The sequence below is a fragment of the Mobula hypostoma genome, chromosome 6 (genome assembly GCF_963921235.1).
Source record: "Mobula hypostoma chromosome 6, sMobHyp1.1, whole genome shotgun sequence".
NCBI lineage: Eukaryota > Metazoa > Chordata > Chondrichthyes > Myliobatiformes > Myliobatidae > Mobula > Mobula hypostoma.
In genome coordinates, this window is record NC_086102.1 from 155,977,273 (window position 1) to 156,049,361 (window position 72,089).

General features: G+C 41.4%; 1 protein-coding gene across 1 annotated transcript; it reads right to left on the reverse strand.

The window, feature by feature from the left end:
* Positions 1-6,000: 6,000 nt before the first annotated feature.
* On the reverse strand, positions 6,001-47,330 carry zc3h15 (zinc finger CCCH-type containing 15). The gene is made up of 10 exons (XM_063052028.1): positions 47,121-47,330; positions 30,900-31,001; positions 30,452-30,560; positions 25,604-25,756; positions 12,660-12,745; positions 12,099-12,278; positions 11,446-11,592; positions 11,259-11,357; positions 11,035-11,188; positions 6,001-6,876 (listed from the first exon to the last, which is right to left on the reverse strand). The coding sequence occupies exons 1-10, from the start codon at positions 47,190-47,192 to the stop codon at positions 6,704-6,706; spliced, it is 1,275 nt and encodes a 424-aa protein (XP_062908098.1). The 5' UTR covers positions 47,193-47,330; the 3' UTR covers positions 6,001-6,703.
* Positions 47,331-72,089: the final 24,759 nt, after the last annotated feature.

Sequence of the window (72,089 nt, forward strand, 5' to 3'; positions counted from 1 at the left end):
ATGAGGTTATAAATTTGTGCTACTCACTCTGGGTCTGGAAAACTGAGTGGATGCATGTGCATGAATCTTTGTATCATGGAGTGGCAGCTCCACATTGCCAAATGGATTTGACACTGCGAGGTTCTTGGCCAATGGGTGAGGTTCAAGTTGACTCGAGATCAGGCACTGCTGATACTTAGTGCACATACACACACCTTACCCACACTCCTTTTCTTTAGCTCCCCCCCTCCCCGCAAGAGACCTGCATACCAGTTTAATCCACTGCCTCGCTACCACTTCTGTATCCATCCCCTAGTCAATCATCTTCCTTTCTGCCTAATTGCTCCACTTTCATCCCTATGCAAATCCCCAACCCACCTTAAAAGTTGCTGGTGAACGCAGCAGGTCAGGCAACATCTCTAGGAAGAGGTACAGTCGACGTTTCAGGCCGAGACCCTTCGTCAGGACTAACTGAAGGAAGAGTTAGTAAGAGATTTGAAAGTGGGAGGGGGAGGGGGAGATCTGAAATGATAGAAGACAGGAGGGGGAGGGATGGAGCCAAGAGCTGGACAGGTGATTGGCAATAGGGATATGAGAGGATCATGGGACAGGAGGCCTAGGGAGAAAGAAAAGGGGGAGGGGGAAACCCAGAGGATGGGCAAGGGGTATAGTGAGAGGGGCAGAGGGAGAAAAAGGAGAGAGAGAGGAGTAAAGAATGTGTGTATATAAATAAATAAATAACGGATGGGGTACGAGGGGGAGGTGGGGCTTTAGCGGAAGTTTGAGAAGTCAATGTTCATGCCATCAGGTTGGAGGCTACCCAGACGGAATATAAGGTGTTGCTCCTCCAACCTGAGTGTAGCTTCATCTTTACAGTAGAGGAGGCCGTGGATAGACATGTCAGAATGGGAATGGGATGTGGAATTAAAATGTGTGGCCACTGGGAGATCTCCCCATTGTACCCCATCTGTTATTTATATACACACATTCTTTCTCTCACTCTCCTTTTTCTCCCTCTGTCCCTCTGACTATACCCCTTGCCCATCCTCTGGTTCCCCCCCCCTTTACTTTCTTCCTGGGCCTTCTGTCCCATGATCCTCTCATATCCCTTTTGCCAATCACCTGTCCAGCTCTTGGCTCCATCCCTCCCCCTCCTGTCTTCTCCTATCATTTTGGATCTCCCCTCCCCCTCCCACTTTCAAATCTCTTACTAGCTCTTCCTTCAGTTAGTCCTGACGAAGGGTCTCGGCCCGAAACGTCGACTGTATCTCTTCCTAGAGATGCTGCCTGGCCTGCTGCGTTCACCAGCAACTTTTATGTGTGTTGCTTGAAATTCCAGCATCTGCAGATTTCCTTGTGTTTGCCCCAACCCACCTTTTCCAGTTGCTGTCTCTCCAAGAGCAGGACCACCCACTGGCTTCTGTTACTCAGTCCCTTTGGACATTTCTGAATTGAATTGGTATCGGAATCAAGTTTAATATCACTGGCAAATGTTGTTTAATTTTTTTCTTTTGCGAGAGCAGAATATAGCAATACATAAATAAACAACTATCAATTTTTATATATATAATCAGCAAGTAAAAAAAAGTGCAAAAAAGGTAGTTCACAAAGAGCAGAAAAAGTGAGGTAGTGTACACGGGTTAATTGTTCATTCAGACATTAGAGGTCATGGGGGTCCTTAATGGCAGGTATCACCTTTTGAAGATGTTCTCAATGCTGAGGAGGCTACTGCCCATGATGGAGCTGGCTGAGCTTGTAACGTTCTGTAGCTTCTTCAGATCTAGTGCAGTGGTCCCTCCACACCAGACAATGATGCAACCAGGTATAATGTTCTTCACAGAACATCAACTCTGCACCCTCACCCAAGTCCCATTAGGTGTACTGCTTTAAGCTAAGTCCCTAAGTCTTTACCAGAAAAAGTCAGGAGAATCTTCAGCTGCTTGCTTCCCACTGTTAGCAGTTCAGGTCTACTGCTGTGATGAGGCCACACTCAGGCTGGAAGAGCAACACCTTATATTCTGCCTGAGCAGTCTCTAACCTGATATCATGAACATAGATTTCTCAAACTTCCGGAAATCGCCCCTTCCCTTCACCATTCCCCATTCCTGCTTCCCTCTCTCACCTTTTTCCTTACCTGCCCATCACCCCACCTCTAGTGCTACTCGTTACTCCTCCTTCCCTTTCTTCCATGGTCTTCTATCCTCTCCTATCAGATTCCCCCTTCTCCAGCCCTTTATCTCTTTCACCCAGCTCTTTGCTTTGCCCCTCCCCTTTCTCAGTTTCACCTATCACCTACCACCTTGTACTTCTTCCTCCCCACCCTCTTTCTCTGACTTCTCATCTCTCCCCAACCCCCAGTCTTGATGAAGGGTCTCTGCCCGAAACGGTTGACTGCTTATACCTTTCCATAGATGTTGCCTGGCCTGCTGAGTTCCTCCAGCATTTTGTGTGTTTTGTCCAACAAAAATTTTGAAACTGTTGCACAGGAAGAACTAAGCAATTGAGATCAAAAAATGTATCCCATCTATTTGCTTCAAAGAAAAAGTGACAGATTCAACATGTAGTATCAAAGCAAGTTTTCAGAATACCAATCAGCCTTTCAAAATGAATCTCCTAATTTCAAAGAACTTTAAATATCCAAACTATACTTGTAGCCAGAGCAACATACACTCAGTGGCAACTTTATAAAGTACAGGAGGTACCTAAGAAAGTGGTGATGGAGTGTATGTCTGAGGTCTGCTGCTGCCGTCGTCCATTCACTTCAAGGTTTGATGCACTTTTGCACACCACTGCTGAAATGTGTTGTTGAGTTACTGGGACCTTTCTCTCAGCTTGAACACGTCTGACCATTCTCCTCTGACCTCTCTCCTTTACAAGTCTTTCTCCACCACAGAACTGACACTCACTAGGTGTTTTCATTGTTTTTTTTTGCATTCTTTACAAAATTTCTCTGTAAACTCTAGAGACTGTTATGCATGAAAATCCCAGGAGATCAGCAGTTTCTGAGATACTAAAACCACCTCATCTGGCACCAACAATCATTCTACGGTCAAAGTCACTTAGATCACATTTCTTCCCCATTCCGATCCACACCCACCAAACACACGCAAAATGCTGGAGGAACTCAGCAGGTCAGGCAGCAACTAAAAAAATTAATAAATAGTTGACATTTCAAGCTGAAACCCTTCATTAGGTCTGGAAAGGAAGTGGGGGTGGGGGGAGGAAAGGAGGCTAGCTAGGTGATAGGGTAAGCCTAGGTGATAGGGTGAGTAGGAAAGGCAAAGGGCTAAAGAAATATGCAAACAACAGGAATTCTGCAGATGCTGGAAATTCAAGCAACACACATAAAAGTTGCTGGTGAACACAGCAGGCCAGGCAGCATCTCTAGGAAGAGGTACAGTCGACATTTCTGACGAAGGGTCTCGGCCGAAACGTCAACTGTACCTCTTCCTAGAGATGCTGCCTGGCCTGGGGCTAAAGAAATAATCTGATAGGAAGAGTGGGTCATGGGAGAAAGGTAAGGAGATGCATCAGGGAGGAGATAGGCAGGTGAGAAGATGTAAGAAGCCAGAGTGGGAAATAGAAAAGGGAAGGGGAGAGGGGAAATGAAAAAAAGAAATTTACCAGGACAGATCTATGTTCACACCAACAATTTGGAGGCTATCAGGATGGAATACAAGGTGTTGCTCTTCCAGCCTGACAGTGGCCTCATTGCAGCAGAAATGGAGACTGTGTGTCAACAAGTCTGGCCAGGAATGGGGATAGGGATTAAAATGGCTGGCTACCAGGATATTTTGCTTTTGACGGATGGAGACATGCTCTACAAAGCAGTTCCCAAATTTTGTCATGTCTCACCAATGTAGAAGAGGACACACTGGGAGCAGCAGGTACAACAGATGACCCCTAGAGATTCACAGGTGAAATGGGTGAAATGTTGCCTCACCTGGAAATACTATTTGGGGCCCTGATTCCGGTTGAATGGGCAGCTGAATATTTCTCTCAGTTGCAGAGATGTGCGCCAGGAGGGATGAATGGACAAGGTAATCTAGGGAATCACAGAAGGAGCGATCCCCGCGAAAAGTGGAGAATGGGGGGGGGGGGGGGAGAAGAGAAGAGTAAAGATTTGTTTGGTAAGAGCAACCCATTGAAGATAGTAGAAGATGGTGTACAGAATGATGTGTTTGATGCAGGGTCTCATGGTACGATAGGTGAGGACAAGTGGAAGGAACACTTTCCCTGTTATGGCAGTGAGAAGGTGGGGTGAGCGCAGATGTCCGGGAAATAGGGGAGATTATGGTGAAGGGAGCATCACCGGTGGAGGAAAGGAAACTCCATTCTTTGAAGTAGGGCATCTCTGATATTCTGGAAAAGAAAGCCTCATCCTCGGAACAGAAGCAGCGGAGACAAAGAAACCAGGAAAAGGGAATAGCATTTTTACAGGAGACAGGATGGGAAGCAGTGGAGATGGGATAGTCCTGGGAATTGGCAGATTTATAAGAGACAGAGATTAAGGGGAGACAGATGTCAGAAGTGGACCAAGCAGGGTGGAAGTTGGACGCAAAGTTGACGAAATTGACAAGCTCTGCATGGGTGCATTAAACAGCATTAATGCAGTCGTCACTGTAGTGCAGAGTTGGGGAGCATTACCAGGGAAGACTTGGAATGTTCCACATAGTCAATGGAGAGGCAGGCATAGCTGGAGCCCATGGCTAGCCCTTGACTTAGGAGAAAGTGTGAGGAGCACAAGGAGAAACTGGATGGGTCTTTTGTTGAGAAAGAAGCGGAGAGATTTAGTGCATCTTGATGGGGGATATTAGTGTATAGAGACTGGATACTCAAGGTAAAAATGAGGTGGTCAGGCCAGTGAACTGAAAGTTGTGAGAAGATTGAGAGCATATTAAGTATCGTGGATGTAGGTGGGTAGGGGCTGAATCAAGGAGCCAGGCTGTAGTTCAGTGGGCCTATCTGGACAGTCAGGTTTGTGGATCTTGGGTAGGAAGCAGAAAGGAGCAATGCAGGCTAAGGGACCTATATATTTGTTGGCAGTGAATTGGAGATCTCCAGATTTAGGTTAGCGATGATGCAGGAGACAGTGGTCTGATGGTACGGAGTAGGATCCTTTTCAAAGGGTAAGAGGTATCTTAGAGTCGCTGCCTAGCCTCAGCAAGGTAGAGGTCAGTCCACCACACTACAATAGCACCCCCTTTATCTGTCTGTTTGGTGGCAAGGTTGGGATTGTTGCAGAAAGTGGAGGTGAGATCCCCATTCTGATGTTTGGTCTGAACAACTGAATACTCTTGACCATGCTTGTATGCTTTTATGCATTGAGTTGCTGCCATATGATTGGCTGAATATTTGCATTAATGAGGCATACAGGTGTATCTAATAAAGGGTCCACTGAGTGTACTGTAAGCTTGAAGGTACATAGTTGACAACCATGTATAAATCAGAATAATGACTTCTGAACTATATTTAAATGCAGATATACAGATGCAAGAAAGTTTGTGAACCCTTTGCAATTACCTGGTTTACCTTAAATGCATCTCTCCAATTCTTCTTCTGAGGTCCTTTGAAAGTTGTTTTGGTCAAGGCATGGTGCACATAAACAGATCTTTCTTGAGAAAAGCAGGGTCTGTCAGTAACCTGACGTATCTTTTTTTAAAAATAGGGCTGGGCAACCCACACCTTCAATCTTGCCTCACTGATTGGAACATCTGACTCCAAATAGCTTCTGTAGAAGGCATTACCCCAGAAGTTCACAAACTTTTTTTTGAACCTAGACCATGACTGTTTAAACTGTATACTCAGTATTGATGAGAAGTAGTACAATTGTTTGTGTGTTACTAGTTTAGGCAGACTATTTGCTTATTATTATGACTCAGATGAAGATCAGACCATATTTTGAGTAATTATTGCAGAAAATCAGGTAATTGCAAAGGGTTGACAAACTTTTTCTTGCAACAGTGCATTAGTAAATATGCTATTATTAAAATCAAGTAAATCTAAAGAATTGCAAAGCAAGCAGTCATTTTTTCTTCAAATACACTTTATTTACAACCTGCACAGACATGAATGGTTTGAAAATTTTAAAATTAGACACTTGCATCATTCATTTCAGTCAATTTGATATTTAACACTGCCAATTTCATATTCAGTATCTTTGTAAAATTGTAAATCATGGATTTGGCAGTGGTACTTGATACACTCTGTAATGTGACAATGGCTTTAACACTGTGCTCCATGTAATGATCTATAGAATAACTTAATCATAATGGTTAACTTTATTTCACTCTCCTTTTAAGTATGCAGTCTCAAATCCGATGTTCAGATGGCTCTACATCTTTCCTACCCGAAATGAGCAGAAGCACATAGTTTAAAGGGGATATTGTAATTGTTCTTTAAATAGATCACATTTGATTTAAATGATTGCAGCTCAGCAGCACAAAATGTGGCAATACTGACCTTCATTATCATAGCTGACAATGTCAGAGAATATTGGCACACAAATTTTGGACAATTTTGAAAGGCTGATCTCCACTACCGGCAGTTTACAGGGAACATTACGATCATGGCAAAGGCCAATATTACCAAATTCTGCATTTTTCATAAGCAGCACAGGAGAGGTCTATAGGATCAAACATTAAATAAACATCAGACTGATTTCTTTTACATGAAGTCTTTTGAATCTCCAAGTCTATGTTCAACATGCTTGTCTCCATGTTCCTTAATCTTCCAAATCCAAATTGTCTAATTCGTCATCTAGCTCATCAAGATCTTCTCCAGTAAAGAGATTTTCATCTACTGGGACACCATCAATATGACCATCTGCTAATTCTCCATCTAGTTTACCATCTTTTCCATTATCAACTCCTCCCGAGGCCTCATCTAATTTATTTTCTGCAAATAAATGAAATAATAATGAGAATGATTCTGCAATGAAAGTAAGTGTTCTGTGCATATTTCAACATGTCAAAAGAAAACAAGCCACATCCACATATCCAGACATTTAGCAAAATTGAGTTACATGGAATGAAAAAGAAACAGTTATGGTACATTGATAAAACTAAATGAATGTTTGCCAATTAATTCGATCTGCTTAATATTTTCAATTAATGTTAAATTAAATCTTATTTTGCTTTCCAGTAATGAAGCACATCCACCATGATTGCCAGTTTTTTCCCATTTTTATGTTTGTTGTCCTTTATTAAATTTGTTTTCTGACAATTTAATAGGCACTAGCTCCAATACAGGGGGAAAATAAAAGCACTACTTGACACATTAAAGTAAAATTTGACTAGATCCAGACATCAACCTGCTTCAAAAGGATGAATATTAAATGCATACTTGGCTTTTACCTTTCTCCTCCATTCCTCTATTTAAACCAGAGCACTAGTCCAATGATATTGAGAATTATAAACAGCTTCGTTGTAATTTGAATTGGGGGTTCACAATGTTTTGAATAAAACTTTAGGAGAGGAATTGTGGTTTGTGCAACAAAGAGCCAAAAAGATACTTGACAGAATCCTATAAAGCTGCTTCAAGGAAAACCTAAGCCAACCCAATTTCAAATAGGTACAATAGCAAATATCCTTCAATTCAGCCAATTTGGCAATAGCTTTTCATTATTTCACCATTTAGTCAGTCAACCAGTCTATTAAGTTAAAACATCGTCATAAAACCACAGCGCTTAATTTAGAATTTACAACACATCAGGGAGTCTTTATGTTGCAGAATAAAAATAGCATTTTAAATTATCCATATTGCCCCACTCCAAAAGTTGCACCACACCTGTAAACTGAGTCAAGTGTACACTACCAAAACAGGTCCTGAAATTTAAGGAGTTTATGCTGTCATTGGTAATATGAAGGTGAATTAACAGTACAAATAGAATTAGGTTCAATCTAACCACCATTACAGAGACAAGGTGACCAATTAGATACCCTAAGAGTCTTCTCGTACAGGCAGTATGAAAAATGGAAAAGGAGGGTGAATAGCATTGATATGAAAGGCTCAAAGAGGAAGGTAGGAATTTGTCTCAGATGATTAAGTAGCAGGATTAGTCTGAATCAAGCTAAGAAACACCAAGGGCAGGAAGTATATACATCATCGTAACACTTGCAATGCAGTGTACAATATAAAATCAGAAAATTAGTGATGCATGTTAAGAGTTAATAAACTAATTAGAGGATTTTTAATATATTAGGCAAACCAAATAACCCAGTGTTAGTGCAAAGGTTAAAATCAGTGTCTATAAAATATGGGTTTCAATATCAGTACACAGAAAAAATAGTAAGGTTTTTTGGAACTAGTAATATGCAATGAGACTATTGATATGATAGTATAATCTTACAGTATGATTGCCAGTATTGATCGAGAATTGATCCAGAATTGATAGAATGTCTTAATGTAGACAATTGAGAAAGGTGCAGCTCAGTTTGAAATTAAGCTCTTAAATCTAATCACTGGAAACTCATAAGCCATAAGAACTGATTATGGTAGAATAGGATATTAATAAATACCTAACATTGAAATAATTTGTGATAAGTTTACAATATACAGAATTCTTTAAGGCAAAGGTAGATACTACAATGAAGGTGAAATCATACTAGGTTGAAAACAGAAGTGTATAGTGTGATTAAATAAACTAAACCCCAGATTAAGACAGATTTACATTGTAGTAGAGGGAAAAGTACAACCAGGGACAGTAAAATACCAATGCAAGCAAAAAATAAAATCAGATTGGATACACCTAGAGGCCTGCCTTCACAGACACACAAGTCCTCCCAGAAATAACAGAACAGGTCTCGAGCTCAAAGCCTGATTATCTGAATCCCAGAATTAAGTCATGGAGTTGGCATAAGCACTAATCAGTATTTTACAAAATTCCAGATTCTAGTATTGGTCAGAGATTAGAAAAGAGAAAATAAAACTCCATTCCTCCAGGCAAAAAGACAGACAACAGCAAGCTTTAGGCTAGTTAGAAATATGGAATATATTAAGACCATAGGACATAAGAATAGAAATAGGCCATTTTGGCCCAAAGAGTCTGCTCTGCCATCCAATCATGGCTGATTTATTATTCCTCTTAATCTCATTCTCCTGCCTTTGCCTCAGGCAACCTTTGGTGCCCTTACTAATCAAGAACCTATCAACCTCCTCGAAATATATCCAATATAGCCTCTTTGACTAAAGAAATTACCCTTCATCTGTTCTTAAGGAACATCCTTCTATTCTGAGGCTGTGCCCACTGATTCCAGACTCCCCTACTATACGAAATACTCTCTCCACACCCACTCTATCTAGGCCTTTCAATATTTGTTAGATTTTAATGAGACCACTCCGCCCCCCCCCCCCCAATTCTTCTAGACTCCAGTGAGTACAGGCCCAGAGCCATCAACATTCCTCATATGTTAACTCTTTCATTCCTAGGAAAATTCTCATGAACCCCTTCTGGAGTCTTTCCAACTTCAGCACATCCTTTCTTAGATTAAGGCCCAAAGTTGCTCTCAATTCTCCAAGTAAGCAAGTGGTAACACAGCACTTGGAAAATAACAATCAGACTGAAGAGATTCAGTATACATTTATGAAAGGAAAATCATGTTTGACAAGTCTGAAAGATTTTGGAGTTGTATCCAGAGTAATGAAGGGCATCTTGATGATGCAATTTTGACTTTCTGAAGGCTTTAAAAAGATGCCAGAGTATTAAAATTAGAGCACAGAATATTGGAAATAATATACTGGCATGGATTAAGGAGTAATTAACAGAACAGAAGCAGAAGGAATTAATAGGTCATTTCTGGGTTGGGAGATCATGACCAGTAAAGTCCTATCGTTGGGAACCATGGATTCAGCAAATGATGCCACTGATGTGGACGAGGGGATGAAATGTGTAAAAATATCGTTTACCAATGATACATAAATAGGCAATCATGTAGGAGTGTGTGGAGGCTACAGAGAGGCTCCAAGAGAATAGAAACAGTTTAGATGAAACACAACACAAAAACATGGGATCACCTACTTGGGTCATAAAAACAAAACATTTTTAATACGATAAGATGAGCTGAGATTCAGAGTGACTTGGGTATCCTTGTACCCAAGTTACTAGAAGAGCAAAAAGCACATGCACATTGGCATTCATTGCAAAGGTGTTTTCAGTATAATAGCAGAGCTGCTTTAACATCTGGTACAGGCCAGGTTTCCCTGCCCATGGATGGACAAACTTAAGATGGATGTGATGCAGCAGTACTCCACTAAACTGATAAATGGAATGGCAGGTTTGTCATTGGCATCAATTTCGCAGTTGCCTCATACTCTGGACTACGGGTTCCCAACCTAGAGACCACGGTCCCCTTGGTTAATGGTAGGTTGGAAGCCTTTGTTCTGGAGTTTAGAAAAATAAGAGCCAATTTTATTGGTCTATAAAATTAATTCAAGCAGAAGTGATGTTGTGCATGTATCACAGCAAAAAAAATTAAGAACCAACCAATCAGGACATATGAGAAGGAACTTCTCCATCCAGATGGTAGAAAATCTTTGCAATTCTCAGAGGGAGTAGTTGATTGGTCAGATACTGAGGGTCTTGAAAATAGTGAAGGGAAAAATTACCATATTGAACCCCAGAGCAGATAGAAGGGACCATCTGCTTTAATCCTCTTTCTTATTTGTTCATTGGATGGTACTCAAGATGACATAAGGAGTACTAATCTTCAGGAATCTAAGGCAATAAGCAGTAAAATAAAAGTGATATCACACTTAGTCAAACCCAGCTATAAAACTAAATTCTGACATCAATTTCTTAGGAGGAAAATCTGATATTGATTACAAGTACTGTAACAGGTGGATGAAATATTAAAAAAAACAGGTAGATGAACTATACCACTTGAAATTTAACTGCATGAAAGTATTAAATTTTAGATAATTTAAACATCACCAGTGAAGATCATGTCACTCAATGGAATACGAAATAGTGAAATCTGTGGCTACACATTCTTCATTTTAATAAATTCAGGTGGGTCACCTAGATCTTGCAAGAAATATATGAATGAACCCACTCACCATCTGCATCATTTGACATTTCTTTAGGTAAACTTGCAGAATGTGTTTCTCCCTTCCGATCAAATCCAGTTGAAACCGTAATGCCAGTCTTCTCTATTTCTATTGGCACAAATCGGGAAACATCAATGTCACTGATCTCTGCTGCCTCTTCGACCTAGAATGAAGAGAATGAGTTAAAGGCCTTATGACAGAAGTAGCAGAAGGCATCGTGTAGTGAAACTTACCTCTTCATTTTGTTCCTGAGAATACTGGGTGTCATCTGCTTCATCGTCATCGGCACTGATCAATTCAGGTCGGAATTCAAAGACTTCACGTCCACTCACCTGGATGTGAAGAATTATTCCAAAATTGAGTCTTTAAATAAATATCAAACAGCATCAATTGAGTAGGCGATGTTATAAGTACACATACACCAAAAGCTTTGCCAGCATTGAAATCTGCTTTCCTCTTTTCTAGGTCTTGCCGAGATTTTTCAATTTTCTCAAGTCTCTTCCTTTTCTTCCATTCCAAGAAGGTTTCAAGAGTGATTCTAGTTACTTCTGGTCCCAAGGCTGCTCTCTTAAATTTAAACACAAAATCTTAATTTACTTTTTGTTCAAAAGCTTTACTTTTTGACTCCATAAAATAGGTTCGACTGACAGAGTTTAGTACAGGACCAAAACAGTTACATTGAATTGCTACAATACACTGTGGTTAGGAATTCAAAATATTAAAATTGTACAAAACTGATATAGTTGAAGATTCTGCAGCAGCATAACGAAAATCACTGTGCAACACTATTGCCATTAGATCATTTAATATCTAGCACCACCATGTGGACAGACAGGTATATGCTCAATTACTTGTGGGATTCGTAGACATGCTGTGTCAGCATTAAACTACGGTACAAAACTCAGTTCAAGAAAAAAAATAGGAGATGGTTGATTTAATAAGAATGCAAACAGCTTTGTTTCCAAAGCCTTAAAATTTAGTTCTACTTAATTTTTATCTAAAAACTATTTTATTCAATGAATTACTCAACACTGACTAGGGTGAGATTAATTAACAAAATACTTTCTCTGTACCTCTGTTTCTATTAAATCTTCTAATGAAATCTCCTCCTGTATTTCTTTCTTCTGGTTTTTCTTCAGCACAAAGCCCGGAGGCAAGGCATGACGGTACATACAACTATCTCCTCCTCCAGGACAGATCCAGAACCAGCCGTACTTGTTATTCTCAATGGCTTCAAGAAAGTGTTTACATACCTAACCCAGAAATGAGGAAATGAAGCAAATTTCAGTACAATTCAGTTCACCACATCCCATTACATTAAAAGTTTAAGAAAATGCTACTAAAAGTAGCTATTCTTCGTACTAAATTACAATTATAACTCCCATTAAGATGCACATAAAGACTAGCTATACTTATTGGAACAAAATGGCTGCAAATATGGAGTCTGTACAAAAGAAATTCCTCCAAAATCTTGCAAGCCAGCAATTATGATGCAAACATCCGCAGCCCGTCATCCTTGACAGTGTCAAAATACAGTAACAAGTGTATACCTGAATGTATCCCTAAGTGTATGTGCATGCTCACACGCACAATTGACATAAAGTTAACACTGTTTAGTGTTGAAGATTACTTACTATTGATGTTTTCTTCTGCTCTGCCTCACCGTGTTTTTTTTGGACTACCTCTTCCAGTTTTTTCACATCCCAATTATCCATTGTGTCTGAGAGAAAAAAAAATGAGACTAACATTATTCTGCATTCTACCGAAGGTCAAAAGCAGTGGCATATCCTAAACTAAAAACAGAAAGCCTCTATTAAAACTTCAAAAGGCAAAATAATATTAACACCATAACTGGCACGGTGAATGTAGGGTATGGCTAGGGGTCAGATATGTTAGCAGACCAGCTGGATCCTAGGAAACCTCTGGTTTGACATTTTGCTCATGCTCAACCACTTCTCGCTGCATGCATCTCTCTAGCCTGGTGATCTTGCTATGGGTAATAATCTCAGCAGCCTGTGATTGCTTACAAGCTTGTTAACATAAATCTCCAGATTGGTTCAATAAAACACGAGGAGGAGACACCAATACCCATCACCTAACAGAGGCGAGGAGTCTACAGGATCTAGATAGTGATTAATCACACGGAAAGCTGCTACTGGTATCAAACATGGCTCATTTTCACTGCACTCAAGACCCGCAACTCAGTGCAGCCAGCATCTTCCCAACCCTCCTACGTCTTCAAATTGCCCCAGTGGCTCACATCATACTTGGGTGCACGGAGATGATATCATTCGTTTACTGTGTGAATGCCTGCACCAGATTCCAAAGAGCAGCACAGCACAAGTGGATATCCATTTTAAAGCACAGGAATATGCAAGTTTGGATGTTCAGACTCCAGGAGCAACTCACATTATGTGAATCAGTCATCCACAGAGTAATACAGGTCAACCTTCACTAATCCGACTACCTGTATTCCGGTTCCTTCAATAATCTGGCATTGATTATGCTTAATGTGATCCTTCTGTAATTCGGCATTTTCACTAATCCGGCACTCCTCAGGTCCCAATAGTGCCGGATTAGTGAAGGTCGACCTGTACTACAACGTGTGTCTCTATGATCACTCTACAATCCTGAATGCTGAAGGCTTTCATGCAAGATTTTTTTTGGCTCAATTTTCATGAAGCTTATCAGGTTGCAGTCAGTCAGGACATGCAAACTCCACAAAGCACCAGTCAGTAGAGCTGTGAGGCAGCAGTACTACAAGCTGTGCCACAGTGCTGCCCAATGAGTATGCAGGCAGGAGGCATCAATTATTAAAAATGCTCCATGCTGTATAATTCCAAGAAATATTGAGGCCCTGGTTAAGGAGGTGGTATATAACAGGGTTACAGGCAGGAAGGATCAAATGAGGTTCTTGAGGAATAAGAAATGCGAGAGAACACTAAGAAGGGATTCAGGAGGGCTAAAAGGCATGAGGTTGCTCTAGCAGACAAGGTGAAGGAGAATCCCAAGGGCATCTACAGATATTTTAAGAGCAAGGAAAAAAATCAGTCCCCTTAAATTCAGAGTGGTCATCTCTGCATGGAACCAAAAGAGATGGTGGAGATCTGAAATTGATTTTTTGCATCAGTATTTACTCATGAGGTGGACACGGAATTTTTAGAGGTGAGGCAACACAGCAGTGAGATCATGGACTGTACACAAATTAAAGAGGAAGTGGTGTTTGCTGTCCTGAGGTAAATTAGATTGGATAAATCCACAGGGCCCGACAAGGTATTCCCTAGGACTTTGAGTGAGGCTAGTGCAAAAACTACAGGGGGCCCTCAGATATTTAAAACATTCTTAGCACAAGGCGAAGTGCCGGAGGATAGCTAATGCTGCCTGCCGTTAAAGAAAGGCTCCACGAATAAGCAGGGAAGTTATACGCCGATGAGTCTTAAATCACTAGTGAGTAAATTATTGGAAGGTATTCTAAGGGACCAGAGATAAGTATTTGGATAGACAGGGACTGATTAGGGATAGTCAACATGGATTTGTGCATGGTTGGTTGAGTCTAACCAATCTTAAGAGAGTTTTTTGAGGAAGTTACCATGAAAGTTGATGAAGGCAAGGCAGTGGATGTTGTCTGCAGGACTTTAGCAAGGCATTTCACATGGTCCCACATGCGAGGTTGGTAAAGAACATACAGTTGCATAACATTCGAGATGATGTAGTAGATGTGACTAGACTATGACTAGTGGTGTGCTGCAGGGATTGGTGCTGGGTCTGTTGTTTGTCATCTATATCCAATGACCTGGATGATAATGTAGTAAACTGGATCAGCAAATTTGCAGAGAACACCAAGACTGGGGGCGCAGTGAAGAGCAAGGGAGGCTATCAAAGCTTGCAGTGGGATATGGACCAGCTGGGAAAAAAAAATAGGGTGAAGAATGGCAGATTGAACTTTGCCTGCATTAAAACCCAAGTTAATTTTATTATCAAAGTACATACATGTCACCATATACAGCCCTGAGATTCATTTTCTAGTGGGCATACTCTTAACTATAACAGAATCAATGAAAGATTGCCCAACTACAGTGTTGAACCAGAGTGCAGAAGACAACAAACTGCAAATACAAAAATAAGAAACAATGATAACAAATTAATCAATAAGCACTAAATATTGAGAACAGGAGAGTTCATTGATTGTGAGAACTATTCTGTTACGAGAATACACATAAAATTAAGATGTTTGCTGGCCTGGGCTAGCATCAGTGGCATCAGCAGTTGGTCTGCCACCTGCCCTCAGGGGAAGGAGAGATAAGGAACAATGGAGCAGCGTCTGGAGATGTGTAATGAAGGGATGTGGGAGGAAGAGCTGTCTGGAGCGGCTCCCCCCTTTGAACCCTGAACTGTTTGAAGTGATGGACAGGCGATACCCCAGCAGGGGGATAAAAAGGGACAGGTTCGCTAAGACAGACACACGCCACCCGAGGTAACGAGACCCTGGAAGCGGTGCGCCTCTCACGAGTGGTGAGAAGAACCGGACAACGCACAGGGTGGAAAGGTACGATCAGCGGGAACCCGGTGTGTGTCCGCCCTTGCCTGGGTGCCGGGTTCACTGCAGAGGATCGACCGCATCTGGAGGAGGGGTCACAGTCGGTGACCTCAGGTGACATCACCAAGGACCCGCCCAAATGCTGTTTGTGAGCCATCTCGCTGGTCTGTGAGTGAAGCTGTGCTGAATGATGAGTTGTTCCTATTCTATGTCTCTCTTCCCCACCTTGTCCATCGCCATGACAACGATTACTGCGAACTGAACTACTAAACTGGACTGAACTTTGAGTCATTTTGAAATTGGTCATTTACCCCTAGACAACGATAGAGCTTGATTGATGCTGTTATCTTAATTCTGTGCACATGTGTGGTTATCATTGTTGAATTGTTGCATTTATTATCCTTTCGATTACTGTGTTGCTTGTTTCTTTAATAAAACTTTCTTAGTTCTAGTACTCCAGACTCCAACTGAGTGATCCATTTCTGCTGGTTTGGCAACCCAGTTACGGGGTACGTAACATAAGTGGGGTTCTCGTCCGCGATTTTGAACGCTAAATTTGGGACGGAGTAAATTGATTGGGTTAAAATTCCCGAAAGAAAGAAAAGACAAACAGCAGAAATGGAGGTTGAGGAATTTATAAAGGCGCCGACCTTGGAGGCATTAGAGGATGCCAGGAAATCGGAATTGATAGCTGTGGCAAAACGGGTGAATCTTGCTAAGGTGAAGTCGACAATGAGGAGAGAGGAGATACACAGAGCTATTGTAGAGCACTATGTATCTAAAGGTGTGTTTCCCCAAGGTGAGCTGGGGGAGGTGTCTATTGAAAAACCTGCTGGAGACGCGGTACAGGTACAGCTTGAAAAACTGAGACTCGAGCACGAGTTCCGGGTACGGCAGTTAGAACACGAAGAGAGAGAGTTAGAAAGGCAGGAGAAAGAGAGAGAGTTAGAAAGGCAGGAGAGAGAGTTAGAAAGGCAGGAGAAAGAGAGAGAGTTAGAAAGGCGGGAGAAAGAGAGAGAGTTAGAAAGGCAGGAGAGAGAGAAAGAGGTAGAAAGGCAAGAGAGAGAAAGACAGTTGGAGAGAGAAGAGAGAGAGAGGGACAGGCAGTTGGAGAGAGAGGAGAAACAGAGGGAAAGGGAATTTGAGCTGGAGAAGTTAAAGATAAGGGCCGAGCAGGGGCTCGTGCCGAACCAAGGTGGAGGGTTCCGGGCGACCCAGGAGGTTAGGCTGGTTCCCCCATTTGACGATACCAATGTGGATCGGTACTTTCTCCACTTCGAAAAAGTAGCTATAAGTCAGGAATGGCCGAGGGATAAGTGGGTTGTCTTACTTCAGAGTGTACCGAAAGGGAAGGCCCAACAAGCTTACTCCGCCTTATCCGCGGAAGATGCCCAGAAGTATGAGGTGGTGAAGGAGGCCATCCTCAGGATTTATGAGTTGGTCCCGGAGGCATACCGGCAGAGGTTCCGGAATGCGAGGAAGCGGTGGGACCGCACGTATTTGGAGTTTGCTCGCGAGATGCAAACATATTGTGAGCGTTGGTGCGCCTCGAAAGGGGTAGAGGGGGATTATGACAGACTGCTGCAACTGATTCTGATTGAGCAGTTTAAAGGTTGTGTCCCTGAGGGTATGAGACCCTACCTCGATGAGAAAGAGGCAGCCACGTTAGCCGCAACTGCTAAGTTAGCGGATGAGTATGCGTTGACGCATAAAATGAAGTTTGCCCCGAGTAAAGGCTACCAGAAGGGTAGTCAGGACGGAGGGGAGAGTCCGCCGGAAAAGTCAGAAAGTAAGCCGGGGACTAGTGAAAAGGATAAGGTAGACCGGGAGCAGTCTGGTAGGAAGTCTCCTGGGGTCGTCTGTTATAATTGTGGGAAAGTCGGACACTTTGCGTCCAGGTGCTTTGCCCCAAGGAAGGAGACGGGGAAAGGAAAAGCGGAAATTTTGAATGGCTGTATCGAGCTGTTAAGCGAACCGCTAGGGAAGGACAGGTCTGAAAAAGTCCAGGAAGGGCGCGAGAGGTTTATCTCGGCCGGACTGGTGTCAGTGAAAAAGAGGTTAAAACCAGTTCCAGTGCGGATCTGGAGAGACACGGGAGCGTGTCAGTCATTGATATTGAAGAGTGTATTAGAGTTTAGCTCAGAGACCCAGACTGGGGAGGTAGAGGTCAAAGGTGTTGGGGAAGGGACAGAGTCAGTCCCTTTGCACCAGATACATTTACAGAGCAACCTGGTCTCTGGACTAGTCACGATCGGGGTGAGGTCCGAATTACCGATGAAAGACGTGGAAGTCTTGCTCGGTAATGACATCGCCGGAGGAATCGTGTTCCCAGTCGTGAGATTGACGGGTCAGCCTGCCAGCATGGAGGCCCCGCCCGCGATGGTGAATTTGGCTGAAACATTTCTGCCAACCTTGTATGAGACAGGGTGTAGTGAGATAAGAGGTAGTGAGGGAGCTGGGACGGACGTAGCAGTAGCCAGGAAAGAATTTGTGCAGACGCAGGAGCGAGACGAGGGGCTGATGGTTTTGGCCGAGACCGCTCTCTCTGACACAGCCTTGACAAGCTATTGTGCGGATAAGGAGGTGCTAAGGAAGAAAGGGAAATCAAGTACAGCATCCGCAGATGAGGAGTGGGGGGTGGTGCAAAAGAGTTATGGGGATGAGGTTTTTAACATGGCCCACGAGGTACCCCCCGGTGGACATTTTGCGGTGCTGGAGGAAACAGTTGGTGGAATCATGAAAGAGAGTTACCGGCTGCCCAGGGGGAAAAATGTTATTGATCATGACCGACGCGAACTGAGACGGTCACCGGCTTTTGATATGCTAACAAACCTAGTCGGTGTTAGCGTGGAAATCAATGAAGCTAGGGGCCCCCTGATAAGAGGAAAAAACCATTTTGAAAAGATTAGGATGGGATCGGTCAGATGGGAGAAGGCTATTGTTTTGGCCAGGTCTACTGATACGGTCTCTCCCTTAATCCCCGAAGGAGTAATTAAACGACTCGCACCCATGTGTTTGATTGTCCCGAGGAAATGCAAAGAACTGGGACGTTGGGTTATGTCTGTTACAATAGGGCAGCCAAGTAAACAACACCCATATTTTTTGAGTAATTCAGTGACTAAAGGGCTGATGAACACAGAGGTGTGTATTGGCAATTTAATACGGCTGTCTGAAGCCAGCTTGATAGTGAACCTTGAAAAAAATGAATTCGGCCACACGAAGGACACTTACCTGGGAATTGTGGTGACACAGGGGCAGCTGGCAGTGATGCAAGCTACAGTGCAGGCTATCGCTGACCTCCCAACCCCGACAGACAAGAGGGCCCTCGGAAGGCTTTTGGAGATGGTGGGGTACTGCAGGAAGTTTTGCAATAACTCTGCGGTCAATACCCGTCCCCCTCCTACTAAGCCCTTGCGAGGGAAAATTGAGTCGGAATGGGACGACCCTTGTTGTTGTGGTCCGGGACAAAACCAAATGAGAGGTTACATTGGTCGCAATTCATCAGTGTTTTTGGCCACTATGAAGTTTGCTGAGTTGGAGCCTGGTCTAAGGGATTATTAATAACACGTGTAAAAGGAACAGAAAATGTGACGACTGTCTGTCAAGGTGTTGACAGCTTCAAATTCTCTGTATTAGCTAAATAACTGTTAAAGATGTATATTGTGTATGTATCAGATAATGTAGTCATGTTTGTAATTTTTACCTCCCGGTAAAAATCCTTAAAGGGGGGAAGTGTTACGAGAATACACATAAAATTAAGATGTTTGCTGGCCTGGGCTAGCATCAGTGGCATCAGCAGTTGGTCTGCCACCTGCCCTCAGGGGAAGGAGAGATAAGGAACAATGGAGCAGCGTCTGGAGATGTGTAATGAAGGGATGTGGGAGGAAGAGCTGTCTGGAGCGGCTCCCCCCTTTGAACCCTGAACTGTTTGAAGTGATGGACAGGCGATACCCCAGCAGGGGGATAAAAAGGGACAGGTTCGCTAAGACAGACACACGCCACCCGAGGTAACGAGACCCTGGAAGCGGTGCGCCTCTCACGAGTGGTGAGAAGAACCGGACAACGCACAGGGTGGAAAGGTACGATCAGCGGGAACCCGGTGTGTGTCCGCCCTTGCCTGGGTGCCGGGTTCACTGCAGAGGATCGACCGCATCTGGAGGAGGGGTCACAGTCGGTGACCTCAGGTGACATCACCAAGGACCCGCCCAAATGCTGTTTGTGAGCCATCTCGCTGGTCTGTGAGTGAAGCTGTGCTGAATGATGAGTTGTTCCTATTCTATGTCTCTCTTCCCCACCTTGTCCATCGCCATGACAACGATTACTGCGAACTGAACTACTAAACTGGACTGAACTTTGAGTCATTTTGAAATTGGTCATTTACCCCTAGACAACGATAGAGCTTGATTGATGCTGTTATCTTAATTCTGTGCACATGTGTGGTTATCATTGTTGAATTGTTGCATTTATTATCCTTTCGATTACTGTGTTGCTTGTTTCTTTAATAAAACTTTCTTAGTTCTAGTACTCCAGACTCCAACTGAGTGATCCATTTCTGCTGGTTTGGCAACCCAGTTACGGGGTACGTAACAATTCAATGATGGGGCAAGTAAAGATGAGTGACGTTATTCCCTTTGGTTTAAGAGCGTGATGGTTGAGGGGTAGTAACTGCTCCAGAATCTAGTGGTGTGAGTCCTGAGGCTCCTGTAACTTCTTCCTGATAGCAGCAGTGAGAAGAGAGCATGTCCTATGTGGCATCAGTCCCTGATGATGGATGTTGCTTTCCTGCAACAGTGTTTCATGCTCAATGGTGTTGAGAGCTTTACCCATATCCACTATACTTTGTAGGATTTTCCATTCAGGGCATTGGTGTTTCTATACAAGATGTGATTCAGCCAACTAATATACACATCTATAGGCATTTGTCAAAGTTTTAAATGTCATGCCGAGTCTCTGCAAACTCTTCGGGAAGTACAGTCACTGCCGTCCTTTCTTTGTAATTGAACTTGCATGTTGAGCCCAGGACAGGTCCTCCAAAATAGTAACAGCGAGGAATTTAAAGTTGCCGACCCTCTCCACCTCTGATGAGGACTGGCTTCCTTCTCCTGAAGTCTATAATCAGCCCTTGGTCTTACTGACATTGATCAAATCAAGTTTAATTATCATTCAAACCATACATAGTCAGCATTCCTCTGGGGCCAAGGTGCAAAACATTCAAAGTAGCAAACAAACATTTAAAAAGAGTAACATAATTCAAAATAGAGTAAAGAAGCATGTTCACTTGTAAAAAAATAACATAGTGATAATGTCCAGCAATCGATGATATAGCCCACTGCTCAAACACGAAAGGACAGTACCAACGGCCAGGCCCCAGCCGAGCTCAGCATGCAGTAGTGCATTTGCGTTGCTCACTTGATCTGCAGCAGGCAAGACTGATGCTTGAGGCCTAGTACTTGCTACAACTGAGGCTATGCAGCTCTGATGTCCACTGTCCCTCTACCAAACGAAGGTAACAGGCCTTCGGCAACTTATATTATCACTGTCCAACAGCGTCTTGTGACCTCAAACGAAATGCCTGAGACAATCTTCCATGGTTATATTGCACCAACTCCGATGCTTCTGAGCAGCGGGCAGCAGCACGGTCTGCAGCCAGATCAGCTCCTCCGGACCCAAACCAGCTCCTTCTCCAGCACGCCGGCTGACCTCTTTGTCTCCTTGACTGGCTCTACCAGACACCAGTCCACTTACTCCGATCAATGAGCAGCTCACAGATGGAGAAGACCTGCAGCACCCAATGTTCTTACAGTGGAATTGTCTTGTAATCATAAAAGAAACCAAACTTTACAAAGAGAAAAGCACCTCTGGTTGGTCCCCAAGAGGCCGCCGTGTTCACACGTGCCACCATCTTACCAGAAGTTCACCCACATTATAAGAGTAAGAAATTGTCATTATGTCACCACTCAGCCAGATTTTTCAATCTCCCTCCTACATGCTGTCTTTTTTTGCCACCTCTGATTTGGCCTACTACAGTGCTGCTGTCAGTAAACTTGAATACGGCATTGGAGCTGTGCTTAGCCATACAGTCATCAATGTAAAGTGAGTAGAGCAGGAGGCTAAGCACACAACCTTGTGGTGCATCTGTGTTGATGGAAATCATGGAGGAGATGTTGCTGCCAATCTGAACTGACTGGCACCTGCAAGAGAGGAAATCCAGGATCCAAATGCACAAGGAGGTATATTGAGGCCAAGTTGTTGGGTGCTTATTGATTAGTTTTCAGGGGATGAGGGTATTGAATGCTGAGCTCTAGTTGATAATTATACCTTTGCTGTCCAAATGTTCTGGGGTTGAGTGAAGAGCCAACGAAATGGCATCTGCTGCGGGCTTGTTGCGGTTGTTAGCAAACTGGGGCTGATCCAAGTCGCTTCTCAGGCAGTCGAAGTGTTTCATCACCAACCCTTCATTACTGTGGATATAAGCGCTACTGGGCGATGGTTATTGAGGCAGGTCACTATGCACTCACTGGGCACTGGGTAAGGAGTTTGTCCACTCTCCCTGTGACCTCCGGGTGCTCCGGTTTCCTCCCACAGTCCAAAGATGTACTGGTTGGTAGGTTAATTGGCCATCATAAATTGTCCCATGATTAGGCTAGGAGTAAAATTGGGTGATTGCTGGGCAGTGGGGCTCAAAAGTCGGAAGGGCTTACTCTGCACTGCATTTCAATAAATAAATATAATTGAAGCCTGCTTGAACCAGGTGGGTACCACGCATTGCCAGAGTGAGGGGTTAAAGATCTCAGTGAACACATTTGTTAATTGATCAACACAGGTCTTTAGTACTTGGCCGGGCACCCTATCTGGGCCGGATGCTTTTCGTGGGTTTACCTCCCTGAAGGCTGCTTGTACATCAGCTTCAAAGACTGAAATCATTGGATCACGGGGTATGTGGGAGTTCATGATGGCTCCTCCATGTTTTGACAGTCAAATCGAGCATAGAAGGCCTTGAGGTCATCTGGAAATGAAGCCCTGTTGTCTACGTCCTTTTAATTTAACTTTATAAGAGGTGATGGTATTCAAGCCTTGCGACAACTGTCAAGCATCCTTTGCTGATTCAAGTTTGGTTCGGAATTGCCACTTCAAACACGAGATTGTACCTGAATCTTGTAACTTTCTTCATCACCAGACTTGAAAGCCTCTGATCTGGCTCTCAGCAGATCTCAGATCTCATGGTTCATCCAGGGCTTCTGAATGATTTTGTGAGGACACTTGTCTGCAGCTGATTCAATGAAGTTAGTTACAATCATGGTTTATTCATTCAGATCCCTAGATGAATCCTTGAACATGGCCCAGTCCACTGACTCGAGGCCACTCCTCTGTCTCTTGCAACCACCTCTTTGATGTTATAATCTCTGGAGCTTTGCTCTTTAGCGTCTGCCATACGCAGGTAGAAGTACAGCCAAGTGATCAGATTTCCCAAAATGCGGTCTGGTCATGGAATGGTAGGCATTCCTTATCTTAGCTTAATAGTGGTCTACTACGTGTGGATCTCTGGTGCCACAGGTTATATATTGATGGTAACTGGGCAGGGTTTTCTTCAAACAAACTTGAAGTCTCTGACTATGATTCAAAATGAGTTGGGATCAACTGCTTTTTGTTTGGAGACAGCATCATGTACTATCGCGAGCACTTGATTATAGTCAGCCGCTGGTGGTATGTAAACTGTGGTCAGGATCACGGATAAGAACAAGTGTGAGGTTTTGCACTTTGGAGGACAAACCAGGATAGGATTTACATGGTGAGTGGTAGGGCACTGAGGAGTGAGGGTACAACAGAGAAACCTGGAAATACAGGTCCATAATTCCTTGATAATGGTTCACAGTTAAGAGAGGGTTGTAAAGAGATTTTAGCTCATTGGCCTTGATAGATCAAAGTATGAGCACAGGAGTTACAATGCTAAGTTGAAGTTGAATAAGAAATTGGTGACGCCTAATTTGGAGTACTGTGTGTAGTTCTGGTCACCGAACTACAAGAAGCAAAGCAATAAGATTAAAAGATTGCACAGAAAGTATACAAGGGTATTGCTGGGACCTGAATTACAGGAAAAGGGTGAATAGGTTAGGACCTAGGACCTATCTAGCTTATTCTCTACAGCGTAGGAAAATGAGGGGAGATTTAATCAAGGAATACAAAACTATGAGGGGTATAGATAGAGCAAAGGTAAGTAGGATTTTTCCACTGTGGAGTGAGACTAGAACTGGAGCTCATGGTTAAGACTGCAATGTAAAATGTTTTAGGGGACCATGAGGGGAAACTATATGAGCTGCTAGCAGAAGTGGTGGATATGTTTGATTTCAAATTTGATAGAAATATGGATAGGTACATGGATATGAGGGTTATGGTCCTGGAGCAGATCGATGGTAACAGACAGATTAATAGTTCAGCATGGGCGAGATGGGGCGAAAGGCCTGTTTATACCGTAGTGTTCTATGACTCGATGACCAAACTAAAAATTCATCAGGTCAAGAAGCATCCATAGAGAAAGATAGAGAGATAATATTTTGGATTTGAGACAAGAGAAGGTAAATGTTGGAGTCTGGAGCAACAAACAAACTGGGGAAACTCAGAGGACCAAGCAGCACCTTGCTCACTGTTGAGCTCCTCCAACAGTTTGTGTTTTGCTAACAATTCAGCTTTACCATAGAATTTCAAAATTCCAACTAACCATCTGTCAAGAACCAAGCTATTAAACTTAAAAAAATTCAAAAGAACATTGTTTATAAATTGCCTGATGCTCTCAGACATTATTGATCTCAATTTATTGAATTCAATCTTTACATAAAAATTGCTGCATACCTTTAAGTACATTTACAACATAACAGACAAGCCTCATATAGAAAAAAGGGAGCAACAAAAACATTTGGAGGAAGATATTTAGACCTCTTTATATTTGACCCATAAAATGAATTCCTATATTTTGTACTGACAGAGCAAACATTCAAACATGGACCCTGGAAGTTAATGCCTCCTTCTGTAACTGCACTTGACTTTCTGACTCACAGACTGCAATCAGTAAGGACAGGCAGCAACTTCTCCCATGATTATCCTTAACACTGGTGCACCACAAGGTTGTGCCCTCAGACCCTCTACTCCACTCCCTATACACTTACGACTGCATGGTCAGATTCTGCTTTTAGCTCCTTCTAAAAGTTTGCAGATCTGACACCACTGCACTGAGTCACATCTAAAATAATGAGTACAGGAAGTAGATGGTGCGTTTAGTGACATGTTGTTATGACAACAACCTTTCCCTCAATGTCAACAAAATAAAAAGCTGGTCATTGACTTCAGGAAGAGGGTAGTGCATGCTCTCCTGTATGTCAATGATGTTGAGATTGAGAGCTTCAAGTTCCTAGGTGTGAACATCTAAAGCCTGTCCTGGTTCAACCATGTTGATATCACAGCTAAGAGAGCCCATAATCACCTCTGTTTCCTCAGGAAGTTAAAGAAATTTGGCATGTCCCCATCCACTCTTACCAATTTTTATTCATGAACCTTGGAAAGCATCCTGCCTGGATACAAAACAACTTGGTGTGTCAACTGCACCACACATGACCACAAGAAACTACAGAGTTGTGGACACAACGAAATGCATCAAAGGAACTAGCCTCATTCGTTTTCTCCTCTCTCATCAGGCAGCAGATACAAAGCACATACTAGGCTGAAGGACAGCTTCTTTTCCAATGTTACAACATTCTTGAACAGACTTCCTGTACAATAAAATGGACTTATGGCCTCACTCTACCTTGCTATGATCTTACACCGTATTACTTATCTGCACTGCACTTTTTCAGTGTTTACACTTTATTCTGCATTGTAATTGGTTTATTCTGGCTTAATGCACTATGTAATGATTTGAGCTGTATGCAAGGCAAGGTTTTCTCACGGTACCTTGGTAATGTGCCAATAATAAACCAGAACCAATTAAACAAGTTTAAATAATAAACACTGCCACACACCTAAATTTTGGCCAATGACTTGTCAACTTACCCTTTTCAAGCTCCTCATCTCTGGCATCTACATATATACTGCGCTTTTCACTCTTTCTTTCAAGGGACATGTCATGTGAAAACTTGCATTTGTCACCTTTGGTACATTGCCCTTGTTTGAAAAAAGCACAGACCACAGATTTGGGATCAGCTCCTAAAAAGAAAACAAAAATTAAGTCAATTTTGATATAACCTTTATTCCTACTACATTATATATATGAAGCATTTCCAATTACCATATTACTGAACTAATACAAAGTTAAGTACTTACTTCTGTTTCCCAACCACCTTCCTATTTTAACCAATGTACAGTACTATATATAAATATAAAAACATGGGGCCAGCCAGCACACCAGCATCGCAGTTATAGTGTAACATTAAAATGGACAGAATTAGTGCCAGTTGGAAGATCAGGGTTTGATTCTGCCGCTCTCTGGAAAGAGTTTGTACGCTCTCCCTGTGACTGCATGGCATTCCTCCTCCATTCCAAAGGATATACAGTTAGGGTTAGGGTGTTGAGGGTATCCTATGTTGGCACAGGAAGCATGGCAACACTTACGGGCTGCCCGAACAATCCTGACAGATTTGATATAAATGATACATTCTGCTGTATGTTTTGATGTATGTGACAAAGCTAATCTTTATCTTTAAAAATAAAACTAATTTTAGATAACACCGTGATTAATCAAGAATCTATCAACCTCCACCTTAAATATACCCAATGACTTGGCCTGCACAGCCATCTGTGGCAAAGAATTCCATATATTCACCACCACCTAGCTGAAGAAATTTTTCCTCATCTCTGACTGAAATGGATGTCCCCAATTCTGAGGCTGTGCCCTCTGGTCCTAGGCTCCCCTACTATAGGAAACATCCTATCCAGACCTTCCAATATTTGATTAGTTTCAATGAGGTTTCCCCACCCCGTTCTTCTAACTTCCAGCAAGTATAGGCCTACATTCAAACGCTCCTCATGCGTTAACATTTTCATTCCCGGAAGCATTTTCGTGAACCTCCTCTGGACTCTGTTCAATGCTAGCACATCCTTTCTTAGATATGGGGCCTAAAACTGCTCATAATACTCTTCTCGAAATGAATGTTAACATTGCATTTGCCTTTCTTAACGCAGAATCAATCTGCAAGTTAACCTTTAGGAATCCTGCACAAGGACTCCAAGCCCTCTGCACCTTTGACTTTTGAAGTTTCTCCCCATTCAGAAAATAGTCCATGTCTTTAACCCTTCTGCCAAAGTGCATGACCATACACTTCCCTACATTATATTTCATCTGTCACTTCTTTGCCTATTCCCCAAATCCAATTCCTTTTGCAGACACCCTGCTTCCTCAACACCACCTGCCTATATTCCCCACTCTTTTCCTCCTGCCAGTCAGCCAATCTTCTATTGATTTTAGTAAGTTTCCCGTAGCATCATGAGCTTTTATTTTGTTAAGTAGGCTCATGTGCAGCATCATGACAAAGGCCTTATGAAAATCCAAATAAACAACATCTGACTCTTCTTTGTCTATTTGGCCTAATATTTCCTCAAAGAATTCCAACAGATTTGTCAGGTACTGCTGTTCTGCCATCAATCCTGCCAGCGCCTATTTCAATCAACTTTGGATGGCTCCTCTCTCATACCTCTGTAATTCATTTCACTCCACTGTAATACTGACATTCTCCTTCTTAAACTGCAGGGTGAATTCTACAATATGATCACTGTCTAAGGGTTCCTTTACCTTAAGTTTCCTAATCAAACATGGGTCATTACATAACACCCAATCCAAAGTTGCTGTTCCCCTAATGGGGTCAACCACAAGCTGTTCTAAAAAGCCATTTTGTTGGCATTCTATAAATTCCCTCACTTGGGATCCAGCGCCGACCAATTTTCCCAATCTACCTGTATATTGAAATTCCCCCCATGATTATTGCAACTTTGCCCTTTTTGCATGCTTTTTCTACCTCCCATTGTAATTTGTAGCCCACATCCTGGCTACAGTTCCCTTTATGATAGCTTCTCAAAAATGTTTGCCCATGATTGGCATCAATTAGTATAGTTCTATTTCAGATCATTACATATATAACTTTCAAATGCTGTTGTTTGTTTCTAGCCAGAAAAAAAAAGACTAAAACTGTAGACTTGCTGGAAACGTACATGAAGTTTATAAGTATCAATGGTCAGTCAAAATTTGTTTTGTACATACTTATTAAAAAAACGCATGAAAACTGGTTAGAGTTAAAATTATAGGTCTCCCTTTCTGATTTTCAAAATATGCAAGGTAATTTCTTTGCAATTCTTGCAGGCTTAGACAGGATAGGTGCAGGGATGATGCTTCCTCTGGCCATGTGCCAGTCTCAACATAGGCGGTCAGCTTTTGGGATTAAATGAGAAATTTTGTGACGCAATGCGCATGGTATCTTTGGAATTCACTACTCCAGAACCTCAGACATTTAAAATAAGGGAATCATAGAATTTGGGGTTAGTGCAGAGCAGAGCAATAATATAGAAAGATCAGCTAGCACAGGGGTTCCAAACATGGGGTCAACGGCCCCTTGTTTCACGGTAATGGTTCATGGCATAAAGAAGGTTGGAACCTGAGCTAAGATCTTGTTGATGACAGAACAGGGAGAAAGGAGCTAATTAACTTACTCCTGCTTTTACTTCTTGCATTACACTTTTACTTTGTTACAACAATAAGAAAATTTCCAGAATTCTCAGCATCATCATGAACACACAGGCATATGTTGCTCTACAGAAATTAGGAGTGGGGTGCTACTGGGAATGTGGCAAGTAAGGTGGGGTATTGGGGGGTTTGGGCAAGAAACGATGGTAGTGGTAAGATACTGGATATTAATACAACTAATATAACTAATGGATGTTTTCAATCCGAGTCTAGGACCCGAAGAAACAGACCTAGAATAGAAGGATATCCCTTTAGAATAGGAATGAGGAGGAACTTCTTTAGCCACAGGGTGGCAAATCCGTGGAATTCATTGCCACATACGGCTGTGGAGGCCAAGTCATTGGGTGTATTTGAAGTGGAGGTTGATAGGTATGTGATAAGTAAGGGAGTCAGAGGTTACAGAGAGAAGGTGTGAGAATACGGTTAAGATGAACTATCAACTTTTTTCAGTCTTATAGCTTCTAATATTGTGTTTCTTTCTGCTGGATCTCATTTTTTAAAAATTGTGCAGGGAGTTGGATTTGGGGGTCGATGTGCCTGATTTGTTTTGTTTGGTTGTTTTGTGCAGGAAGAGGGTTTTGGGGGTTGATGTACCTGAACTGTTTTGTTTGCCCCTTGTTTGTGCAGAAGGCGGATGGGGTTGATCTGTTTTTTTTTGTGTGGGAGGAAGAATTTGAGGGTCGATGTGCCTGTTCCATATTTGTTCATTTTTTTGTAGGGAGGTGGGATTTGGGGGTTGATGATCATGCTGCCTTTCTTTTCTTTCTTGGTTTCATGGCCACCTGGGTAATTGAAGAATATTAAAGTTGTATAACATAGAAACACAGAAAACCTACAGCACAATACAGGCCCTTCGGCCCACAAAGCTGTGCCGAACATGTCCTTACCTTAGAACTACCTAGGCTTACCCATAGCCCTCTATTTTTCTGAACTCCATGTATCTGTCCAGGAGTATCTTAAAAGACCCTATCATTTCCACCTCCGGCAGCCCATTCTACACACTCACCACTCTCTGCGTAAAAAACTTACCCCTGATATCTCCTCTGTACCTACTTCCAAGCACCTTAAAACTATGCCCTCTTGTGCTAGCCATTTTAGCCCTGGGAAAAAGCCTCTGACTATCCACACAATTAATGCCTCTCATTAACTTGTACACCCCTATCAGGTCACCTCTCATCCTCTGTCGTTCTAAGGATTAAAGGCTGCGTTCACTCAACCTATTCTCAAAGGGCATGCTCCTCAATCCAGGCAACATCCTTGTACTCAATCCAGGCAACATCCTTGTAAATCTCCTCTACACCCTTTCCATGGTTTCCATGTCCTTTCTATAGTGAGGCGACCAGAACTGAGCACAGTCCTCCAAGTGAGGTCTGAGCAGGGTCCTATATAGCTGCAACATTACCTCGCGACTCTTAAACTCAATCCCACAGTGAAGGTCAATGCACTGCGTGCCTTCTTAACCACAGAGTCAATCTGCGTAGCAGGTTTGAGTGTCCTATGGACTCGGACCCCAAGATCCCTCTGATACTCCACACTGCCAAGAGTCTTACCATTAATGCTGCTGCCATCATATTTGACCTACCAAAATGAACCACCTCACATTTATCTGGGTTGAACTCCATCTGCCACTTCTCAGCCCAGTTTTGCATCCTATCAATGTCCCGCTGTAACCTCTGACAGCCCTCCACACTATCCACAACACCACCAACCTTTGTGTCATCAGCAAACTTACTAACCCATCCCTCCACTTCCTCATCCAGGTCATTTATAACAAAATCACAGAGTAGGGGTATATTTTGATTAGAAATGAACCTTTGAAAAAAAAATGTACAAATAGTCATAGAAACAGCACAGAAGCAGGCCCTTTAGCCCATCTAGTCCACACTGAACTATTAATCTGCCTAGTCCCATCAGCCTGCACCTGGACCATATCCCTCCATACCTTGTCCTATCCATGTACCTATCCAAATTTCTCTTAAATATCATTGTATGTTTTGACCAGGAGCAAAACATATCTTAAGCCATGACTACTTGCAGCTTATATTTAAATAAAATGCTACTAAAGTGAAAGGCATTAAGGAAAAAGCGATATTTTAATCGTCTCCATGAGACTTACTCTACACCATCATTTCAGTTAAATTTAAGAGGTCAGTTGACAAAAAAATTACCTTTGCTGATCTTCTGAGCAACTACGACTGGTTTAAAAAGTTCATTAAGTTCTTGGAGTTCTTTCTTTTTATCATCCTTCTTAGATTTCTTTTCGTCACCAAAAGGTATCTGAAGAACACAAGTACACTATAAATAAGGAAGCACAATGCTTGCAAATCTCACTTGAGGCACAAAAAACTTTATACTTTTTAAATTCATAGCCACAGTTCAGCAAAACCTTAGCTCTCAGGTGCAAATGTTGCCTGATTATAAAATATTTTCTTGAAAATTCTGATTTCAAATCATTTATTACTGTACTTTTACTCAAGTTTTGCATATTAATACCGATGGAACTCAAGGCATTCCTCAGATCGATGTTTTAAATAAAATTCAGGTTTTCCCTGAATTTGTCTGCAAGTTTACTCACAATTTCACACTTTACAAGTTCCAGTCATTAATCTACTCTACCTGTTTTCCACCCGTTTGTCCATGCTTGACTTGATTTGTGACAGTTTTGATGTATTTCTGCTGTTTTGCTCCTTTTTTGTTCTTCAGACCAAATGTCTTGTCCTACAAGAGCATAAAAAAAGCATAAATAGAAGAGCATTAAGTAGATGAACTACGAGACAACGGCCTACTACACCTTTGTATGCTGAACCTTACATTTTGTTGCTCCACTCAGTTTGCTGATGGGTTGACAGAAGTCCAGCCCTGTTCTTCCCTTTCCTGCTCTCCAATAAAATGTAAAGTTACAGTAGCACAGCCTCGTAACTGCACATAAAAGGAAACTATTATTAGTCTAATAGCACCTTCACTGCTGAACCACAGTTTAAGTGATCACACACAAATTGCTGGAGGAACTCAGCAGAGCAGGCAGCATCTATGGAAAAGAGTAAACAGTCAATGTTTCAAGCAGAGACCCTTCATCAAGACTGGGGGGAAAAAAGATGAGAAGTCAGGATAAAAAGGTGGGCGCGGGGAGGGAAGGAAGAAATGCAAGGTAGTATGTGATAGACGAAACCGTGATAGGTGGAACAGGGGTGGTGGGGGGAGAGGAAGTAAAAAACTGGGAAATTGGTGAAAAAGATGAAGGGCTAGAGAAGGTGGAATCTGATAGGAGGGGACAGAAGGTCATGGAAGAAAGGGAATGGTGGGGGGGAAGCACCAGGGGGAGATGATGGGTAGGCAAGGAGATGAGAGAGGGGGGAATCTCCCCCCCCACCTTCTTAATCTGACTTCTCATCTTTTCTCCACTCCTGATGAAGGGCCTCAGCCCGAAACATCAGCTATTTACTCTTTTCCATAATTGCTGCCTCCAGTATTTTGTGTGTGTTGCCTTGATTTCCAGCATCTGCATATTTTCTCTTGTTTCTAGTTTAATTGATCAGTCTTACTGGTGAGGAACTGCACCCAGAGATCAAATGAGCACCCTACAGTATTCTATTGCCACGCATGGTCCTCAGGGAGATGAGGAAGGATCAACACTTAAAGTATCTAAATATTATTTCTCACTTTCAAATAACTTGCAAGGAGGTTCATCTCACTAAAATCAATCATTCTCGCCCCCCCCCATCTATTTCTTCAGCCACTGCACTTTTTATACTTTAAACCATCTTTTTAAATGTGTGTTTACATTGTAAACACATGACCGTATTTAGGCTCATTTTATTCCACATCCGTACTTTAAGCTCTAAGTTTCTTTTATTTTATCTCCCCTGGAATGTTGTTTTTTTGTTGCATGTCATGCTAACACACCACAACAAATTCTTAATGTACATAAATGCATATGACGAATAAAGTTGATCCTTGATTGTAGTAATCAACAGAAGTAGTGTATGCATGTATTTTCCCCCATATCCAACACCGGTGCACAAACACACAAAACAGGAGGCCATTCAGGTCTTTCTCGCCATGATGGTACCAGAGTGTGGCGACTTGCTACAAGCTGCTTCCTCAAGATTCACTGATTACTTCATTCAATATGATGGTTGATCACCCATTGTATATTCTTATAGGACTGGAAAACACGCCTATTTCCTTCCTTAATATATTTAGTGATTTGGCCTTGCTCTCTACTGCAGGGGAGAATTCCACAAGTTCACTACTTCTAAGTGAAGAATCTTCTCCATCCCTATTCTAAATGGTATTTGCTATTTTCTGATGCTGTGATCCCTGGTTCAGGACTCTCAAGCCATCAGGAACATCCTCCCTGCATTTAGAGTGGTGCCATTATAGTTTGATGCAATCCCTTCTCATTCTTCTAAACTCCAGTGAAGAGAGGACTGGCTGGCCTTGTATCTCCTCAGAGGTCATTCTCTCCATCCCAGGAACCAGTCTAGTAATTTTCTGTTGAACTCACTTCACAGCGAATCATCCTTCCTCAGGTAAGACCAAAAATAAAAAGCACACATATCAAGACCCTGTACAGATGCAACAAGATCCCCTTGCTCCTGCATTCATTTCGTCTTATAGAGTAGGCCTACAACAGTTTGCCTTCCCAACACAAAGGCTTTCAGGAAGTGGTAAGGAAACCCAACATACAGGATCTCCACCTCACCTAATTAATCACCATTCAGATGAATGACTTTGTGCATTCAGCTCACCTTATCCAGGTGATTCTGAATCTGCCGTGCACTTGCCCACTCAAACAACTTATCAATATCAGAGCCCCCATGCATCCTCATGACTGCTCATTTTCCTGCTGTCAGATCTGACATCTATAAATTTGAAAATATGTACGTGAACAGATGAAGCCCAAGCCTTGATCCCCACATCACTCCATCAGTCACTGCCCACGATTGACAGAAAATACCGCTTTATTCCTATTCTTATTCCTGAATGTCAACTAATTGATGGCAATAAAATATCCCCAATATTCTTTAATTTTGTACACCTACCACTTAAGGCCTTATCAAGAGCTTTTGGAAATGTTATTACACAAACATCAATTGATTTGAAATGGCCAAGTAGTTCTACTGATGCTTTAGGTCATATAGAGAATGGGGACAACTTCTAGTTACCAATAATGCAATGCAAAGATGTGCCCTTGCAAAATTACTTATTTGTTGCTACTGCTTTAATAAATTTAAAGGTCAAAATCAATTCCATTTTAAAGGGTGATTTTTCAAAAACAAAGTTAAAAAAGTGCTGGATGTACTAGCTCCTAATTACCTCTTTCATGGCCCATCCATTGAGTGATGAGTAAAATGATCACAAACCACTTGTGATCAATTGTTGACAGGCACTAGTACTTGTACAGTCTGCATCAATACACATGCTTTTGTCAAACTCTGTTAGTACCCCTAAAACATGCAAAGCATTACCATTCAGATGGTTAAAGTTGTTCAGACGAAACCCAAAACGTTGACTGCCCCTTTGCCATCACAAATGCTGTTTGACCGGCTTACTTCTTCCAGCAGTTCAGTGTTTTGCTCAAGATTTTAAAAACATGGATACACATGCAGTCACATAAAAAACATGCATTATCACTTAAACTAAGAGATAATTAACAAGGTAAGTTCCTGAAAAGATGTAAAGTAAATTTTAACCAGTCATTGTGATGCTATGCAAGTCATTATTGAATGAACAAATACTCACTAACTTGTAGTGCACTGATAACTCATTTTAGAAGTATTAAAAGACTATTACCTAAATTCAACAGATGATCTGCAGACGGGAACAGTGAGATTAAAATCTTTATGAAGGTACATCACTAGGTCACAATTGGTGTATTTAGCCAAAAAAGGGTTGGAGGTCATTGAAACGTGACAAAAGACATCCAGTCTGAAAGAATAATCTATATTATGGTGGCAATTTTATTACAAATAGATTTCCAAACTTATTAACAGAATCCTGCTGTTGAATCAGACTTTGGCATTTAACAGTCCACGGAGTCCAACAAAGAACTTTAGATAGATTTCCCTAATATTTATGTCAGGGAATCTGCCAGATCCCAGGAGAGCTTGATACATCATGGGGTCTAAAAAGTACTGTTTTTGAGAAGTTCCTGTGAAAGAGAAGGATAAGCTAGAATATTTAAGAATGTTTGCCAGAGATTTTATTTGTTGAGACCATAAGACATAGGAGTAGAATTAGGCCATTCAGCCCATCAAGTCTGCTCTGCCATTCTATCATGGCTGATCCCAGATCCTACTCAACCCCATACACCTGGCTTCTCGCCACATCCTTTGATTCCCTGACCGATCTGGAAACTATCAACTTCTGCCTTAAATATATCCATGGCCTCCAACCAGCCTGTGGCAGATATTCCAGATTCACTGCTCTCTGGCTAATATAACTCTGGCTCCTTAACTCTGTTCTAAAAGGTTGCCCCTCAACTTTGAGGCTGTGCCCTCTAGTTCTGGTTACCTCCCACCACAGGAAACATCCTTTCCACATCCAGCCTATCTAGTCCTTTCAACATTCAGTAGGTTTCAATGAAATCCAATACATTCTTCTAAATTCCAGTGAGCACAGGCCCAAAACCGCCAAATGCTCCTCATATGTTAACCCCTTCATTCCCGGAATCATCCTTGTGAACCTCCTCTGGACCCTCTCCAATAAGAGCACATGCTTTCTGAGATATGGGGCCCAAATGTGAATTTCGTTCTGATGCACTGAACTTATAGCACACAGTTTTGCCAACTGTGCCCAAAGGGATTTTGCCCAATAAATCTTGTTAAAGATGTTGAAATTAGTGATCTTAATTTTATTAGTTTTAAAATTGTTATCTGAAATAGTCCACAAGTTAAAGTACCAGATTGAGGCAAAATTTGAAAATATAAGACAGATTTGTAAAGGTTGATTTGGAAAAGCTGGGAGTCTTTTAATAGTGAAATAGAGTTCGGGGACAGCAGCTTCTGTTGGAGTGAATCAGGTTTATATAGCGAAGTCTGTTGTTTTGTGGCAGCAGTATAGTACTTCAATAAATAAGTAGCAAAAAGGGAATGGTAAGGTAGTGTTCATTGTCCATTCAGAAATCTGATGGCAATGAGGAAAAAGGAGTTCCTACTATGTTGAGTGTGGGGTCTTGGATGACGGATGTTGTCTCTTTGAGGCACCACCTTCTGAAGATATTCTGTGATGTAGCTGGCTCTGTCTGCAACCAGACTCTTTTAATCCAGTGTATTGGCTTCTGCATACCAGTGAAGCAACCTGTCCACGATACTTTCCATGATACATCTGTAGAAATTTGCTAGCCTTTGGTGACATAACAAATCAACAAAAAGTATTTGATGCATAGCTGTTGGTGTATCTTCGTTGTGATGGGATCAATGAGTTGGGCCAAGAATACATCCGCTGAGATGTTGGCACCCAGGAACTTGAAGCTGCTTACTCTTTCCACCGCTGATCCACCTGTCACCTTTTCATTGCCACCACTGATTCTGCCAACACTGGTGGCATTGTCAAATTTACAGATAACATTTGACCTATGCTTAGCCGCAGTCATGACTGTAAAGGAACTAGAGCAGTGGACTAAGCACGTATCCTTGAGGTGCACCATCCAGCTGCTACCATCCGGGAAACTGTACCGCAGCGCAAAAACCAGGACCACCAGGCTCCAGGACAGCTTCTTCAACCAGGCCATCAGACTGATTAATTCACACTCATACAATTGTAATTCTGTTATACTGATTGTCCTGTTGTACATACCTTTTATTTCAGATTATTATAAATTGCACATTTGAACAGAGACATAATTTAAAGATTTTTACTCATGTATGTGAAGGGTGTAAGTGATATAGTTAATTCAACTCAACTTATCTGTGTTCACTGTCGGCAAGGAAGAGATGTTATTACTGATCCACACTAAGTGTGGTCTTCTGATGTGGAAGCCAAGGATTCAGTTGCAGAGGGAGGTCCGGAGGCCCAGGTTTTGAAGCTTGTTGTTTAGACTGACAGGATTAGGTTGACAAAGGATATTGAAGCTCTGGTCATGAAAAGGGAGAAGGCATATGGCAGTTATGGACAGCTAGGATCAAGCATGCCCCTTGAGTAGAGAGATTCAGAAGTACATACAAAAAGGAAATATGGAACGCAAAAAGTGGATATTAAATAGCTCTGACAGATAAGGTAAAAGAATCCTAAGAGGTTTCATTAGCATAATAACAGCAAAAAGTTATCTACTTATTTAAGAGAATAGATCCTCTCAATGCGGTTATTTATGAGAAGCTACAGTCACCTACATGTGTTGAGTAAGTTTTTAAATGTATATTTCTTGTCTGGATTTAAATTGGAAATCATGCAAATTATGGAATTAAGAGATATGCAGAGTAATACTTTATCCACATTACAAAACAATAAGTGCTGATCATCTTGAAGCAGACTAAAGGGGTAACATATCAAGTCCCCAAGACTTGACCATGGGTGTCCATGTACCTAGTGGCAGAAACGTTTGTACCTTCCTTAGCCAGAGGTGAGGTACTAGAGGACGGTTCCAGTCTATTTCACTACAACCCCTATCTTGCATTAGTGTCAGTATGTTAAGTACATTATGGATAATTTGTGTCCATATGTTAACTTAGTTGTGCTACTCTTATTATGTACTATGCTATTGCAAAAAAAATCATGGCATTATACACAGTGTCTTATTGCCTATGACAACAATAAATACGAACCAATGTCTTGGTTTAACAAGCCAGGGAACTACAGGCCAGTGAGCCTAACACCAGTGGTGGGAGAGTTACTGGAGCGAATTCCAAGGGACAGGATTTAGCAGCATTTAGAAAAGCAATGATTAATTCTAGATATTCAGCATGACTTTACGTGTGGGAAATCAAGTCTCACAAATCTGAAGATGTGACAAAGACAATTCACAAGGACAGGGAACACACATCAAAGTTGCTGGCGAACGCAGCAGGCCAAGCAGCATGCTGCTTGGCCTGCTGCGTTCACCAGCAACTTTGATGTGTGTTGCTTGAATTTCCAGCATCTGCAGAATTCCTGTTGTTCACAAGGACAGGGTGTAGTTGTGCTCCACAGAGGTTTTAGCAAAGTTTTTTTAAACGACAAGGTTCCACGTGGTAGGCTGGATTACATGAAATCCAGGGTGGGCTAGCCAACTGGATATAAAATTGGCCTGGTGGAAGGAGGCAGGTGGAGGTAGTGGAGGGTCGTTTTTCCAGATTGAAGGTCTGTGACCTGTTGTGTACCGCAGGGACATGCTGACTACAATATCATTTGTCATCTACAATGGAAGTTAACTCCAACAAGTGCAGTATTGCACTCTCAGTTAAACCGGGACACGACTTAGCACATGGTAGGACCCAGGAAAGTGTTGTAGAACAAACAGACCCAGGAGAAGTGAAATCATAGACAAACTTGGTGATGAGGAATGTTTGGAACACTTGTCTTCATTGGTCAGGGCATTGAGTACAAGAATTGGAATTTCATGTTGCAGCTGCATAGGACTTTGACCATCTATGTACAGGAAAATTGCTGGTACAAGCTGAAAAGGGTGTACAAAAAATAAGGATGTTATTGATACAAACAGGTTTGAGTTATAAAAGAGAATGGATAGGCTGAGATGATTTTCCACTGCGGCATAGGATACCAAAGGTTTAGAAAATCATAAGAGTCACTAAGGTGAATGGTCACAGTATCTTTCTTAGGGAAGTAGAGTCAAAAACTAGGTGAGAGAAAGATTTAGAAAGAAGAGGGTGGTGGGTAAATGGAACAAGCTGCCAGAGGAAAACTTTAGAGGTGGATAATATTATAATGTTCAAAGACATTTCAACAGATACATGGATTGAAAAAGTTTAGATAGAAATGTCGCAAATGCAGGGAAATGGGACTCGCTCAAGTTGACAACTTGGTTGGCATGAGTGAGTAGAGCTGAAAGACCCATTTCTATGCTGTATGACTCCATGTAAGCAAGGCAAAAGCAAAACTAGAGTGTGCACTCAGCAATATCTAGAGCATAATACCGATTCCCACTGAGCAGTTTATGAAAGATGTTGAGTAGCTCTAACACTTATGATATGGGAAATTTAAGGACCATGGAAGTAAGTTATTTAATAGTCATAGAATTGGTGGGATCTCTCTCCACAGCAGCCTTGAAAACAGTGTATCACGTTGCATAACACAAGCTATTTGGTGATATCCTAAAGAAGAATGAGCGCTTTGGGATGTGGGAGGAAACCAGAGCACCAACGGGAAACACACCCTGCTACAAGGAAAATGTGCAAACCCCATGGAATGGACAAGATATCAGAAATGAACCTGAGCCATTGCACCTGCAGAAACACCGGACCTTTGTTTTTGAAAAAGCATTCAGGTAGACACCCAATGAGACCATGTACAAACAGTTCAATAGGTTCATTGGGTTATACACTTCATAGCTACTTAGTCATGAAACTGATTTCAATTCACCTTCAGAAGGAATTTCTCAAGATTTTCTATATCCAAATTGTGAAATCTATTTTGACTTTCCTGAGTGATTACCTTGCTGATAATACTTTATACTTTACATACTTTATTGTCACCAAACAATTGATACTAGAACATACAATCATCACAGCGATATTGGTTCTGTGCTTCCTGCTCCCTGCAGTACAAATCGATAGTAAATATTAAAAATTTAAATTATAAATCATAAATAGAAAATAGAAAATGGAAAGTAAGGTAGTGCAAAAAAACCGAGAGGCAGGTCCGGATATTTGGAAGGTACGGCCCAGATCCGGGTCAGGATCCGTTCAGCAGTCTTATTACAGTTGGAAAGAAGCTGTTTCCAAATTTGGCCGTATGAGTCTTCAAGCTCCTGAGCCTTCTCCCGGAGGGAAGAGGGACGAAAAGTGTGTTGGCTGGGTGGGTCGTGCCCTTGATTATCCTGGCAGCACTGCTCCGACAGCGTGTGGTGTAATGAGTCCAAGGATGGAAGATTGGTTTGTGTGATGTGCTGTGCTGTGTTCATGAGCTTCTGCAGCTTCTTTCGGCCTTGGACAGGACAACTTCCATACCAGGTTCTGATGCACCCTAGAAGAATGCTTTCGACAGTGCATCTATAAAAAATAGTGAGGGTTTTAGGGGACAGGCCAAATTTCTTTAGCTTTCTCAGGAAGTAAAGGCGCCGGTGGGCCTTCTTGGCAGTGGACTCTGCTTGGTTGGACCAAGTCAGGTCATTTGTTATAGATGGTGAACACTGATATTTCTGTCATTTCATTGCAACAGAGCCTATGAAACTCAAAGGGTTTGCTCATCACTGCTTGCAATATTAAAATTTTACCAGCTTCCCAGAAACTAAAACATGTAACCTCCTGTAACCTTAAGAACTTTTTGAAGCGCAATGAATTTAGGGTTCACAAACATAGATAACTCAAAAATATCTGAGGCAGGTTATAAAATTGAATTGTCTCAAACAAGTAAAAAACTTAAGACATTAAATATTTCAGTAACTCAGAAAGAAATATGCTTAATAAACTACCCCAAGGATTTGAACACAAGAATCTAAGTGGATACTCCCAACATACTGAAAAGATATCTTCTTTTAGATTTAAAGCCAACCTAAGGAAGTTCCCTGTTTCCCTTTCAGGTGTACCTAAAAGAGCTCATTTTAAAGTTCAAAGCAAATTTATTGTTGAAGTATATTTATGTCACCTTTTACTACTCTGAGATTCACTTTATTGCAGACATTCAAATACAAAAAACACAATAGAATCAATAAAAAAACTGAATACAAAGATGAACAAAAAGACAATGTGCAGAAGAGAACAAATTGTGAAAATACTAAAAAGTATAATAATAAATAAATGGAAGTAATAAATATTGAGAATGAGTTGTAGAGTCCACGAAGGTGAGTCTGTAGATTGTGGAATTAGTTCAGTGTTTGAGTGAATGAAATTATTCACTCCAGTTCAAGAGCCTGATGATGGTGGGGTAAGATCTGTTCCTGAACCTGGTGGAATGGGACATAAGGCTCCTGTACCTCCTCCCTAATAGCAGCGGTGAGAAAGCATGGATGGTGGGGGTTCTAGATGGATGGTGCCTTATTGCAACATTGCTGTTGTAGCTGTATTCAATGGTGGGGAGGGCTTTACCTGTGATAGACTGGGACGTGTCCACAGCAGGCCATGACACAACCAGTCAGAACACATCTATAGAAGTTCGTCAAAGTTTTAGATGACATATCAAATCTTCGCAAACATCTAAGAAAATAGAGGGGGTGCTCTGCTTTCTTCGTAATTGAACCTGTGTGCTAGGCCCAGGACAGGTCCTCTGAAACAATAATTTGAAGTTGCTAACCCTCTCCACCTCTAATGAGGACAGTCTCATGGACCTCTGGTTTCCTTCTCCTGAAGTCTATTATCAGCTCTTTGGTTTTGCTGATATTGAGAGTGAGATTATTGTTGTGGCACCATTCAGCCAGATTTTCAAACTCCTTCCTACATGCTGATTCATCACCTGTTCAGAATACTGTTGCTCATCATAGCACTATTCTGAAGATCAAAGGAATAATCCTAGACATCTTGGTTAATATCACCACTAACTAAAAAAAAATGTGATTGGGCATTGCCACTTCAGAAGCATTGTGTGCGAAAATTGGCAGCATAACAACTGTCACAGGGTTATGAAAGGCAATATACAAAGATCTGACCTGGCTATCCTGTACAATATGAATATCAATACCACCCTGCATGCATCAATTAGACTGTTTGCTTAGTCACAAAATGCTCGAGAACTAAACTTGCATGACTGTCTAACTTTTGCTAATTTACTGTGTGGCAATTTGGCCTTCATAACAACAGATTCAAGATTCAAAGCACATTTATTATCAAAGTATACAGGCAGTAGACAATCCTGAGATTTGTCTTCCTACAGACAGCCATGAAACAAATAAAATCATGCAACCCATTCAAAGAAAAACATCAAACCACAAAGTCACTGAAATGGTCGAGGAATGTTCATTCAGTTCAATTTAGCGATTTAGCGCTATGTTGTTCATTGACTGCAGGCTTCACAGCCAGTTTGCCTCAATCCAAACCACACAAAATAGTAATAAAACAGGGAGAAAGCGGAAACACATCATAACATGATCTAAATTCAAATCCACATCAATGAAACCTCGCCAAGACACTGGCAGCATGGGGGGGGGGGGTGGGGAGGAGAAAGAGTTCGGTAGAACGCAGGCACATTCCCCTAGCAGTTGGACATACGCTGGCAGATGGCACACCCGCTCACCTTCTGCTCGCGTTCTCCTTGATTTCAATCTTCCTCAATGCTTTAATCAGCAAACTGAGTCAATCATGGGCTCACACCCCATTGCTGACTTCTTAGCCTGCAAGCCACACATTATGCTTGAAACCTCAACGAACAATACATTTTAAACCAAACTTTTTTTAAAAATCTTGTTCATATGATCTCAAAGATTTTGTCTACCATTCCAATCACTCTTCAAAGAACTCTATCAGCCTCTGCATGGAGATAATTGGTCCAATTTCATCACCACTTTAAATCATGGTATCATTCTTCACAAATCTATAAAAATTTGATCATACAATGCCACAATTTCTCTCTCCCATGATCTTGATCACTTCTGTCATTTTTGTGTTGAAGTCTGGAGTGGATCACATTTCATATTTTATGGTCTAAATTACCCTTTTACAAGATCTCACCTGCTTAAGCAATCTCAACTGTAATTTAGACCAGATTTGCTCAAACTTTGGCCTTGATTCACAATTCAAAAATCACTACCATTGACACATTTGGCCCACTAAGACTGCTTTATATCTTTCTGCAAAACCAAGAGAATGGGAGTCAACATCACAACTGCATAAACAAGTTACAAATCATATGTAAGGGGTTTCTTCTTTTATATTACTGCGAAGGCTCTTAAAATGGCTTCTTTGTTATGTTAGAATTAAAATGGCTTTTCTGTACTAATACTGCGATGTAAGGAGTTCTCTCTCTCTGCTTGTTTGGGTTATATTATTGATAAGAGAGGGAACGAACCAATTGGGATAGATGTTATTCTTTCTTGTGTGTCTGTAAGCTATTGCTTCGCGGGGTTTTGGGGCAGAGGGCACGACAGGGGCAGAGACAGTGGACGCGATGCTGTAAGCTGGCCGACGGGATGGACCCTGAGCGGGAGTCCGAGGCCCAGGGTCTTCGGCGGGGAGAGGAGACGAAGACAGACTCGTGTGGAGAGTCTGGTTGACCACCATGGTTGTTGGTCCCAGGCAGCGGGTTGAGGTGGTTGGAGGGGATCAAATGGTGGAAAGAGGACTTGAGCTTCACCTGTTGTACACGAAGTGATTAAACTTTGATAAGTTTGGCGCCTTTTACTTTCCTTTTATATTTTATCTCTATTAATTACACAGTTCCAGTAATATCTATAAATTGTAATCATTTAATCGTCTATGGTGTATTGTCTGTTATTTGGTGTGGTGGGGTACATCACACAGCATCCACACAAACTTGATTACCCAGTTTGGCGGGGCTGAAGGCTGCTTCCCCTAGACGAAAGCGAGCTGAGCGAGTCTGAGGCTTATCGGGGGGGGGGGGGCTACACATATTACACAACTTTGGAAAATTATTCAGCTCTAAGCTCTGCGAAGAAAAATTCCAGCTAGTACATATTACTTGACTTTCAGATTGTAGCTTTACTATCCACCTGTGCGAATACCTTAGATTCGTCCTTGGCCTACCACATCACAACGCTAACAGTAACAACCACAGACACGTCAGATTCTAAACAAGTACAAACACTTTTCCGTTGATTCAGCTTGCCTACTCTAATATCACCTCTTTTCTACAAGCTAAACTAGACTATTTGCACCCTCAACATATTCAAAAGTGAGCTGATTTTTTAAAGAATCACTGAGTAATTAGGACACACACACGGATGTTGATACAGAAATTTAGAAATCATTAACTCACTATTCCCTAAACTTAAATATCATATTGTTATCCTGATTCAGAAACTGGATGAACATCAGGTATAAAAGTTAGGATAATGGGCAGAATTACTAATTCACAGGATGAGAGCATGGCGAAACACAAGTTCAAGTTTAACAATCACAAAGATAGGCAGCAATGTCACTTGTGAGAATGCACTAAATGAAAATGATTGAAGGCCATAAACATGACAAATAAATTTCAATATAGACCACAGAAGACCCTCTCCCGGTAAAATAGACCACTTCTTAAACAAAAAAAAATGCTATAAACACTTTTGTAGAATCTGGGGATCATTAAAGAGAAAAAAGTGAATATTTTTACAGGATGAGAATTTTGCATCATGTTATCCATGTCTGCATTTCTTAAATCTCAAAATGAAGAGAGATTATGTTGACATTGTCAAGACAAAAAAGTAAGCTGAAGTAGAAAACTTTCAATGGCTGGAAATTTCAATTTAAGATTAGACATTTCAAAAGTGAACTTAGATTTTCTTTCAGTGAAATTCTCTTCTATATTTGGCAGGTGAAGTGGGCTTAATAGTTCATTTTAAATCTGAATCAGACAGATTTGTGTAAAATGTAAACTACTACAAATATGGGGCAAAGTCAGGAAGATGCAAGGAAGTAGCAGATCAACCACATCCTCAGATTTCAGGGGGAAAAATTATTTTATATCACCTCAAACTGCCATTTTTCCCATCACAAAAGCATCAAGCCTCTGGAAACCATAGAAAAACTACAGCACAGAAACAGGCCTTTTGGCCCTTCTTGGCTGTGCTGAACCATTTTCTACCTAGTCCCACTGACCTGCACACGGACCATATCACTCCATACACCTCCCATCCATGTATCTATCCAATTTATTCTTAAATGTTAAAAAAGAACCCGCATTTACCACCTTGTCTGGCAGCTCATTCCATACTCCCACCACTGTGTGAAGAAGCCCCCCTTAATGTTCCCTTTAAACTCCCCCCCCTCACCCTTAACCCATGTCCTCTGGTTTTTTTCTCCCCTTGCCTCAGTGGAAAAAGCCTGCTTGCATTCACTCTATCTATACCCATAATTTTATATACCTCTATCAAATCTCCCCTCATTCTTCTACGCTCAGGGAATAAAGTCCTAACCTATTCAACCTTTCTCTGTAACTGAGTTTTTCAAGTCCCGGCAACATCCTTGTAAACCTTCTCTGCACTCTTTCAACCTTATTTATATCCTTCCTGTAATTTGGTGACCAAAACTGAACACAATACTCCAGATTCGGCCTCACCAATGCCTTATACAACCTCATCATAACATTCCAGCTCTTATACTCAATACTTTGATTAATAAAGGCCAATGTACCAAAAGCTCTCTTTACGACCCTATCTACCTGTGACGACACTTTTAGGGAATTTTGTATCTGTATTCCCAGATCCCTCTGTTCTACTGCACTCCTCAGTACCTTACCATTAACCCTGTATGTTTTACCTTGGTTTGTCCCTCCAAAGTGCAATACCTCACACTTGTCCAAGTCCCTCTGCAGGCTCTGAAAACCTTCCTCACTGTCTACTACACCTCCAATCTTTGTATCATCAGCAAATTTGCTGATCCAATTTACCACATTATCATCCAGATCATTGATATAGATGACAAATAACAATGGACCCAGCAATGATCCCTGTGGCACACCACTAGTCACAAGCCTCCACTCAGAGAAGCAATTCTCTACTACCACTCTTTGGCTTCTTCCATTGAGCCAATGTCTAATCTAATTTACCACCTCTCCATCTATACCTAGCGAATGAATTTTCCTAACTAACCTCCCATGCGGGACCTTGTCAAAGGCCTTACTGAAGTCCATGTAGACAATATCCACTGCCTTCCCTTCATCCACTTTCCTGGTAATCTCCTCGAAAAACTCCAGTAGGATTGGTCAAGCATGACCTACCATGCATAAAGCCATGTTGACCCTCCCTAATAAGTCCCTGTCTATCCAAATGCTTGTAGATTCTGTCTGTTAGTACTCCCTCCAATAACTGACCTACTACTGACGTTAAACTTACTGGCCTATAATTTCCCGGATTACTTTTCGATCCTTTTTTAAACAACGGAACAACATGAGCCACTCTCCAATCCTCCGGCACCTCACCTGTAGACAGCGACATTTTAAATATTTCTGCTAGGGCCCTTGCAATTTCAACAGAAGTCTCCTTCAAGGTCCGAGGGAACACCCTGTCAGGTCCCGGGGATTTATCCACTTTAATTTTCCTCAAGACAGCAAGCACCTCCTCCTCTTCAATCTGTACAGTTTCCATGATCTCACTACTTGTTTCCCTTAATTCCATAGACTTCATGCCAGTTTCCTTAGTAAATACAGAAGCCAAAAACCTATTTGAGAACTCCCCCATTTCCTTTGGTTCCGTACATAGCCGACCACTCTGATCTTCAAGAGGACCAATTTTATCCCTTACAATCCTTTTGCTCTTAATATACCTGTAAAAGCTCTTTGGATTATCCTTCACTTTGACTGCCAAGGTAACCTCATATCTTCTTTTAGCCGTCCTGATTTCTTTCTTAAGTATTTTCTTGCACTTCTTATACTCCTCAAGCACCTTATCTACTCCCTGTTTCCTATACATGTCACACAACTCCCTCTTCTTCTTTATCAGAGTTGCAATATCCCTTGAGAACCAAGGTTCGTTATTCCTATCCACTTTGCCTTTAATCCTGACAGGAACATACAAACTCTGCACTCTCAAAATTTCTCCTTTAAAGGCTTCCTACCTACCGATCACATCTTTGCTAGAGAACAACCTGTCCCAATCCACGCTTTTTAGATCCTTTCTCATTTCTTCAAATGTCCTGACAACGGGTCCCAGCCCAAAACGTCGACTGTACTTCTTCCTACAGATGCTGCCTGGCCTGCGTTCCACCAGCATTTTGTGTGTGTTGCTTGAATTTCCAGCATCTGCAGATTTCCTCTGGTAAGCCTCTATGTAGCCTGTTATTCACTTTTAGAACTTAAGAGCATTTTAAATTTGTGTATTTTATAGATACAAATATATATTCAGTATTCAAGCCCCTCATCTTGAAACACGCTATATTGCACAATTCGCAAATCCAATTCAGTTTGCTGAAATACCCCTTCTCCCTTATACCTATCAATGACAGCAGCGTAGAGTTGTCATTTGGTTACATGCTGTGAACTTCCGTCTCCCAAAATCCTCAGTCTTTTCCTAAATTTTATTCCTTCCTCCGAACCTGGATGGCAGTTCAGTACGGGGGAATTGCTATGCCGCCAAATGAATTGCAATATGAAAACACGGCCCTGCTTCATTACTGAGATTCAAGCAAAGAAACATTTATTAAGTTGGTCACAGGTCAGAAACAAGGGATTAAAAGTGCAAACGCACGCCAATACGCAATAAAACAGACCCTAGGCGAACAGTGACATTTTCTAACAAACCAGCCCTTGTTTCAGATGCGAGTTACCGACAAAAGCCACACGTATGAGGGTTGCCTGGGAAGGAAAAGGCCCAACCCGCTAGCTGGGAGGAGCCAACAAACCATGCATCCCTGGAGCTCGGCCCATTCCCAACCGCATGGCCTCAGGGGGGGTGAAAGGTGGAACAGCGCTGACGCTTGCCCTCCCCACCCTGAGACACGCACATGCCGGGTGCAGGAGGCCGGTATGGGCCATGACTTCACCGCCACTTCCGGCCAGCACACATCCCCACCTCCCGTGTTCACAGACAAGAGCCAGACCCCGGCTTCCGGGCCTACACTAGGCTCCGTTCTCCAGCTCGCCTCCGCTCACCTCTATAACCTTCTCCTTCTTCTTCTGCTCGGTCTTCTTGCTGGGTTGGTTGGACGACTTCTTAGGGGGCATGTCACTGTGTCTACCGCTGCCTCGCTCGCTCCTCTGCCGCCGTCAAACTCGATGCTCCTCGCACGCACGGGCCGCTGCCGTCCTCGCGCCGTCTTCTGGGTAATACCAGCTCGCGCGGACGCCCTGGCAACGACAATGAGAGAGGAGGAACCGGCGGACAGCACTGCGCAAGCGCGAAGTGAACGCTCCGCTTCCGGGTGTGTGTGTGTGTCTCTTAGAAAACCTGTAGCATAGTACCGGCGCTTCGGTCGACAAACCTATGCCGAATATGTCCTTACCTCAGAAATTACCTAGGGTTACCCATAGCCCTCTATTGTTTTTTGAGCTCCATGTATCTATCCTGGAGTCTCTTAAAAGACCCTATCGTATCCGCCTCCACCACCGACAGCCCATTCCACGCACTCAACACACTCACTATGTAAAAAACTTACCCATGATATCTTCTCTGTATCTACTTCTAAGCCCCGTAAAACTATGCCCTCTCGTACTAGCCATTTCAGCCCTGGGAAAAAGCCTCTGACTATCCACAAGATCAATGCCTCTTATTATCTTGTACACCTCTATGAAGTCACCTCTCATCCTCCGTCGCTCCAAGGCAAAAAGGCCAAGTTCACTCAACCTTTTCTCGTAAGGCATGCTCTCCAATCCAGGCAGCATCCTTGTAAATCTCTGCACTCTTTCTATAGTTTCCACATCCTTCCTATAGTGAGGTGACCAGAACTGAGCACAGTACTCAAGTGGGGTCTGAACAGGGTCCTATATAGCTGCAACATTACCTCTGGGCTCCTAACCTCAATCCCACGATTGCTTTCTTAACCACAGTCAACCTGCGCAGCAGCTTTGAGTGTCCTATGGACGTGGGCCCCAAGATCTCTCTGATCCTCCACACTGCCAAGAGTCTCACCATTAATACTATATTGTATCTTATATAACCATATAACAATTACAGCACAGAAACAGATCATCTCGGTCCTTCTAGTCCATGCCGATCTTCTTTGATCGAGAACGAGCCCAGCACCAAAATCTGTCAGTGAAAGGAATGAGCAGGAAGAAATGTTTAGGGACTTCAGGGTGAATCTGCAAAGACAGGACTCAGCCACGGTGGGATAATATATTTGAACAGTGAGGGAATCATATTGAAAGCAATGCTGGGGATATCTGAAATATTGATGTGGCATTTTCACCAAGGATCGACTAGGTAGCTGCTGTGGAAGAGGTAATAGCAGCAAAGACCGAATTACTTCTTTCCACGGGTGCCGCCTGATCTGAATATTTACAGCACTTGCTATTTTTTAATTCAAGTTTCCAGTGTCTGCAATTAAAAAAAAACACTTGAATTTACTGTCTTATCTCTTCCATGAGTGTCAAATGTGTCGTATTTGTCTTGTTCAACTTTAGTGGTGGGGAAAAAATTCGATTGCTTTAAAATTAGACCTTGATGGTCAGCATGGACAGTGGTTAAAGGGTCTGTTTTGGTGACACACAGGTCCTCCCCAGCTTAAAAATGTCTGACTTATGTACAGTCCTTACATACAAACAGCTCACAGGAACAGAACTATGTCATAACCGGGGGATAACCTGTATTTCTCTCTCTCAGTGACAAGGTGTTGATGAAAACTCATTCCCACAACCACATCTCTTTTTTTCAGCGAATGCCTGCAGCTCCTACAGATTCTACATTGGTTCCATCTGAAATTCTATTTTTCACATTTCAGATCCGGCCAAATCACAAGCAAGTTCAAACAATCCAGTGTTTCTTCAAGTCACTGTTTACACTGCATCCTTTGATCCAGGATGTTTCTACATATGCTCACTCTTGAGTTAGCTATGGAATAATATTGATTTACTCAATCTCAAAGCTCTCCTTGTTAGTGGATCCACTTTGTCTTTCACCACATTCATTTCAGCAACAAATAACATTTATTGCTTATTTATGTACTGATTGTTATAGCTTTCTTTTTGTATTTGCACAGTTTGTTGTCTTTTGCACACTGGTTAAATACCCAAGTTGGTGTGGTCTTTCATTGATTCTATTATGGTTTTTATCCTATGGATTTACTGAGTATGTCTGAAAGAAAATAAATCTCAGGTTTGTATACAGGAGACATAAATGTACTTTGAAAATAAATTTACCTCGAACTTTTGAACTTTGAATGTTTCCTTCCTTTTGGGTATCAAAGATCACAAACTTCAGCATCCCTAAGGTTCAATATCTCTCCAGATCTCACTTTCTTTTGAACCCATCTCCCTACATTCTTCCAGTTCCACCCACTTCCCCATACCTGGCTGTGTCTTCGTTATCCCTTCAGTGGATGGGGCACAAGATTTGGTGCGCTGTGTTGCTGCTGCACAAAAAATTGGTGAGCCTGTTCTTGGAGTATTGTGTGCAGTTTTGGTCACAATAGCAAGGATGTGATTCAGCTAGAAAGATGCTGAAAAGTTTCACAGGGATGTTACTGTGACTGGAAGGAGAGGAGAGATTGGATAGGCTGGGATTGTTTTCCCTGGAATAAAGGAGGCTGAGGTGGGGGGGGGGGCCTATGGAGGCTTATAAAACCTTGAAAGACACAGATAAGGCGGACAGTTACAGTCTCTTTTGTGCGTGTGAAACAAACAGCCAGAGGACGTATAGAAGCAAGTACAATTGCACTACTTAGAAGACCTTTGAATGGGTTCATAGATTAAAAAAGGTAGACATCATGGGCCCTGTAGATTGCCGTAGAGTGTTGATCTTCTTGGGTTTTTGAGCACCTGTATTTACTAAAATCGTTACCTTAACTAGAGCCTTTAAATCCTTGTGCTTTGAGTTAAATCTTCTTAAGAATCACAACTGGCACATGTTTCCTGCATTTAGAGGACTTTTGTTTAATGCCTCAGCGGAGTCATCATGTTGGAGAGAATGACTTGGCTCACGGTGTCACTCAGTTGCTCCTCCGAGGCTCTGTTGGTATTCCTATGTCTAACCTCTTGCTTTTGTCTCTTCGTAGGGAATCTGGCTTTCCTCCACTCCTGGGTCAAGTCGTGAGCCTGTCTTCCGCAGCTTCTGGATTGAGTCGGTGCCTGCGACTGCCCTACGACAGAGAAAGCCTGCCATTCCTCTGTATAGGTCTAGTCCTCCGAGGGCACACTGTGACAGTAGAGGGACATGGACCAAGTGCAGCTAACTGTGACTAACTCAGAAAGGCACCTTGCATGGATGAGTTGTACTGAAGGGTTTGTTTCACTGCTTTATAACTCTATAAATCTATGATCCATCTTGACGACTTCTTAGCATCCTTACTGTCACAAATATCAGTTTAAGCCAATTCAAAACACTCCACATGAAACTAAGAACTAATTAAAAACATGGAAGAGAATATGGGAACATTAAAACTGAAGTACTGAACACATGCTGCAGGACTAGTCATGTCCCTATCCAAGATTTTCTATTACAGTTATAGGGCTGGCACCCACCCAAGATCTAATTCTGCTCACAAATTTCAGGACAAATCCAACACAACTAACTATTCTTAAACTGGTCTACTTTCAACCATCTGCCAAATGATGGAAGGTGTCGTCAACAGTGCTGTCAAGCAGCATTCATTCTCTCCTGACTTGTTCATTGCTGAATTTTACTGCATTATCTGCCTCCAGACCTTCTCACAGATTGGCCCTTACATGAATCAAAGAGCTGAATTCCAAAGTGAGATGAAGTGGAACTGACTGCTGTACACATCAAAGCAGTATTTAATGAGCGGTGCCTCAAAATCTCCCGGTAAAATGAAGGAAGTGTGCATCAAAGGAAGACACTCCTGGAGTCATTAATTACACACAGGAAGCTGCTTATCATCACGCAATCTATGACAGTCAGACTCTAGTTGTTACATTTTAGTCAAGCCAGCACCAGACCTCACTGCAGTGATGCCTCAGTAACATGTCTTAGGCTCAGCTAAAGTCGTTTTTACCAGTTATTTTCCTCCTATTATAGGGTCAAAAGTGAGATGTCTGCTGATGATGCAAATGTTCAATTGTTTTCACAACTTCTTAAAAATTAAGAAGTCTTCAGTTGCATACAGTAAGACCTAGATAACATTCAGACATGGCAATAAGTGACAACTAAAAGTGCCAGAAATGTCCATCTTCAACTACAGAAGACTGAACATACCACCCATTAAATTCAATAGCAGTATCCTCCCTATCATTGCAGAGATTTCCCAGCTTGAAGAAGTCTCTGAACAAATACCCACAACATATCACCTTTGGAACCAGAGGAGCTAACACACTTGACCATGGTTATAACACTTCCAAGAACGCTTACCATTCCAACCTACACCACACTTTTGAAGGTCCGATCACCTGGCTACACTTCTACTCCCTGCGAATAGGCAGAAACCAAACACCATAGCAAGGAAGGCGGAGGAGCACTTGCGGGACTGCTTTAAGTCTATGCACTGGACAATATTCAGGGATTCGTCTTCAAATCTGAATAAATATGCCATAGTTGTCACCGAATTTATCAAGACTTGTGTGGATCACTGTGTGCCTTCAAGGAAGTACTGGACATAGCCAAACCTAAAGCTGTGGATGAACCAGGAGATTCATAGTCTGCTGAAGACTAGATCATGGCATTCAAGATCGGTGATCCAGAACTATACAAGACGTCCAGGTACAACCTACGGAAGGCTATTTTAAGAGTGGATTGAAGTTAGAGACACAATTCAATGCATATCAGCTCTGGCAGAGTTTGCAGGCTATTACTTCCTACAAGGAGAAACCTAACATCATGAATAGCTGTGATGCTTCACTTCCAGATGAGTTGAACGCCTTTTATGCACACCTTGAAAGATGGAATAAAACGACAACTATGAGAATTCCTGCAGCATATGGTGACCCTGTGATCTCTGTCTCAAAGGCTGACATCGGAACATCTTTCATGAGGGGTGAACCCTCACAAGACATCAGGCCCTGATGGTGTACCATTGAAAACCTGTGCCAACAAAATGGTGGGAGTGTACAAGGACATCTCCAATGTCTTACTGCTGCAGTCAGAGGTTCCCACTTGCTTCAAAAGGGCAACAAGAAGAGCAGGGTGAGCTGCCTCAAAGACTATCGTCCAGTAGCACTCACAGCTACTGTGATGAAGTGCTTTGAGAGGTTGGTCATGGCCAGAATCAACTCCTGCCTAAGCAAGGACCTGAACCCACTGCAATTTGCCTATTGCCACAATGGGTCTACAGCAGTTCTCCACTCTCCTTGGATCACCTGGACAATAGTAATACCTACATCAGGCTGTTGTTTATTAATTACAGATCAGCATTCAATACCCTCGGTACTAATCCACAAGCTCCAGCACCTGGGCCTCTGTTCCTCCCTCTGCAAATTGATCTTTGAATTCTTCATCTGGAGACCACCGTCAGTGCAGATCAGAAATAACATCTCCTCCTTGCTGATAATCAAAACTGGCATACCTCAAGGATGTGAACTTAGCCCACTACTCTACTCCCTCTGCAGCCATGACCACGTAGCTAGGCACAGCTCAAACACCAACTATACATTTGCCAATGTCACAAGTATTGTTGGCAGAATTTCAGATGGTGACAAGGAGGTGTGCAGGAGTGGGATAGATCAGCTGGTTGAGTGGTGTCACAGCAACAACCTTGCACTCAACGTCAATAAGACCAAGGAATTGATTGTTGACTTCAGGAAGGGGAAGTCGAAGGAACACACTCCAGTCCTCATTGAGAACTAGCAGTGGAAAAGGTGAGCATTTTCAAGTTTCTGGGTGTCAACATCTGAAGATCTATCCAACGTATTGATGCAATTACGAAGAAGGCACAACAGTAGGTGTTTGAGGAGACTTGCTATGTCTCCAAAGACTCTAGCAAATTTCTGCAAATGCACTGCGGAGAGCATTCTAACCGTTTGCATCACTATCTGGCATGCACGGTAATGGAAAAAGCTGCAGAAAGTTGCAAACTCAGCCAGCTCCATCGTGGACACTAGCCTCACCAGCATCGAAGACATCTTCAAAAGGCGATGCCTCAGAAAGGCAGCATCTCCTCTCCATCTCCAATGATATGCCCTCTTTTCATTGCTACCATCAAGGAGGAGACACAGAAGCCTGAAGACACATGCTCAATGTTTTAGGAACAGCTTCTTCCCCACTGCCATCAGATTTCTGAATGGACAGTGAACTCATGCACACTACCTCACTACAATTTTCTCTTTTTTGGCTCTCTTATTGCACTACTTATTTAATTATATGTGTCTTACTGTAATTTTTTTTAGCTGTTTTTATTATGTATTGCAATGTGCTGCTGCTGCTGCAAACAATATATTTAATGGCATACACCATTGTTACTAAACCTGATTCTGAGTGAAGATGGTTGTTTTCAAATGTGCTGTTTCCTGACTTCTGATCACAGTGTTCAGCCCCTACTGTGCCTGCCTGACATTGGTCTGAGGTGGAATCTACAACACTAGCAGGATGATAGCAGAAGATCCCTTCAGCAGATAAAATTGATAATATTTGACCGCAAGATGTTCCAGGATAGGAGAGCAGAGACAGGACCATCACGTCTGGGCACCACAATGAGTTAATCATGAAGTACACTCTTCTTCCTCTACCTGACTTGTCTTTGCAGAGAATGGTGGAACCATTGGACTGCAGCTCCACGTCTGAAATGTCAAGGGGATAGCCATGTTTCCGTAAAGCAAAGTACATAGCAATCTCTGATATCCCTCATGTACTGCAATCTTGCTCTAAGATCTTCAGTTTTATTTTCCAGAGACTGTAAATTCACCAGCAGGATATTCAGGAGCGGAGGTCTAAGGTATTTCAATTGCCCTCCCTGCTTCCAACTTTCTTAAATTGAAACTGTTATTGTGATCTGAGTCTGCCGTCTGCGGTCTGTTTATTTTGAGGATCGACAGATTTTTAAAAACATCTTAAAATGATTTACCCATCACGGTGATCGTGGATTTCAGCTGGAGTGGTCCTAAAGTTCCTGCAGGTTGGAAGTTGGTTACATGTACACTGTTTAATAAAAAGAAAGTGAGAAAGCCTGAAACAACAGACTGGTTAGTTTAACATGGTAGAAGAAAAATGCCAGAGTCTATTATAAAGAGATAATATGGAAAATATCAATGAGATTAGACAAAGTTAGTGTGGATTCCTGAAAGGGAAATAATGTTTGGCAAACCACTGGAGTGCTTTGAGTGGTAGAACAGAGTACCCAGTAGATAAGGGGGAAACCAATGGATTTGATGTACTTGAATTTTCAGGAAGCCTCTAATAAAGTCCTTAATTAAAGGTTAGTTTATATAGTTAAAGTGCATGTCATTGTGGGTAATGCATACTGAAAACTAGCTGACTGATAGCAAAAGAGTGGTGCAAGTGTGGAACAAGCTGCCAGCGGAAGTGGTGGATGCAAATTTGTTTTCAACTTTTAAGAGAAATTTGGACAAGTACATGGATAGGAGAAGTATGGAGGCTATTGACCAGGTGCGGGTCAATGGGATGAGGAAGAATAACATTTCAGACCGAAAGGAGTGTTTCTGTGCTGTAGTGCTCTGTGGCTCTCCTTTCATTGATTATGCATGCATTTCCTGTAAAGTAATTTGAATGAATACCATCTTGTTCAATTGAAAAAATTCTACCAACTCAGCAAGCAGTTATGTAAAGTGCAAGACTTAATAGTTTTATATATTATACATGTATAAAATTTACAGCTGTCCTCATTTTAAATGCTGCCATAGTGAGCAATGAGACATTCTTCCATGTCTGATAGATAGGGAAAAGGCACATAGTTTTCTGGTTTCACTCTCAGGAGAACATTTCTCATTTCCTCAGAATGTCTTCATTAATCTGTATGGTTTCTTCATTATTTTTGTGGTATCCATACTTCAAAAATTGAAATTTGCCCACACCACAACAGAATTATTTACCCTCTGTCATTACTGCATGCAAGTGTGACCTCAGTATTTGCACTCATTATGCTGACAGAGAAGGTACTGATGCAAGTACCACATCAGAACTTAAGTAGAAAAATTCAGACTGAAACTCCAAGACTCACAGACAAATTCAAGTTTATTGTCATATGCACATGTACATGTTTGCACAATTACATGTATGCAAAGGTGCAATGAAAATCTTACCTGCAGCAACATCACAGGCACATAGCATCACCTACGCAGCATTAGCAAGGAAAACATAAACATAAATTATGCAGATTTTTTTTACAAGAAAGAGCACAATTGGAACAAAAAGAAAAGAAGCAAAAGAATATCTGCAGATGGTAGAAATCAAAGTAATATACACAAAATGCTGGAGGAACTCAGCACATCAGACCAGATCTATGGAAAAGAGTAAACAGTTGACACTTCAGGCTGAGACCCTGCATCAGGAACCCTCAGACCAAAATGTCGACTGTTTACTCTTTTCCGTAAGTGCTGCCTGGCCTGCTGAGTTCCTCCAGCATTTTGCTTGTGTTAAAAAGAAAACAAGATCAATTTTAGTGCAAAATGATCCAAATGTTCCTGAATAGAGATTTTTCCAGATAGTTCAAGAACTGAATAGTTGAAGGGAAGTAACTATTCTTGAACCAGGTGATGTGGGACTTAAGACTTCAGTACCTCCTGCCCACTGGAAGCTATAAAAGGTGGCATGGCCTAGATGGTGGGGATCTTTGATGATAGATGTTGCCTTCTTGAGGCAGCATTTCCTGTAGGTACTATCCATGGTGCGGAGGGATGTGCCCATGATGTATGGGGCAAAGTCCACTACTCTCTGCAGCTTCTTACATCCCTGTGCATTCAAACAGTTGTACCATGGTGGGACTAGTCAGGATACTTTCAACAGGACATCTGCAGAAGTTTGTCAGTGTTCAGTGACAAACTGAACCTCCTTAAGCAACACACACAAAATGCTGGAGGAACTCAGCAGGTCAGGCAGCATCCATGGAAGTGAATAAACAGTTGACAGATTGGGCTGAGATACTTCTTCAGGAGGTCTTCCCACTTCCTTTCCAGTCCTGAAGAAGGGTCTCTAGTTCAAAAGAAGTATACTTAGAAGTTTGGTAAGCTGCCTGCAACACATTGCCATGGTTAACAGCTTATTTTCTGTTCAGATTACCACCAAACAATAAACAGCTTCTAACAGTTTCCTTATTCAATATGCTGGAAATGATGAAAATATGTCAATGGTAGCATAACTTGCTTGAAATTATTTTCATCACATTTTCAGTTCTAATGACTCAAGACCAGATAAGGTTTCTGATCTAACCACCAACTTATTGATTTTAAGATATCCACTTAAAAATTAAAATGCTATAATTATATAAATATTTTAATTATACAAAGTGACATAAACTATCCACGGGACATTTTCTTAGGATTAATGTGGTCTTGCACTGCTTCTGGTGGATAATTTGTGAACATCAGGCTTTATTTTTGGTGTTTCTAAATGCATTACTACTTCAAGGTTATCGTTTGTGATCTATTTGCACTGTATTAAATTGTTGAAAATCAGTAAAGAAAAGACAGGTTTACAAATTATCGTATTACCAAAGAGACAGATTGTTGTGTATCTCTGTTGCAGAAACTGTTCCAAATTAAGCCATCCAATATTGAAACAGTATAGCTTGACATGGACTCTAGGATGAGTGGCAATCGTTTTTGTCTCCTGCCACAAGCTTTGTAACTTTGCCACAAATTCTACTCTACTTCTGTGACCATTGCCTGAAACTGTACTGGACTCTTCACAACCCTGACTTTGTGGCCCTGGACACTTCATAGCACAGGTTTCCTATCTTCTCCTCACCACCATGATGGCCTACAGTCCTTCAGGTCCATTTTGCTGCTCAATGCTGTCCTTCTGGGTGCAGGAGGCCCTGAGCTACCCTATTTCACAGAACTGTTGCATTTCGACTCTATCCACCATCCCTGCTTTGAATCTTCTATAGCTTTGCTCATCAGAGCAATATGACCGTTTCAATCGTTCTGCTGCTGTTTTCAGAATTGACTATTCCACTGCTTGTTGCTGAACTCTCCAAGCCTGAAAGCAGAGTCTCTGAGTAGGTACAGACCTAGCATACTGATCTAAAATGATAAAATACCAGTGATTCACAATCATATTCCACAATTTTAGGCTATATTTTAACTACTTACTAACAATTTAGTGGGACTTCTGAATGCTATACTCTTTCAGTTTTTCCCACCTTTTCTATAATAGTGGCAAGTATATGGTTTGCATTGCTAAATCAAGAAGTTTGTGAAGTGTAAAAAGGTAGTAAATCTTTACTGTTCTAAGATCACAGGCTGCTTTTGCAAGAACCACACCATATCTCCCAGTGTTATCCAGATATCATTCTTCTGTTGGGAGGCTCATCTCCCAGCTCCTTAGTTAGAGCTGAGACAGTGGAGCACAGCTCAGGGCTTCTTTCAGTGTAAGCTGCAGACCGTGTCCCTCACGTGAGCTTTGGCAACTGGTGAGGCTTCCTGACAGGAGCTGGGGACTTGGGACAGGGTCAAATGTGCAGCCAGTGGCTGGGGCCAGGAAGTTGTTTAGGTACACGAGCGGATGGGGACAGGATTAAATGTGTGGCCAGAGGCAGGCTCAAGGTATGTGGTTAGCCTGGTGGTTGGAGCTGGGTGGTGGGGGAGTGGGGACTTTGAATGGGCTGAAGAGGCAAGGACTGTGGTTGGCCTTATATGCTGCTCAGTTCAGGAGCTGGCAATCAAGAATATGAGAAAGAAGTGAGTGAGAAGACAGGTGGGAGCCTATGGGCAAGGGCTCCAATACATAAGCCCACATGTATGTACTTGTATAAATGAGTGTGCACATTGGTCAGTGCCTATTGTGTGACTAGTAATGTGTAAGTAATAAAACCCACACAGCAGAGACTTGTCTCTGGCCAACTTGCGTGTTCTTCGCCACTGCATCAGAACCTTGCTCTGTGAAGTCAGTGCAACAGTAGATGTATGATGGGATGGCCACCCACATTAAAATAAATCAAGAAAGGGTTACTTCCATTCCAAAGTATGAGTCCAAAACCTGGAATATCAGGATCTTAATGGACAATCACCAAGATCAGAATGCTGCCTCTAGAGGCACTAATCATCCACTCTTCATTTGCCCTTTAAAAATGGCAATATCTTTTCACGAAAGTTTTCTCATTGAAAAATTTTTAAACAAAAATTAAATACAATGTTTTCTTTACCATTCCCTCAGCAGCCTTTCACTGGGCTTGCTGAAGTGGTAGTGGTCTAACTTGCCACCGTTTCAGCAAGTGAATTTATTTCCCAGCCTGAGAGCTGCTAACTCTAGCAAGTTCATTTTGCCCCAGTGACTAATAGCTTGCCCTCTAGTGAGCCTATGGCTGCTTAAAGCTGCTGCTTCTGAATTGCCCAGTTGTGGGGATAGCCCCACTGGTTTGCCCCGTTTGTTTTATTTAGGAGACCTGGGAGCATTACAACAGCCGTATTATACAGGGCACCACAGTAGCATCGCGGTTAAAGTGGCACTTTTAGCTCGGGGTGTTCTTGATAGAGGTGTACAAGATGATGAGAGGCATTGATCGTGTGGCTAGTCAGAGGCTTTTTCCCAGGGCTGAAATGGCTAACGTGAGAGGACACAGTGTTAAGGTGCTTGGAAGTAGGTACAGAGGGGATGTCAGGAGTAAGTTTTTTAACGCAGAGAGCGATGAGTGCATGGAATGGGATGCTGGTGACTGTGGTGGAGGCAGAAATGATAGGGTCTTTTAAGAGACTCCTGGAGAGGTACAGGGAGCTTAGAAAAATAGAGGGCTATGGGTATCCTTAGGTAATTTCTAAAGTAAGTCCATGTTCAGCACAGCATTGTGGGCCGAAGGGCCTATGTTGTGCGGTAGGTTTTCTAAGTTTCCGGAGTTCAGAGTTCTAATCCGGCATTGTCTGTAATGACATTTTATGTTCTCACCGTGAGTGCGTGGGTTTCCTCCAGGTGCTCCAGCTTCCTCCCACCATCCAAAGATGTACCAGTTAGTAGGTTAGTTGGCCATTGTCAATTGTCTTGTCATTAGGCTAGTGATAAGTAGATAGGTTGCCGGGCTTGTTGTGCTGAAGGACCTGTTCTGCACCATCAATAAATAAATAAACAAAAACTCAGAGTAAATCACACAGCGACTGATATTCTTCAGGATAAAATAGCCTTGTGGTGCCAGTGAACGTCAGTTTCGGTGTTGTAAGTTGTGGAATCTGAACTTTTTCACTTCAAGTTACATTTTGTGTGATATGACAAATTTGAGACTGTAATAAGTCCCTGCATTCTGACCATTTTGAGACTTTCTAATTTCACACCTTAACCTTTCCTACATCAGCATCTATGACCTTGGTTTGTCCAAGACTATGGCAGAGGCACAGAATAACTTAAAAGCAGTGAGCAGATGGTGTAGAGTCATCTGCTGTCAGATCCTGGCCTCAGCTCACAGCACTCTTCCATCCTCATTGTGTTGTGGTGTATTAAATTTTGTAAAACTATCAGATGAAAGTCTGAGCAATTCCAAGAGACGCGTTAACTCTTTGTGAGCTCGCAGCATCAAAGTGTCTGTACAAGTTAAACTCTGTAGCAGCAAAGTGTCTGTACAAGTTAAGCTCTGTAGGTTTGTTAAACAATTGCTAGTAGCAGCTAGGTTCTTTCTGGCCTCAGGCACAGTGGCATCAGGATTTCTGTCCATGAACGTGAGTTGTCTGAATGAAAGAAACCATGCTGAGTTAATGGCATGAGAGGGAAAGATCAAATAGTTTGTCTGTCACTGTGTGTCTTGCTATGCTTGTGGATTGAACCCCTATTTACTGAGGCACCTTTTGCTCTGTTCTTGGGCCCCTATTTACTGAGGCACCTTTTGCTCTGTTCTTGGGATTTCACCTAGACTGAGGGATTGTGACTGGACCCAGGATGATTTCACGAGTTAGAATTCTGAGTTCCCCTGACAACTGCAACAATCAAGTCCCCTGATGATAGTGACAATCAAGTGGAGACTATGAATCGTGAGCCTTGAAATCTTTGTGGAAAGCTTTGTAACTCACTATGTAGCATTTAGTGTGGTTTATTTGCACTTTCTGTTTTATGATAATAAATTAGGCTTAGTTTACTTTGTTGTGCTTGTGCTTATATTGAAAGGCCTAGACAGAGTAGATGTGAAAAGGATGTTTCCCATGGTGGAGAAGACTAGTGTCATGGTTCCATTTGGCTGTTCCCCTTTAACGCTCCTTTCTCCCTGATTATGCCCTAATTTCAGTCATTAGATTTCCAATTGCTGCTAGTTTACTTAATTGCAGTACACCTGGTTTTCATCAGAGACCGTGAAGTAAGCACGATGGCGTCACTGTCACAGGTTGCCAGTTTGTTGGTCTATTCTCATGTGATACTTCATTTTCTTGTCCAATTAGACCTGTTAGTTCTAAGTTTAGTTCTAAGTTCAGCTCTAGTTTCTAGATAGTCCCTGTAAATCCCGTCTCCTTGTCAAGATTCCTCTGGTTTGCTGTACTACGTTCACGTCTACGCCAGCATCCCCAACTCAGTCGACGTGCCGGTGTCCTGCACTTGGGTTCTCCTCAGTCGCCCCGTGCAACAGCTAGGACAAGAGAGCACAGTGTCCTTTCTTTATTACTCTTTTTATTGATTTAAAAAAAAAGCATAGATACAATCAATAGGAGAATTAGTTCAAATATATATATCATTAACAATATGCCAAGATTAAGATAGACATTCTCAAAATCATAGATATTGAAAACTAGTATAAAATATATAATAAAAAGATGAAAATAACAATTACCAGTTTATGAAGAGAAAGGAAAAAATTGGGTTTTAAATGAAAAGAGAAAGAACACTACACTATATAAAAAAAACAAAAAAAAAAGGGACTGGGCAGTCCATTTTGAGGATATGACCAAAAAAGAAAGAAAGAAAGACTTTCTGATCAAATCCAAAACTTCAAAAAAAAGATTGAAATTCCGATTCCCAAGCGCGTTTAATTTTATCATTAGATATCATTCATGAACTCAATAACCGTTTATAGATTATAGCTATCAACCCTTTTTGAAATGGTTTAAACTGAAAGAGAACATCTGTCATATTAGCTGGATAAGCAGAAGGGTAATTTGGTAACAAACCACGTAAAAAAAAATATCCTAATTTGTAAATATCTAAAAAAGTGTACATTAGGTAAATCATATTTATTTACTAACTGAGAAAAAGACATTAAACAGTCCCCTAAAAACAAATCTGAAAAAGTTATTATTCCCTTGGTTTTCCAAATTAAAAAAGCCTTATCCAAAATTGATGGTTTAAAAAGGTAATTGAGATAGATATTACTAGAAAGAATAAATTATTTAACTCAAAAAATGTACGAAACCGAAACCAAATTCGTAATTGTATGTTTAATAATGGGATTAAATTCTTGTCTGCTAATCTTAGAAAACAAAAAGGGAAGAGAAACTCTCAGTAAAGAGGGAAAAGAGAATCCTTTCACCGAGTTTACCTCTAGATCCAGCCATGAAGGACATAGAAGAGTGTCCATTTAAAACAGAGATGTGGAGAAATTTCTTTAGCCAGAGGATGGTGAATTTGTGGAATTTGTTACCACATGCAGCTGTGGAGGCCAGGTTGTTGGGTATATTTAAGGCAGAGCTTGATAGGTTCTTGATTGGACACGGCATCTAAGGTTACAGGGAGAAGGCTGGGGAGTGGGGTAAGGATGGAGCAAAAGGGTCAGCCATGATTGAATGGCAGAGCAGACTCAATGAGCCAAATGGCCGAATTCTGCTCCTATGTCTTATGGTCTCTGCCTCATGTAGGGTGGATTTTTATGACGGTGTTGCGACAGTTAAATACTGAAAAAGGCCAGCTCTCTGAGGAAATCACGCAACTGCAGCGCAAGTTGGCCTGTTTGAGTTCTCAGTACACTATTTTAAATGAAATGGCATGCGCAGCACAAGAACGTGCGGAGCCTTCTGAAGTTAAACAATTAGATTGGCTAACGTAATGCAAAAATGTTGCATGCAGCACAGCTGTATGCTGGTGGATCCGGTAAAGGTCCAATCTATAGTCCTGCAGGAGGATTGGGATCTGGATACCTGGGACAGGGATATCAGGTATGATGATCAGTTGGATGGGGGCAAGAACAATGTGATTGAGGTGACATATAAAAGTTAAAGAGGAATGCCGGAATGCTGATAAACAAAATCAAACTGTAGGGGCCATCCCTGTCACCACTGAGACCACAGTGTCACTGGACTGCAGGATTTAGCCAAAAGGCTGCATTAGTGCCAGTGGAATTCTTGCCCAGGTTGCTCACCCACCTATGGAATTTAGGAGCCTCCCAATTGTTTTTTTTTAATAAGCATGAATTTAGTCAGTCAGGTTTGTTAATGATGGATCCTTTGGTTTTGGCTGAATTACTGGCTGGTCAGGCTGACAGAGCTGAATGCTCCCTGTGGGCAGTGAGTCATACAAGTTGTTCAAGCTCACTACTCTGCCCCTTGGGATTGGGATGTGTCTCCTTGTATCTGGAAATCCATCCCCCTCCGGAGGCTGCTCCACGCCTTCATGATGTGGCAGCGTAATCTGCCATTTGTATTAATAATGCCTTTAACAGCCCTGAGGTTGACCCCTTTTCCTTTGGTATGCATGCCCAGTTGATGGATTGGGACCCTCATGGCAGCAAGGGTCCATACACAATACGATCGACCTAACAAAAGCATTGTAGAATCTATAGATACACCAAAGCAATAGCTTGGTGCATACATTAAAAACTAGACTCAATAGATAAATGAAATGAGCCAGATGAAGAAAACAGTATTTTCATTTTAGGAACAATGAAGAGGGTTTATATAGGATATTGAAGCTAAATTCAAAATACCAAAATGTCACCAAACATAACACAGAATTACCAACAAACATCTGATTAAACAGGGCAACACACAATCAAGAAGCAAGCTGGATTGAGGCTGTGTGCTGAGCCCTCTTCTGTACTCCCTTTTCACCTATGACAGTGTTCCTGTACACGGTTCTAACTGCATAATCAAGTTCGCAGACGACACCACGGTGGTTGGCCTGATCCGAGGGGATGACGAGACGGCCTACAGGGATGAGGGCCAGTACCTGGCCGCGTGGTGTACCAATAACAACCTGGCCCTTAACACCCAGAAGACCAAGGAGATCATTGTGGACTTCAGGTATGTTAGGAGCCACACTCATGTCTCTATCTACATCAACGGAGCTGTAGTGGAGCGTGTATCAAGCTTGAAATTCCTTGATGTCCACATTTCCGAGGATCTCACCTGGTCCCTGAACTCCTCCATCCTGATCAAAAAGGCACAACAGTACCTTTATTTCCTGTGGAGCATCAAGAAAGCTCACCTCTGTCCCAGGATGCTGACAGACTTTTACCACTGTACCTTTGAGAGCATACTCACCAACTGCATCTCAGTGTGGTATGGCAATTGTCCCGTATCGGACCGCAATGCGTGTCGTGAAAACTGTCCATCGGAGTATCGGCACCCAATAGCCCACCATTGAGAAAATCTACCATAAACGCTGCCTGGGCAGGGCAAAAAGTATTATCAAGGATGCATCTCACCCTAACCATGAACTTTTTACTCTCCTCCCATCCAGTAGGCGCTTCAGGAGCCTCCGGTCCTGCACCAGCAGGCACAGGAAGAACTTTTTCCCTGAGGCTGTGACCCTGCTGAACCTCACATCACAGCGCTAAGCAGTGTTGCATCCATATTGCACTGTCTCAGTACTTTTATATTTGTGTGCTGTAGCACTTACTTTTTCTTCGCAGTTATTTTGTAAATAACACTATTCTTTGCATTTCTGGTTAGATGCTAACTGCATTTCATTGGCTTTGTATCTGTACTCGACACAATGACAATAAAGTTGAATCTAATCTAATCTAATAAAAAAATTCACTCACGCAATTGAAGACATGCAAATAGCTGAAGTTACAATGGATGTGCTAAAAGCAGCTAAAAAAGTACCTACAACTGGAAAAGTACGGCAGTGTTATTATTTATAGTTAATGGTATAAAAATTTACTTCCCTTCATCTGACCCTATTGATACATATCAACAGTTTTCTTAGAAATCCTGAAAAAATGCCAGTATTTTTGACAAAAGTTAAAACATATCTCTTACCTAAGGAGAAATCACAAATGACCTATCAAAATACTGCCCTGTTACTTGTTTACAGATGATATATAACATTGTAACATCATGCATCTCACAACTAATCACCACTCAGATAACCACAATATACTTACAGAAGAGCAGAAAGGATGTAAAGAAAAACTGATAATAGATTCTGTAATTCTACATCAAACACGGTGGAAAAGCAGAAATCATTTATGACTATCAAAAATCATTTGATTCTGCTCCACCCTCATGGTTAATAGAAGCTCTTAATAGATATAAACTAAACCCAATACTTAAGAAATTCCTACTGCATTTGATGAAGGATTGGTGTACCTTAGTCACTCCATCGATTAACAACCAAGAAAGAATTACCACCATTATCAAAATAAACCAAGGTGTTTTCCAGGGCAGCTCTCTAAGCCCCCTATGGTTTTGTCTAGCTTTAAATCTGCTCTCTAATTTAATGAAATGGATGAAAATAGCATATCAAATCAGAAATAACCAAATGAATTGTACCTTGCCACTCCTTCTATACATGGATGATTTGAAATTATAAGACATCAGTAAAGCTCAAACCATTAATTCAAATAATAGAACTATTTTCTAAAGATATAAAAATGAACTTTGGACTAGATTAGTGCAGGACATTGAACAGAAAGGAAGTTGCAATAGAGCTAGTAGAATATATAAGAGAGCAGTAAGATACATTACAACTGTTCGATGACTATGAAACATATACAGTAGGTAAGTATCTGGGATGTCAACAAGCAAAGAAAATAGATCATAGTGTGACAAATGGAAAAACTTCTACAGAATTTACTCCAAGACTCAAGAAAATCTGCTTAACAAAGCTCAATAGTAAAAATATAACAAAGGGAATAAACAGTTTTGCCATCCCCATATTAATGTATTCTTTTGGCATAATATCTTGGTCAGAAATGAATCTGGAAAATTTACAAAGACAAATAAGAATTGAAATGACAAATTTTAGAAAACACTTGAACTCACTTAGATTAATACTGCTTAAGACAGAAGGAGGAAGATGAATAACAGATATAATAAATTCACACAACAGTCAGATAAAACTTCTAAGGGTATATTTTCATCAACAGGATTCAGCATTCCACATCAACATATGTAATTATGATAAACCGAAACCTAAATTAAAGCACAACCCAGAAAAATGAAGAAATTATCATTACAAATGAAAAATTAACCATGGAAGACATCCTCACTATATGAGCAGTCTAGATGTCAATAAGGAAACATCGACTGCCTGGCTTGGTGTTGGAGACCGCTTCCCAGAAACAGAGGGGTTCTTTGTGACAACATAGGACCAGGTGGTTAACTCAGAAAACTATCAAAAATGCATAATAAAAGACCAACAAATTCAAGATGATAATTGCAGAAGATGCCAAGAGAAACCGGAAACAGTCCAACACATTATTGGAACCTACAGCAGTTTAACTCAATCTGATTACTTACACAGGCACAATCAAGTGGCAAACATCGTTCATCAAAATCTTGCTTTAAAATACAAACACATAAAAGACACCATACCTTACTATAAATGCAAGTCTCATTCAGTTTTAGAGTCAGACAGAGTGCTACAAATTATCTTGCAACCGATCCATTATTACAGATAGGATAATACATAATAACCATCTGGATATAATATATATAATATCACAGGATAAATAAGCAAGAACAACTTACTTAATAGATACAGCCATTCTAAACACATATGATGTAAAGAAATCAATAAGGGAAAACAACAGAAATATTCTGAATTATAAGAGGAAATTGAAAGACTATGGAACATAAAGTCTATATATTGTCCCAATAGTAATATCTACATCTCGTCACTAAACAATAGTGTTAAACAATTAGACCTACACAGCAATATTTATGTAAATCTCCAAAAAAACCACAATACTAAACACCACTAGAATAGTCCAAAAGTTCCTAGCAATTGAGAAATGAGTATGCTTGGTTATGCCTATACCTCAGGTTTTACCAGTTTTAGCTGTGAAAGAAATGTTTTAAAATAAATAAATAATAATAAATAAGCAATTCATATTGAGAACATGAGATGAAGAGTCCTTGAAAGTGAGCCCATAGATTTAGGGAACAGTTCATTGATGCGGCGAATGAACCTGAATGAAGTTATCACCTCTGCTTCAATAACTTGATGATTGTCAGGTAATAAATGTTCCTGAACATGGTGATGTGGGTCCTGAGGTTCCGTATAGATGTGCTCAATGGTGGGGAAGGCTGTACCTGTGATGGACTGGGCCATAGCCACTACTTTTTGTAGGCTTTTCTGTTCAAGTGCATTGTTGTTTCCACTCCAGTCCATGATGCAACCAGTGAATATACTATCTACCACATATCTACAGAAAAACCTTTAAATGTCTTAAGTTTTAAATGATATGTCAAATCTCTGCAAACTTTTAAGAAAGTAGAGGCAGTTTCACTCAAATTGAAGGCAGCAATTTCCACTCCATGAGACATGTAATGACATTTTTGCCAAAGGATTTATCAAGATACTTTGCCAAAGAATTGCTTTTAATTCAAAGAACTATTAGCAAGAGAACTAGACCATACTTCAGTGAATTGAAAATGAATTGCTTCCCTAACATCAAAGTTCAAAGTAAATTTCATTATTAAAGTACATTACCATATACAACTCTGAGATTTATTTACTTGTGAGCATACTCAACAAATCTATAGAACAGTAACTATAACAGAATCACTGAAAGACCACCCAACTAGGACATTCAACCAGAGTGCAGAAGACAACTAACCATGCAAATATAAATAAATGGCAATAACTAAAGAGGACATGAACTGAAGAATCCTTGAAAGTGAGTCCATAGGCTGTGGGAACATTTCAATAATGGGACAAGTAAAGTTGAGTGAAGGTATCCCCTTTGGTTCAAGAGCCTGATGACTGAGGGTCAATAACTATTCCTGAACCTGGTGGTGTGAGTCCTGAGGCTCTTGCACCTTTTGCTACAAGCAAGCAGCGAAAAGAGAACATGCCCTGGGTTGTGGGGATTCCTGATGATGGATGTTGCTTTCCTGCGATGCATTTCATACCGATGTGCTCAATAGGGGGAGGGTTCTACCTGTGATGGACTGGGCAGTAGTCACTATTTTTTGTAGGATTTTCCATTCAAGGGCATTGGTGTTTCCATACTAGACTATGATGCAGCCAGTAATCATACTCCCCACTACACATCTATAGAAGTTTGTCAAAGTTTTAGATGTCATGTCAAATCTCTACAAACTCCTAAGGCAGTAGAGATGCTGCTGTGCTTTTTTTGCAATTGCACTTATGTGCTGGGTCTAAGACAAGTCCTCCTAAATAATAACAACCAGAAATTTAAAGTCATTAACTCTCTCCACCTCTGATCCTCTGATAAGGCTGACTCATGGACCTCTGATTTCCTTCTCCTAAAGTCTATAATCATCTCCTTGGTCTTGCTGACATTGAATGACAGGCTGTTTTTATCACATCACTCAGATTTTCAATTTCCCTCCTTTAGGCTGATCACCTTTGATTCAGCCTATATGGACAATCGTCTTTGAGACAGGTCACCACACTCTTCTTGGGCACTGATATAATTGAAACCTGCTTGAAGCAGGTGGGTACCCCAAACTGCTGAAGTGAGAGTTTAAAGATCTCAGTGAACAGACTAGCCAGTTGATCAGCACAGATACCCCTTCTGGCCTGGATGCTTTCTGAGGATTCACCCTCCTGAAGGCTGCTCGCACATCAGCTTCAGAGACTGAACTCACAGGATCATTGGGACATATGAAAGTTCGTGATGGTTTCTCCATGCTTTGATGATCAAAGTGAACGTAGAAGGCATTGAGCTCATCTGGAAACAAAGTCCCGCTCTCTCCTATGTTGCTTGATTTAATTTTATAAGAGATGATAGTACTCAAGTGCTGCCACAATTGTCAAACATCCTTTATTGATTCAAGTTTGGTCCTGAACTGCCTTAGTATAATGCAACTGATATTACCTTCCAGCAGAGAGCAGTGGATGCCCAGCAATAAAAACTTTCATCAAAGTCCTTCTCAAATATTAGAGCATCACTGTACCTAACAAATAAACCAGTTCCATTCCTCCATTGATCATGCTCATGCTGTAGAGGGAACTGTGTTGAGCTCTGGATGCATTATGGATATTAAAGATGCCATCACCTTATTTTGAGTTACAGCTGGTGTGTTGTCCAATATTTATTCCACTGCCAACATCACTAAAAAAAAGATTAGCTGGTGAAAGTGGTTGTATGCAAATTTGAAAACCATTTATTTCAGTGGTGCTTGCTCTTCAATAAAATACTCCTGGTTGTAAAGCACTTACAACATCCAAACTGTCAAAAGGTGCCAAGTTAATGTTATACAATTTTATTTTGCAGTCAGGGTCAGTTTCACAATCCAGAGGGCTTCTCAGGGTTTCCTCTGAAAAACATGTTTTATTTTGTCAAAACCAATCAGTAAAATGCACAAAACCTATGTGTGTTTGTTACAATATTGGCTTTCAGAGATCAATTATTTCTGCTTCCTTAAATGGAAGTTTCATCAGAACAGGGAAATCTTTTCCCACAAGTGCTGCTTATCCATAAGGTATTATATCTGTAAAGCAGTTTCTGTTTTACTCCATTTCCAATAATCGTTGACATGCTCTGTGCACTATACTGCATACCTTTAATAATAGCTATACAATCAAATAATCTGACAAAACCACGTTCTTCCTTCATTGCTGCATGTGGAAACAGAGTGAATTGCATAATAAAAATCAGGCATTTTTACACAGACTGAGAAATGGGTGAATTGCTTCCATGACTCTATCACTGAACGGTGGTGGTATCAGGCAACTGTTACCATATCACTGTCTCTTCACTTAACGAAAGGATGATATATTCTCTTTGTAGACTGTTATAGAAATACTTTCAGGAGAGAACAGACAGAAATCATAGCAGTAAAATCTAGGAACGATTCACTATGAATTAATGGTAAAAATGTAACTCTTGAGAAATAAGGAATATGTAACCACAAGAGTGTGCTGTTACATTATTAATTGTTTCTTGCCATTGAATAGATACTGCAAGGGTCAGAGGCCCTGTTTATAAGGCACAAGCTTACAACCAGTGGCAATCCATGCTTGTTCCCTAAGGGCAAAGTGCTTGCATATTCTGCATGGAAAGTGATTATGTGTATAAATGTAACTTCAATGGATGTCATAAGTCTCAGTGATACAAAGTAGTTAAAGCCCATGATTTTCAATGGAAGAAATGATGCACCAATAGAACACAAACTTGCAACAGTGGGGCTCTTTTACATATTGTTACAGCAGAATCCAAAAGCGCTAAACTGTAAAAAGATGATTGCTTGATATATTTTTTTTCTAACAGAGCAAACTGGGTTACAAGACAGTTTTAGAAGAAAATGTGGAAACAGATTATTAAATAGGTCTAGTTATGTTTTATTAGTTGTCTTTTACAGTCTGCTGTTACAGGACGGCAGGGAATTTATTGGGAAGAGGCTGCTTCTTCCTTCACCCATGAGTTCCCCATTCCAACAAATCATTTTCTGCAGAAGAGTTGAAAAGTACTATTATTCTTTGTGAAAAAGGGAAAATGAAGCTGAAAGACCAAAGGTGCAAGCACATTAATTTCCCAGGCACTTCATGTGAAGGTTTATTTTCCGGTTTGGCCAAGCACTGATGGGTAATAGAAGTCCCTGTATTCAATAATGAAGGTATGAATCTACTTTCACTTACATTGAGATGGCGCAAAGAACAAGATGCAAAGTTCCTTGTTTAGCATTTTTTCTGAAACTTCAGCATTATTTTCATGCCACACAAATCAAATATTAAACATTAACTGCTTTGAAATGAATTGGTTCTTTGGAAGAACCAAAAAGGATGAATCATCGTAAAAAATTTAATTAAGGTTGTGATTACTATTTTAAATTTTAATTACTATTTTGGTTGCCTCAGGTATGTCTTAAGGATACATGTCGGAAGATGGAGATTTTTTTTGACTGACAAACATGATTCTTAAAACAAAATTAATTGTGCTATGGTTAATAATAAAACATAATCTCAATCCTCAGCGGTCACCCCTTCTAAAGATAAATATTTAGACTATAAATTCTCTGTTTATTTTGAAATATGAATCATTCATGGTTCCATTGTGGAACTGATTGTATTCAAGGCAAGCTTTACCTATTTTCACTATAAAAGTAGACATGAACCCAATAACATTCTTAAAATCCTTAAAAATATTCAAGGATTAATGACAGGGTTGCATAGACATTTATATCTCAATTGATTGATAGATTCTCTGAAGCATTAATTGTTGTGTGGTTTCTTGTTAAATATTTTGCCTTACTCCACAATCTCAGACTCTCAGCATCTGTTTTCTTTTCATGACCAGCAGATGTTTGTCATACTTCACCTTTAATTCTCTTTGTCGCCAACACACACTGTCGAAACTGTAAACCTGTCAAATTCGCTCAGCCCAAAAGCAGTGGGGCATTTTTCTTCCCTGTCACTTATCACTGCTTTCACTTGCCTCTAGTGCTACAAAGGTGGGTATGTGGAAGGAACCTATTCTTCAACTTGTCATATCCTGTAGAGCAAAGGCAAGCAACATTCAGAAACAATTTTCCAAATGTTTCTCAATTGTAACCCAAGGAGTCAAATATGAAATGTACTGCCTATGACAATAAGATTTAAGGATCTTATTAAACCATCCTTTTTTTCTACTCAGACCAATGTCTGAAACAAAATTTTATTTTAATTGGCTACTTTAATTAAGCCATTTACACAATCAATTCAATGAAGCAGAAAGATAAACATCTTCCCCTTATGCATTTTAATAAAATCTGGTGTGTGAGAGACAGGCAGAAGAAAAGTTCACATTTAAACTCAGCAAAATACATGATATGGCACTTCACTAAGAAAGTCTGATTTAATTGGTATTATATTCCCAAAGGAAATGTCTAGTACATCCCAAATGAGCAAGACTATCCTGGTTTGAATCCTAGATAGGATTTTGATGACACTGTTGGAACTTAGCGAGATATTTAGCTGTCATTCTTCAGACAAATAGAATTCCGGAGTTAAAGGTATACAGTATCCATCAGTCAAGATTCCTGTTGAAGGTCCTGGCCAAAATTGTACAGGGCAGTGGCAAATACTGTCAAACCATTGGTGCTGCCACTACCTCATCACCTTGGAAGAATCATCTCATGAATTCTCTTTCCCTGTCATCTGTGTTTTGCTGGAGGAATGATGTGAGGGCAGCATGCCTTCATCTCAGAATCTCTCAAACAGGAGGTTATTTTTAATTTGGCTTTAGGAGCCCTGAGGTAAGTCACCAGGATGCCCTAGGAAGTGTCCTCATTTGGAAGGAAAGGGCATTTTAGCATCCTTTTCCTCTCCATTCCATATGATCATGGAGAAATAGGCTGTGGTCCCTGGAGTGGTTCTGCTTCTTTCACTCTCCATTTTGGATGCTTTGGTAATGATCCTGCTGCATTATTACTAGTACTTCCCTTGAAGCCAATAACATGCTGCAACATGGTGGCGTGACCCACCTAGAAACAGAGCCTACATTGTTAATAAGAGTGCATGGAAAGGGATGGAAATATTCTGCTTTATACAGATCATTATTCTTGATTCTGGACTACATAATGAATGTCCACCATATGGCAGAAAAA

Coding starts and splice junctions, on each gene's coding strand:
- zc3h15 (XM_063052028.1), bottom strand. CDS start 47,192: ATGCCCCCTAAGAAGTCGTCCAACCAACCCAGCAAGAAGACCGAGCAG. Junction 31,002..47,120: donor AGAAGGAGAAGGTTATAGAG/GTGAGCGGAGGC, acceptor ATGCTCTTGTAG/GACAAGACATTTGGTCTGAA. Junction 12,746..25,603: donor AGATGAGGAGCTTGAAAAGG/GTAAGTTGACAA, acceptor TTTTTCTCTCAG/ACACAATGGATAATTGGGAT.